The 72089-nt window shown below is 40.3% G+C and overlaps 13 non-coding genes across 13 annotated transcripts; 8 read left to right on the top strand and 5 right to left on the bottom strand.

Moving 5' to 3' along the window:
• Nucleotides 1-2050: 2050 nt before the first annotated feature.
• On the bottom strand, nt 2051-2132 carry TRNAS-GCU (transfer RNA serine (anticodon GCU)). Its single transcript has one exon. It is a non-coding gene; the product is annotated as a tRNA-Ser (tRNA).
• Nucleotides 2133-8079: 5947 nt separating this feature from the next.
• On the bottom strand, nt 8080-8151 carry TRNAP-CGG (transfer RNA proline (anticodon CGG)). Its single transcript has one exon. It is a non-coding gene; the product is annotated as a tRNA-Pro (tRNA).
• A 10816-nt stretch (nt 8152-18967) lies between these two features.
• TRNAS-GCU (transfer RNA serine (anticodon GCU)) lies at nt 18968-19049 on the bottom strand. Its single transcript has one exon. It is a non-coding gene; the product is annotated as a tRNA-Ser (tRNA).
• Nucleotides 19050-24484: 5435 nt separating this feature from the next.
• Nucleotides 24485-24578, bottom strand: TRNAI-UAU (transfer RNA isoleucine (anticodon UAU)). The gene is made up of 2 exons: nt 24541-24578; nt 24485-24520 (listed from the first exon to the last, which is right to left on the bottom strand). It is a non-coding gene; the product is annotated as a tRNA-Ile (tRNA).
• Nucleotides 24579-27657: 3079 nt separating this feature from the next.
• Nucleotides 27658-27730, top strand: TRNAR-ACG (transfer RNA arginine (anticodon ACG)). The gene has a single exon. It is a non-coding gene; the product is annotated as a tRNA-Arg (tRNA).
• A 4120-nt stretch (nt 27731-31850) lies between these two features.
• On the top strand, nt 31851-31923 carry TRNAM-CAU (transfer RNA methionine (anticodon CAU)). The gene has a single exon. It is a non-coding gene; the product is annotated as a tRNA-Met (tRNA).
• Nucleotides 31924-33562: 1639 nt separating this feature from the next.
• On the top strand, nt 33563-33635 carry TRNAV-GAC (transfer RNA valine (anticodon GAC)). Its single transcript has one exon. It is a non-coding gene; the product is annotated as a tRNA-Val (tRNA).
• A 441-nt stretch (nt 33636-34076) lies between these two features.
• TRNAA-AGC (transfer RNA alanine (anticodon AGC)) lies at nt 34077-34149 on the top strand. The gene has a single exon. It is a non-coding gene; the product is annotated as a tRNA-Ala (tRNA).
• Nucleotides 34150-35753: 1604 nt separating this feature from the next.
• Nucleotides 35754-35826, top strand: TRNAM-CAU (transfer RNA methionine (anticodon CAU)). The gene has a single exon. It is a non-coding gene; the product is annotated as a tRNA-Met (tRNA).
• Nucleotides 35827-39049: 3223 nt separating this feature from the next.
• Nucleotides 39050-39122, top strand: TRNAV-AAC (transfer RNA valine (anticodon AAC)). The gene has a single exon. It is a non-coding gene; the product is annotated as a tRNA-Val (tRNA).
• A 9108-nt stretch (nt 39123-48230) lies between these two features.
• TRNAA-AGC (transfer RNA alanine (anticodon AGC)) lies at nt 48231-48303 on the top strand. Its single transcript has one exon. It is a non-coding gene; the product is annotated as a tRNA-Ala (tRNA).
• A 3045-nt stretch (nt 48304-51348) lies between these two features.
• On the top strand, nt 51349-51421 carry TRNAV-AAC (transfer RNA valine (anticodon AAC)). The gene has a single exon. It is a non-coding gene; the product is annotated as a tRNA-Val (tRNA).
• A 4237-nt stretch (nt 51422-55658) lies between these two features.
• On the bottom strand, nt 55659-55731 carry TRNAM-CAU (transfer RNA methionine (anticodon CAU)). The gene has a single exon. It is a non-coding gene; the product is annotated as a tRNA-Met (tRNA).
• Between the last annotated feature and the right edge of the window lie 16358 nt (nt 55732-72089).

Raw genomic sequence — 72089 nt, forward strand, 5'->3', positions numbered from 1 at the left:
GCAGCTTTAGGACTGAGGGCACAGGCTTCTTGCCGGTTGTTAGCTGGAAGTATCTTTCAGTTCTCAGGAGCTACCTGCACTTCCGAGAGGTGCCTGAAGCTCCTTGCCAAGTAGGCTTTCCCTCCTTGACCATTTACATCATGAAGCCAGCAAGGATACTCTTTAGAGTGAATCAGCTAGCAAGAATGAGTCTTATATAGCTCAGTATAATCACAGGAATGATCCAATCATCTTTGCCATATTCTATTAGTTAAAGTAGGTCCCAGGTCCAACTCTCACTCAAGGGGAGGACATAGACAAAAGTCCAAACACCTGGATGTGGGGCTCATGGGAGGGGTCTGTCCACCACACACATAAAATGGATAAATCTCAGAATAATTAGGCTGAATGAAAGGAGTCAATCAAAGTAAAGTACATACTGAACTATATTTATACAAAACTTTAGAAAAAGCGAGTTAATCTATAGTGACAAAATGCAGGTCAGTTGTCCTGTGGGGATTGGGGACAGAGGGGGCAGGAGAAAAGAATTACAGAAGGGGACAATGGCGCAGTGGTTGAGAGTCCACCTGCCAATGCAGGGGACACGGGTTTGTGCCCTGGTCCGGGAAGATACCACATGCCGCGGAGCGGCTGGGCCCGTAAGCCATGGCTGCTGAGCCTGCACGTCCGGAGCCACAACGGGAGAGGCCACAACAGTGAAAGGCCCGTGTACCACAAAAAAAAAAAAGGGGGGACAATGAGATTTTAGGGCTGATAGATAAGTTCACTATCTTGATTGGGATCATGGTTTCATGTGTATACATATGTCAAAATTCATTAAAATGTACTCTTTAAATATATGCAGTTCATCATATGCCAATTATACTTTAATGAAGCTGTTTTTTAAAATAAAAGCAAAAACTCAATTCTTTGGTCAACTTAAAATATAATAAGAAAAGGAAAATTTGCAATATACTTTCTTAAAATTAGTTATGAAAAGCCTACAAGTGAGGAACAAGAACTCTAGTTCACAAGTGGAAATGCATTAGAACCTGCGAAGTGCTCCCAGGAAAATTTGTCTGGTGTCCACTTGGTGGCTTGTGAGAGTCCCACCCTTTGTATAGTCAAGGATGTCACTTCCTAGCAGGCTAAGAACATTAAATATGTGTACCTCAGGGAAAGAGGACACCCTTTCTTTCAGTTTGGGGTACTTTAGTGGCAATGTGGTAGAGTGAAGAGCATGTATGTAGCATCTATTACGCAAAAGAACAAATATTAATCTCAGAATGGGGCAAAATATTGCTTTATTGTTGCCTATTGATTCAACCTTCAGTTCTTTAAAGTTGGGCTCAGATAGGGTCCTACAAGTCACTCTTCCCAGACTTTCCGATCATCTCCCCTACCAAATCCTGGGACACTGTGTTCCTCTGAATCTCTCTAAACCATGCTTCTCCTTTCCATGTGGCCCTTACATGGGGCATCTTCATTTTCAAGTCCTCAGGGGTACAGTCTGGGAATGTCCAACCCAATCAATCTTCAGCAACAGGTTCTTGGTTCCATCCTTAAGCTGCATCCTGCCTGTGGCCTCTTGGAAAGAGGTTTGTGTGGTTGTCACTTGAAACTAACTTACCTCTGAATTTCTTAATGTTTAAAAAACTCGTGTACTCCTCTCTTCAGTGCTATATATTTCTTCAATTTTGGTCAGTAGATTTGTTCTTGAGAATCTAAGTAATTGAAATTCTACCTTGGTGTGTTTGTCCTGTTGAATATCTTTTTGATGAATTTATTTTAATGCTAATTGTAGTAACGACTTCTAAAATGAGGGACTAGAGGGATCAGACTCCAGTTTCTACCAGCTTCATCTGTCTTTCACTTTCTTCTCCTCCTCCACCTATATGAAGAAACTTTATCAAATATCAGAAGCCAATCAGCTATCACTGGGAACCATCAATGGGAAAAACCACACATATAACAGTTGGGAGTAGGGAAGGGAGGACAGGTTTCTCTTAGGTGGATTCAAAGTTCAGATCTGGACAGACGGGTTTCTTTTCTCCTTAACAAAGGGCCAAGCCGACGAGGGTGGGATTCGAACCCACGCGTGCAGAGCACAATGGATTAGCAATCCATCGCCTTTACCACTCGGCCACCTCGTCCACTTACAATGACCGCTTGGCATGCTTTATTTCAGAGTTTATATTAGGGAACTCGCTGGCTATCCCGGAGAGAAAGACGCTTAGGAGACGGCTTAGAGACGTCTGGGAGACGTGGAGGTGGCTAGCTTCCACACGAATGGACAAAGAACTGGGATGGAAAAGCTGCGACGGGGGCAAAAAACGGGCTTAGCTTTCCCAGGAGTCATAAAATTGGTTGAGACGTGATAGAAACACATCTGCCTGGGCTTTCACTCCCAACCTGGGCTGAGCCAGTTTGCTGTCACCGTCCCTCGTCAGGGGAGCCTGGGCCCGCGGCCCGAGAGCGCGGCCGGCTGTCCGCAGGGGCAGAGTTTCCCAGAGCCGGTTCCACTGGAGTCGCTGTCAGGGGAACTGACGAATGTGGACTCCTAATTCGTGGTTAATAAGACAGTTTGGAAAATTAGACGACGGATCTGAATAGGGCTCAATTTCTATTCCGTGTTATTGCCGCTTCTACAATACTTTCGGGTGACATTGCATAGAGAAGAATCTTTAACTTCGTGGGGCTCTCCTCCCGGGTCATCCGCATCTGAGGAACCATGAATTCTGTTTTCCTTCCAAATTCCTATGTGTTATTGAGTGGCTTTCTAGGGGAAATGTTTCCCAACTTTCATTCTATATTCCAAGGGATGAGATGCTAAAAATGTTGAGACTCACTTCTAGTGAGAAAATGATTCTGGGAAAGGGTGAAAAAAGCTATTTTAGCTGCTTTTTTTTTTTTGGTTTTTGATTCGTTTGTTTCATGGAATGAATAAAATGCACATGAAGGAACGAGGAGTAGGGACTAATTCTGACTAATCATAATGAATCATAAATGCCTGACAAAAGAAGGTAATATCGAAGATGAGTCTTGAAGAGCAAATTTTCTAGAGGTGCAAAAAATGAGGGTGTCCCAGACTGAGGAAAGCACGTGATCAAAGGTGAGTAGTATCTAGAAAACTGTTGGAAATCACTGTGGCTGGAGCGTTGAAGCACGTGAGTGGCTGATCAGGAAACATCACTAAATCTGAGAATGGAAGGTGGTCATGAAGATTTTTCTTTTGAAGCCAAAGCAAATCAACCACAACAGGATGAACAACAGGAAACACAGGGGAAATCCTGTAGGAACGGATCCTTGCGGCATTTTCACACTCTAAGCGTGGGGACACTACCTTAGGTTGCTGTAACACCTTCTTGAGTGAAGACAACCCTTTGCTTGTCCCAAAGAATTAATCTCTCTTCTTAACCTGGAAAAGTCCTTATATTTTAGTGTTTGTTGCATTGTCCTGCCTGGATCTTCAACCTCAATTTAACCCACTTCCCTCCACCTTGTTTTCCATGCTTAGTCCAATTTATGATTTTGTATCAAGAATCTATTTCCTGTCTCTTCTGACAAGCCTATTTCCCTCACGGGGTGCTCTCGACCTTTTTCATTTTAACCCGGATAAATTTTTTTATCCATACCTGGTTCTCAGTTTAAAGCTTTTTTTTTTTTTTTTTTTTGTTACGAGGGCCCCTCACTGCAGTGGCCTCCCCCATTGCAGAGCACAGGCTCCGGACGCGCAGGCTCAGCGGCCATGGCTCATGGGCCCAGCTGCTCCGCAGCATGTGGGATCCTCCCGGACCGGGGCACGCACCCGCGTCCCCTGCATCGGCAGGCGGACTCCCAACCACTGCGCCACCAGGGAAGCCCCTAAAGCTTATTTTTTTAATTAAAAATTTAAAACCAAAGTTAACCACACATGTTTAAAAATATCAAGTAATTCAGAAATATGTGTATGTAAAAAAGCGTTCCTCTCCCTCTTTGGTAGAGGCAAAGATTTTCAGCCATTTGGCTTTTTGTTTGTGTTGTTGTTTCTGTTTTTACCAACATGTCTCCAAATATCATGCTATGGCAGAGATGGCTAGTTGCCATCAATATTTGTGCTTTCCTTCCAAGAAATGGAAATTTAGTAGAGTTCATAGCCACCCATGGGAAGATTACAATGCACAACTTTCCTTGATGTATGGTCATGTGGCCAATTTCTAAACTAGGGCATTAAAGAGAAAGTGGATGTAAAACTTCCAGGTTATGTCCAGAAGAGGAAAGAAATACCATTCACTTCTCTCTTCCTACTGTATCTGCTTGCTGGAAAAGGCAACATCATAGGAATGAAGGTGTCCTGAAATATAAAGAGATTGGACCCAGCAACCCATAGAAAGGAGGGATCCATGAGATAGAAGAATGGAACCAACATCCTGGAGCCAAAGTATCACCCTGCTCTTGATTATACCTTCAAACTATTACATGAGAGATCAGTAAACTTCTGCTTCCTTTAAGCTACTGTTCATTGGGGTCTTTGTTACAAAGACAAAACTGTATTCTAATTAATATTGATGCTTTTATTTCTACTTTTTGATTTTTTAAGTTTAGTATTTTCTATTGATTACCCCTTATACAAAAAGAAGATTCACTTCTCTTTTCTCACCTTAAACACCACCATATACAGATACAGATACTCTTCCTATCAAAGTTTCTTCCAAATATAATTATATCATAATGTGTATTGAATTAGTATCACTGTTCCTATATTATGATTGGCAAATATCATTCACTGATCTCTCATGATGTTTTGTTTCCTGAACATTAGTTTTTTTCTCAAATTACCACAAATAACCATAAATTTTTGACAAAAGAAATTGGGTGTTTTTTATACTTGCTATACGGTTTTCATCCTGAGGTCTTCCTTCACCATCATCTGCATACTTTCTTCCTCTGGAGACCCCATTTCCCAAGTAAGTAGCTTCCTGAGAAAGAGTTTATTGGAGATAAGACTTTGGAATATTTGGGTATTGGAGAATATCTTTCAAGTTTCTCTAACACTTGATTGAATACTTGGTTGGGTATGGAATGCTAGGCTGGGGAATATTTTCTTTCTTCTAGCTTCCAGTATTGCTTTTGAGAATTACAAAGTCATTCTAATTACTATGCTTCATTTGCAATTAATTTTTCTCTCTTTCAGGATGATTTCTTTGTCCTCAATGCTCTGAAATGTCTGAAAGATATGCCTTTGTATGTTTCTATTTTCATTCACTGTTCTGGGACCTCCATTACCTCATTAAATTTGGAAAATCATGTATTTCAGTTTGAGAAATTAGCTTGAATTTTTTGTTTCTAATTTTCTCATTTATGTGTTCTCTATTTTCTTACTTTACCTTTTTTCTGGAGTTTCTTATTCTTGGATTTTAAACCTCCAGGATGTCTCCACTACTTTTTTTTTAAAAAAAATATTATTCTCTCCTAGTTACATTCTGTTTATACTTTTTAAATAGACTCTATTTTTTTTGGTAGTTTCAGGTTTACAGAAAAATTAATTCAAAAGTACAGAGTTCAAAAAAAAAAAAAGTACAGAGTTCACACATACCTCCTCCCATCCCTCACAGCTTCTCCTATTATTTACATCTTATATTATTTTGGTACATTTGTTACAACTGATGAACCAATATTAATATATTATTATTAACATGATTCATGTTAGGGTTTACTCTTCCCTTTAGACAGTCTATGCATTTTGACAAATGTATAATGACACGTACCCATCATTACTGCATCGTACAGAATAGTTACGCTGCCCTGTGCTCCACGTCTTCATCCCTACAGCCTCCATAACCCTGAGAACTCCTGACATTTTGTTTCTATACTTTTACTTTTTCCAGAATGTCGTATAGTTGGAATCATACAATATGGAGCCTTTCAAATTGGCTTCTTTCACTTAGTAATATGCTTTTAAGTTTCCTTCATGTCCTTTTGTGGCTTGATAGCTAATTTCTTCTTATTACTGAGTAATAGTCCATTGTACGATGGACCACGGTTTGTTTAGCCATTCATTTACTGAAGGACATTTTGGTTGTTTCCAAGTATTGACAGTTATCAATAAAGCTGCTATAAATATTCATGTGCAGGTTTTTTTGTGGACATAAGTTTTCAACTCATTTGGGTATATACCAAGGAGCATGACTGCTAGAGTTGCCTTTATATTTTTACTCCACATTCTTGAGGATGTCTTTTACATTTTATTCCAATTACTCCATTACGTTTTTCATATCTACTCTCACAACTTCAATTTTAAGAGACATCTGTACTTAAGAGTTACCCAGCATTCTCTTTAAAAAACACGAATAATTATAATAACTTTCCTGAGATGTTTTCTCCTCTCTGCATTACATTTTCCTCTGTTTTTTAGTTCACTTTTATCTCTTTCATATTAGACATTAACTTTAGATGTCTAGTGATCTTTGGTTCCTGATCTATAGATATAATTAGGCCCTACAAATAACTGAAAATGAGATTATGAGTCCAGTTTATTGATTGTGGGCTATATGATGAAGTGATCTGCCTGTGCCATTTACTATCAGACAATATGTTTAACTCATCCTTCTTGGGATAGTAAAATCCCTTGAAGAAGGATCATTCATTCAATCTGCTTAGATGGCATAAAACTGACTTCTTGAATTCTGAGAAAATTCTTCAAGGACAGGAGTTGGAGGAAATTCTTTTTGAATCTCAAGCTTAATGAATGACACCATCTACTCCAAATTATAAAGTTAAATTACAAATAAATTATAAATTTATATTTGTATATACAAAGAGACAATATATTACACACCACTTCTGAATAAGGACCTGTGTCTTCATACTTAATGGGTTCCCAAAGCTGATCAAGGAAAGATAAAACAGAACAAGGAAAGGTAAAAAGATCCATACTATTTCAGAACACCAAGATGAGCAGGGCCAGGTGAGCCTCTGTGGTGTCATAGAGCAAGGAAGAAACTGCGGTGGTGTGTGTGTCCACTTTCAGTTTGGGCCACGTAACCACACGGTTATTCTGAGGAAATAATTTAGCTAGCATGAGCAAAGTAACTGGATTAATACCTTCCTCTCCATCTATTTTTCATCTTCCAAATTTCCATACTAATCAGTTCACCTGAGCGTTTTCAACAATTCCAAAGTGAGAGCTTTTCCTGGGGCCAAGGATAAGGCTACTGGTAAGTTTCCACGTTTGGGGTGGGGAAGACCTTGAACTTCCAGTATTAGCGATTGCTCCTCGTGGTTTTTCTCTCCGGGGGGAAAAACTCTGGCCGGCAATATTCCCCGGAATCTACAGGTAGGCTCTGGTGCTATGTGCTTCTGTGAGAATTCTACACTTCTTCATAGGACGCATGATAATTGTAAACATTTAGTTACTTGTGATATTAAATTCCATTGAAACAAAACCTTTTATTATAATTTTTAATTCCTGGTCCTCCATCGCATTCCTGGCATCCAGCAGAGGCTGACACGCAGTATTCACTGAATATCGATTCGTTGAGTGAAAAAGTGAATGAACTTTGACCAGGGAATGCAGGTCCGTGGCGCAACGCAGGAAAAGAAAGAGGTAGATTACAGTGGGATTAAATGTAAACGGTCGATTACAGTGGGAGCCGCGGCAGCAGCAGCTGGGGTGACTTACTTTAGTCAGTGCGGTAGCAGTAAATGCTGCGATTCCGAAAATGATCACTCAAGCTGGACGTAGCAGCGGAAATGAATATTCACGTCTCTACGAGACGAAGGAAGGTACATGTTGACCATAATTCACGCTTCCCCGCCCTACTCAGTCAAGTACGCACACGCACGTACGTATGCACGTACACACGTACGCACAGACTAGATGCCCAAGGCCTTCCTTCTTGACTTTCGGGAAGGGATCCACTGGAGAACTGGAACTGGGCCGGCGCCAGCAAACTCGCATCAACACTCCTGATACCTCCCAGTCAAGGAGATCTGGAATTAAGCACCCAGCTTCTCCGAAGGCAATCCTGCTGTCAATGTAATGAAAGTCCATCTTTCTGGCAATAGTATTAGAGAAAATACTTTTTCTGATTCCTTATTCCAATTGGTCGAAAAGGAGGTGGGCTCGTCCGGGATTTGAACCCGGGACCTCTCGCACCCGAAGCGAGAATCATACCCCTAGACCAACGAGCCACCTCTGCAAAATAAAAAGCACGCCCATACTTAATATAAAGAGAATTAGAATCAGATTTCTTTTTCCACACTTTGAGTCAGAAGGATGAGCCCCAATTTTCCTGACTATTTAATCAATATAACTGTATTTAAATTGCAACTAATACACATTTTGGGGCCTTATGATGACCTCTTAGCTTAGGCTCAAGTTACTAAATTTTTCATCCTTCCTCCGGTCAGTTGTGTAATAACCACTCCTAAGTGAATTCCATCAGTAGACTAATCTGTGATTTAATTGACAAGATTACATAATAAAGGTTACATTAGGGCAGTACTCTATTTTTCATCCTTATTTTTAAATATAGTTGAGTACAATATTATGTTAGTTTCAGGCTTGATCCATATTTTTATCTAAAGAAGTACATATTCCCAACTTCATTATGTATTGATACTTCGTGGTGTGACAAATAATTTGAGTGACATTCATGTTAGTTTTCTATACTTTACTTTCATAGCGGAAATTGTCTGACATTTTCTTTGACAAGTCCCCTAAAACTTGCTTTTTCATAAGTAAGCATTTTTGTCAAGATATTATTTCAACATGTGGTCCCCTAAAACAGGATTGTACCCCAAGTACAGGTCATTATTATTGCGTCTGTTTTATGACTTTGAAATCTCTATATTCTGCTAGGACTGAGAACAGAATCCTTCAAAGGTTTAACACTTTAGAAAACAGCTTGCAAAGACCTTCTCTTCAGGGCAAGCAGTTGTCTTCAAATTCTTTGTAGATTGGCATCCCTGCTTGCTGAGTTTCTCATAAGACTTCTCTGAAAAATGGCAATGCTGGCAGATGAATGCTTAGTTTGGCTCCCTCTTGTATATCTCTTTAGCTTTAGAAGAAGGTTTTGGCTTTTCAGTAAGGATTGAGAGAGGAATCTGAAATGCCAGCTCCTTTGAAAGATGGTTCTTTTTCCCTGTTTATGTCACATCCTTATGACACCTCATAATCATAGCCTAAACCTCATAGCTAACTCCTGTTCGTTCATCATAAACCAGCCATTATGAATGTTTGTGTCCCTCCAGATTCATATGTTGAAATCCTAACCCCTAATGTGATGGTATTAGGAAGTGGGGCCTTTGGGAGGTAATTAAGTCTAAATGAAGTCATGAAGGTGGAGCCTTCATGATGGGATTAGTGCCCTTATAAGAAAAGACCATAGCCCCCTCTCTCTCCCACACCCCCAAAGAAGAAATCATGTGAGCAACAGCAATATGATGCCTACAAACTAGGAAGTGGACTTCACCAAACACTGAATCAACTGGACCTTGATCTTGGACTTCCCAGCCTCCAGAACTGTGGTAAATAAATTTCTATTGTTTAAACCATCCAGCCTCCAGTATTTTCTTATAGCAGCCTGAGCAGACTAAGACACCTGCTTAGACTTCCCTTGCCTAATAAACCCTCACTAAATTCATTGAACTGCGATGCTGTTGCTTCTCTCTTTTCTTCCTCCACTTCTAAGCTACACGGTTAACTTACTCTCCACCTAGTATCTAAATTACCAGGCTCTGTATCTGCAAAATAATATTAAATAAACAGTTAAAAAATCAACAATCAAAATGAGGCATGGAGTTATGGTTGTAAAAGTACATGTTAATGACAGATGAAGTTAGGGGCCAATTAGGAGAGGGACTTGAGGAGATTCTTTTTCTTTATGAATCTAAAAAGTCGATGACCTGGAGAACTCAAGTCAATCTATGTTGGGTGACATGTTTATTGGGAACCTCAGTGTCTCCTCAGATAAATAGGTGGGTTTGAACTTCAAGGCTCCCATTAATGTTATCGGCTCCAGTAAGACACACGTGCCATCTTTCAAGGGACAGTAAAATCTGACAAATTTACACTTAGCCTTTCACTGCTTCTGATTAAATAGTTGTTACTTGACAGACACACCACTCTAAGACACCCAGAGCAGTTTTTGGAATGAGAATTTTTTCTTCGCTGTTCACAAGAGGATGAAAAATGGACTGAGCAGGTATTACTTTTATATCTACTCTGGCTGCTGGGAGGGGTGAGAGGTTACATAAATTTCTAAAAAACCTTTGCAAGGCATTTACAGCCAGCATTTAAGGATCAACTAAAGGCAATCTGCAAACACGGTATACTCCTCCTGGAGTTTGTTGGCAGAGCCTTTCTACGTGAGGACCAGCATAACCGTGAAGAGATATCTGGCCATGAGGCCTAGTGATGTTTAAATCTCTGCCGATGTAGCTTCACTAGTGAGACTATTTTTCAAGCCTATAATTAAGGAACATGGGTCCAGTATCAAGAAGGAGAATTTCCAGAAGTTTTAAACATTTAATCATGGTACATATAAAGCCCAACTTATCTTCTGATTCTGACCTAAAGTCTTCATTTATCATCATCTATATATCTCTATCTATCTATCTATCTCGCTAGTAAGCATTTTTCTGATTTGAGACTTTCAAAATGGGTTAGACTCAGATACTATCCCGAAGTACATAATGGATCAGCTCCCTCATGGACTAAAGAAAACCCAGATGTTTCTGGATGGCAGCTGGGAAATGATCAGCTGTTTTTGCTCTGGACCCTGGCAGCTGCTTCTTCCATAAGTGACAAAAGAGCTCAGAGTCTTCTCTCTTACAGCCTGCCCCTCACCAGCCCTGCTCCAATGGTCTCTCTTCCAAAGCCAAAGGCTGTCCCAATCCACGGGTGTCAGGTGTACTCACCTTGGTGGCTCTGTGCAGCACTGGGTGGTGTCCTGGCAGAGCAGCGCCAGCCAGGCCCTGTTTATATTTCCCAAAGTCCCAGTACTCATGCCTAACTCTCACTGTTGTCAAGATGTCAACATCATAAGTTTTGCCTTCACAAGGGGTAAAGAGCTTCTGCACAGTGTTGATCCCTGGGGCACATCTCTATCCTCTCCTTAATGCTCCATAATTTGCTGAGCCCAGAAACATTCCAAAGCCAGTTATAGTCAGTGGACAGTAATGAGTAGGAGGCACTGTGAGGATGAGTAGTTACCACTGCACAGCTCCCTGAGAGATTCAGGTTTCCTAGACTTTACTGCAGCCTCCTGCCATGCCCTCCACTCACCACCAAAGCTCAGGAACAATCTGGAAGAAACATCTGAGAGTCAGAAGTGGTCATTTAAAAAAAAATTTATAACTATCCTCTTCATTGATAATGAAAAATCATTCAGTGTTAGAAGAAGGATACTGGATACCCATGATAGGTAGTATCTAGAAGACAGCAAAGGAGGAAACTTCTGGAATGCTGGGTTCTTGATCTGGGTGCTGGGTATATGCATATGAATCAGTTCACACAACTAACTGAGATGTTCACTTATGATTTATGTACTTCCTTGTATGTTTATTTCTATTAAAAGTTTACTGCCGTTATATAGAAACCCTCTCTGATCACAATAATGTTCTTTTATCTTAACTACTTTGCCTTGTATTAATATGGGTTCTCCAACGTTCTTATTGTTTGGTATTAGTCAAGATATCTTATTCCATAATTTTATTGTCAACCTAATCTCTCATTATGTGTTGGATAGGTCTCTTGAAAATGGAAAATAGAAGCACTTAATATCTAGTTTTATATAATATAATACGATATGATATAATATAATATAATAGTCACAGGCAGAAAAGAATAATGGTTTGATCTATGGCCTCTAGAATTACCTTTCCTGAGTTTGATGCCACTAATTGCTAGCTCTGCGACCTTGGGAAAATTACTTTGTGCTTTCTCACCAGTAAATTGATGATAGTGAAATTAAAATTTTAATATATAGGAAACATTGTATAAATGTTTGATGTTTGAAAGAGTAAAGCTTGTGTGGATTGAAAGAGTAAAAAATCAGCTCATACTGAAAAAGGAAAAAAAAAACAAACACTGCCATTCACCCAGCTGGGAGAACATATACAGATAAAGCAGGCTGCAAAATTAATAGGAAGCATTTTTTCATGTGCCTGTTGGCCATCTGTATATCTTCTTTGGAGAAATGTCTATTTAGGTCTTCTGCCCATTTTTTGACTGGGTTGTTTGTTTTTTAGATGTTGAGCTGTATGAGCTGTTTGTATATTTTTGGATATTAACCCCTTGTCAGTCACATTGGTTGCAAATATTTTCTCCCATTCCATAGGTTGTCTTTTCATTTTGTTCACGGTTTCCTTTGCTGGGCCAAAGCTTTTAAGTCTGATTAGGTCGCATTTGTTTATTTTTGCCTTTATTTTATTTTGCCTTTGGAGACTGATTTAAGAAAATATCGCTATGATTTATGTCCAAGAATATTTTGCCTATGTTCTCTTCTAGGAGTCCAATGGTGTCATGTCTTATATTTAGGTGTTTAAATCATTTTGAGTTTATTTTTGTGTATGGTGTGAGGGAGTGTTCTAATTTCATTGATTTACATGCAGCTCTCCATCTTTCCCAACACCAGTTGTTGAAGAGAATGATTGTATCTTGTTTTAATGAATAAATAATTTGAAAATAGTGGGGGGTTTTTAGACATCATTTGATAGTTCCCTGGTACTCCCTACAATACAATCAGCCTTTTTGTTATCAAAGAGCTACAAAGTAATCCGGTTCTACCTTAATTTAACTGAAGGATTTCTTAAATTGGAACCATTAAATATAGGTATTTGGTACAATGCATAGTTCTGGCATTAAGATATCTGATGAATCCATTTGGAAAAAATATTTGATGCTTTTAAATTTGTTACACATATTTATGGTACAAAATCTTAGAATTGATGTAAGCAGGCTTTACTCCATTTTGAAGACTCTCTCTACCGTATTCCATTATTGTGCTTATACACTAAGGTTTTTTATCCCTGTTCTAACATTGGTAAGTGCCTACTTTTTGGCTTCATTATAACATGTCCACACAGTTTTTGAATAACTCAGCTATATTACTATGTTATAGTAAATTTGTTTAAGAGCTTATTTTCCTCACATTACTGTGGCTTGCTTGAAGGCAAGGGCTATGTTATTTACCTTAGTTTCATAGCTTTCCTGTGAAAGTTTCACAACCTTTTCCTAATATCTAGCATGGAGAACAAGAAAAAACACTCTCCAACTTGGTCATTGGTAATTGTCAGAAAAGCAAGGGATATAAGAGCCTGGAAGAAATTAAGAGCATCATTTTAAAATTTAATCATGAAGAAAAGATTATTGAGCACTAAGAACAGACAGGAAGTATCTATATAAATAAGGAGATGTTGTGTGATTGCTGGCACAAAATGGTTAATGGTAAATTGAAATTTGAGTTCTCCAAATAAGTGCTATTCTGTGCTTATCTCTTAAAAATTCGAATTGAATTTAGAAATTTAAATTAACTCTAGAATCTTAAAAAGAAAATAATTTAAAATAGAAGAACACATGACTAAATTGTTACATATCTAAAGGAGTGTCAGGTAGGAGGCAGAAACTGATAATAATTTTAGAACGCACAGCTATGGCTGGTTGACATGTCAACTGCCTCTTACCTTTCATGTATTTTTAATTTTTGTTACCAGTAGGAAAGAAGTAAGACGATGAACTCTGCATCAATTTTTCCTGTGAAATCGCACATGAAATCAAAGGAAATAATGGCTGAAAAATCTCAAATTTGGTGAAAGACATAAAGCTCCAGATATAAAAAATCTCAGAGAACTCAAAACTGTTTATACTCAGACCAATCATAATCAAGTTTGTAAAAATTAAAACATAGAAAAAATCTTGTAAATGGCCCAAGAGAAGCAATACTTTTACCTATAAGGGAACAAAAATTCTCAAATGACAGTGAATTTCTTACAAGAAATGATGGACCTGAGACAAAACTCCATTGATCACCTGATCCTATAAAATCCCTTACTCTAACTGGTGGTCCACAATGACACTATGGATCTTCAGGAATTACTGTCAATTCAGAGCCAGTGTCTATTAATCTCTGAAAATACTGATTACATTTCCTTTCCCATTACATAGTGCTCTAGTAATGACTGCAGGTCCTTCTGGGGAAGGCTGAGAGGTAGATTAACAGTATACAATTTTGGCAGTGTAGCAGGGATGGGTTCCAGTCTTCTTCATCCCAGGCGTTCCAGATCTGTGAATTGGCTCAAGTCTGGGAATTGATTGATGATCTGTTTTAGTGATACATGTCAGATTTCTGTTTACCAGATCTGAGGCTTTTCTCCTTATACAGTTCAAGTAAGACTTCAGTAGACCTCTCATATGCTTCAGCTCTACAGACACCATGATCAACCAGTCATTACCAAAGATTTATGTCAGTCAGCCTATTCTGATTAACATCTGTAATTGTACCCACTTTGTCTTCGATGATTAAGTGCTACCACTGGCCCCTGTCACCTTGAGCTCCAGTCATCACCCTTATGTTTAGGGATTCCAGTACAATAGGGAAGACCCACGATAAAGCTCTTCTTTTATGCTGGGGCTATCCTCATGAATTTACTAGTCACAGCCATGGTGAAAGGCATTCCTCTGGAACCCCTTGGTTTGGATGAACAGAACCAACACAAACATTGTCTCCAGCATCCCTAAGACTTTGGGTACTTCCCTCTACAGTATAGTAAGAAGGTCCTGAGATTTCAACTTCATTTAGTGTAGGCCATATGTGGGTCTATTTTTTAATCAACAAACATAGACTAATTTTAGAGTCATTCCTAGGCCCTCAAGTTAAAATTTTGAATTCATAATCTCTGCTCAGTAGTCCCATATCAATACATTTTACCTGATCTAACTTTATATTACTTTCAGCTTGATCCTGCACCCTTAAGATCCATTCCCACGTGCATATCTCTAGCTGGAATCACGAGCAATCTGGGAACTGTTTCTGAATTAGTTTCTGCATTGCAGATGGCTTTGCTCTAAAACCTGTTCCAGGATTTTCATGTTTCCAAAGAGCATCCTGAACTGCCATAGTCATGTTGATCATAACTAGATCACCTATCTCATAAGCCGCTAATGGAAAATCTGCCTCCTTCATGTCTGGGCCTGACCCAAACCAAAACATCACACTGAATCCAATCACGTTTATACATCTAGTTTTGAAGTTATAGGAAATATGGGGGATGATAGCATATGTAATGACACCATGGGAATGAATAATATTCAGATGTCAAAAGTTCTGTTGCACAACAGTCCTGGTTTCAGAAAAAAGTAAATGATATGAAATTTAAAAAGAGGAGTGAAAATTTTACAGACACTTGTTAAAGAGACTTAAGAGACAATTGAAAAGAACACAGTGTTGGATCTTTCTGGAGTCTTGTTTCAAATAAATCATATGACTACTGCTACTAATAACAACAATATAGTTACAAAGATTACTGAAGGTCTGCTTTGTATTAGGTGTTATTAAAGAATTAGTATAATTGTTGGGTGTGATATTGGCATTGTATTATTTTGTAGTATGTATTAGCAATGAATCCTGAAGTATTTACTATGGAATAAAATAATATCCTGAATTTACTTTAAAATATTCTAGCATGGTAGGGAAAAAAGAGACAGGATACTTGAAAAGGACTGCCATTATGTTACTGATGGATGCTGAGGGATGGGCCCATGGTCGTCGTAAGTCATTACATTCTTCTGTATTTGAGTGTATGTTTCACATTTTTTATATTAAATATAAAGGCTCAAGGGCCACATTCTGGAAGGCTGAGGATTGAGGGGGCTCTACAGCTCTCCCAAGCCTGCCGGGACCTGGCAGGGGAGTTTGGGTCTGACCTGGCAGGGGAGCAGAGTCTCCTGGAGACTGAGGAACTGGAAGACAGAAGCGACAGGAAGTCACAGAGCCACTGCCTCCACCCTCTGGACACGTTGGCCATAATCACATTACAACTACAATTGTAAATATTATAATATTATAAATATTATTGTAAATTGTAAATAGAGCCTTTGGGGTCTGCAGCACTATTTAGCCCGGAAGTAACCAGCAAGGTCTTCCATAGCTGGAACCTGTTTGCTCTCTGCTCCTCCTTACAATTCAGGATCTTGAAACTAGCGAATCAGAGCTTTCCCGCCGCCACCTTCACTTTGCTAAGTGCTGAGCAATGAAGGGTCGCCTTGGCCTTGGCCGAGACCTCCTTTTTAAAGACTTAAAGCCCCCTTAAGTCCAGATGGGTTTGTATGGTACTGAGACTGAACCCACGTCAGGCAAAGGCTTCCAAGGGAGGGAGTTTGCCTGGAAAGTTCTGGTGGGACGTGGCATCTAATGCTCTGAAATTAAGGGATACAACTGGTACTCGGGAGGAATAGTTCAAATGGTAGACGCCAGCGGGCACGAAACAGGAGGATCAATACCCATGTTCCCCAAAGTTTCTCTTCTTGTAGGTGCGTTGTGTGTTCTTTATAGAACTGTAGCCATAGCGTAAGATGCTCTATCTTGAGCAGCACGGATTTTTTAAACTTACATATGTTTTCCTTTCTTGCTGATCCTGACATGTCTTAGATAATGACTAGTTAACTAGGTGAGAATTAATCTTGCTTGTTTAAGAATTCCAGGAACTGGCCTTAAAGAGGTGGAAGATGGCCGAACTTGGAATAGAAGATTAATTGCACATAAAACCATCAGAGGATGCTGATCAGACCACCCCACGACAAGTTTCGAGATGATTATCAGAGCTGACTGTGCTCTTCGGCACCTAGTTCCCCGACCTGTGCACCCCTGACACTCCCTTCTAAAACCTTTGTCCTCTAACCTTTGTCCTGAGATGGTCCACAATCTCCCCAGGTTGCTGGCCTCCTGAATAAAGCAACTTTTCCTTTTCCACCAACACTTGTCTCTCCAATATTAGCCTTTCTGGCAGTGAGCAGCAGAACCTGAGTTGGATACTGACCTCCTCCTGTTACAGAACGTAGTGTGTAGGCAGTGTAAAAAGCAGGAACCACGTGCGGCTTGTAGAGAGGGGAATATTTTATAAGCTTCTGGTTTTTCTCAGGTCAATGTAGAACACAGGAAGATGAGGGTTTTAATCAGTTCTTCAAATTAATGTCTATGAGTCATAAAAGAAGACACTGAGGTAGCAGTAGGTCCATGTTCAGAAAGCCCGTATGTGTTGGATATTTTCCTCTCAGGGTTCAAATGACCTTCAGCAAATCTTACTTCCACCCCTTCCTTCCTTGCTCTCCTTACCTTAAAGAAGCCAACTTGTTCGCTCCTTGGATACTTTCCAATATTACCCAACCCTCTGCTCTTCCAATGCCTCTGTAAACCCTCCTAACACTTTGTCTTTCTTTCTTTTTTTTTTCCCCTAACACTTCCAATGACTTGTTTTAGGTTTAGATTTAGAGCCCTTGAGATTGGTGAGGGCAGGAGCACTTGGTTCATCCCATCATCACCAGGGCCCAATCCCCCACCTTGAAGAAGTAATTATTGAGTGAATGTGAGAATGAGTTAAAATATATATCATACAGGGTTGCTAAGTAATGTAAGATAAAGTTCTCTTCAAGTTACCCTTTGGGACAAGCATTAAAAATGTTTGTAGAGAGAAATGACAAGGATAAAGAATCATTTGGAGTATGAAGATGAGGGAGGAAAGATTTAAAAAAAAATGAGAAGTTTGGAAAGGTGCATTGCAGTCAGCCAGAAACCACCATCTTTAAGTATAAAAACACACTGCCTTATTGCACTGCTATAAACCACAACCTGGATATGATTTTCACCAAAAATGATACTATACACTGGAGTACTTTTATTTAAAAGAAAAAGGTTTGCTTCAAATTGGCTTTCCACAGAGCACTTGCTTCTGTGAAGCCAAGTGTTTCATCAAAGAGTCATATATTCAGATTTCCTTTCCCATTAATGCAGTTTCTTTTTCTCTTCTTCATAAATTACCAAAGACTCTAAGTAGGTTTGCAAGCAAGCCTAATGAAGTTTGTAGGTGGTAACTGCTCTAGGGGATGTGGAAGAGGGGCTGCCAAGTTTCAGTTTCCTGATGAGAGGTTAATTTCCCAAAGAGAGGAATTGGGAAAAACAGACCAGGAGGAGACTCATAGGCGAGTCCAGGCAATAGAGGGGATAACTGAAGCTCTGAGATGAGTTTGCAGATACTTTTTACATTATGTCTAATTTTCAATATGTTTTAAAATTGCCAAAATAAAATGTTTTTACTTTTTTTTTTCAAAAAGGAAGAGTTTGGAAAAATATTTTTACTAAATAATCTTTAAGATAATAATTTTAAAAGAGAATATAAGGTAATTGGAAAAACTACGTAAGATAATGTAATTGAAATTTGAGGAGGGAAAAAATCCTCCAGTCATTCTCCTAATTGGATAGACCTCAGACATTTATACATACGTAACCTATACTCTATTGTTATATAAATATAAAATACTAAAATCATTGTGAAACTAGATTGTCCTTTGTACTGAAGAATCTGGCTTACTCAAGTATAAGTGGAGGTGTTGGAAAAAGAAACAAAAAATTTGGAAACAAAATTGGTCGATTGTTAAAAAGATCCATAGAGTTCAAAGCCCTTAACAATTAATTCTCCTAGATACGAGTTGCTTGAAAACAAAAGCTCCTTCAAGAAGTCTGTTAAATATCAAGAGAACAATATGTCATGGTAGAGTTGAAGAATAATCTGCAAAACCTGTTATAAGAAGTCAGCACCTTAAATGCAAGAGCGTGCACACTTACAGAGGGGAGGAAAACATGACAGAGCTCATAGAAAGTGGAGAGGAAGGCAGACCTCATTAGGCCAAACTCAGAATACTGACCAAATACTTAAAGAGAGCATAACTGGAAATGCTAGTAAAGTTTCGAAAACACTCGCACCCCAATTCTTCACACCAAAAGCATACACCCGACGAGGATGGGATTCGAACCCACGCGTGCAGAGCACAATGGATTAGCAATCCATCGCCTTAACCACTCGGCCACCTCGTCCACTTACGGTGACCTTTTGGCGTGCTTTATTTCAAAGTTTATATTAGGGAACTCGCTGGCTATCCCGGAGAGAAACGCTTAGGAGACGGCTTAGAGACGTCTGGGAGACGTGGAGGTGGCTAGCTTTCACACGAATGGACAAAGAACTGGGATGGAAAAGCTGCGACGGGGGCAAAAAACGGGCTTAGCTTTCCCAGGAGTCGTAAAATTGGTTGAGACGTGGTAGAAACACATCTGCCTGGGCTTTCACTCCCCTTTCTCGGGCTGCCTGGTCCACGGCAGGAGACGCCTGAGCGTCAAGTCCTGGCAGGCGGTGGGCGTGACGCGGCCAACCTGGGCTGAGCCAGTTTGCTGTCACCGTCCCTCGTCAGGGGAGCCTGGGCCCGCGGCCCGAGAGCGCAGCCGGGCAGAGGTTCCCAGAGCCGGTTCCACTGGAGTCGCTGTCAGGGGAGCTGGCGAATGTGGACTCCTAATTCGTGGTTAATAAGACAGTCTGGAAAATTAGACGACGGATCTGAATAGGGCTCAATTTCTATTCCGTGTCATTGCCGCTTCTACAATACTTTCGGGTGACATTACATAGAGAAGAATCTTTAACTTCGTGGGGCTCTCCTCCCGGGTGATCCGCATCGGAGGAACCACGAATTCTGATTCCTCCACGGCCCCCGCGCTCCACCAGATACCTGTGTGTTTTCTAGGGAGAGTTTGTCCAACTTTCACTAGGTTTTCCAAGCCTTCTGGTACTGAAAACGTCAAGAAACTCAACACCAGCGAGAAAATAATTCGAAGGAAGAAAGAGGGGAAAAAAGAGTGTTCAGCTCCATCTCGTTGTTTCATAAGCATGAACACAACGAACAGATGAACGAACAAGAATAGGAACTAATTCTGACTAATCAGTTTGATAATAAATGCCCAGGAAAAGAGGGTAACATTGAAGGTGAGTCTTGACGAGCAAGTTTTCTAGGGGTGGTGAAGAATGAGTTTGTCCCAGACTGAGGAGAGGGCCTGAGCAAAGGCAAGGAGGCATACAAAGCAATCATATGAATCATTCTGTTGTCAGTTCTGATAGCAAAGGGTAAAGGAATTATATTACTTTCACAAGGAAGGACAGTATAATTAACAGGAAAATTGTCAAAAATAGGCCTTTCACAGGAAGGGACGGTGAATCATTGGGAAAGTAATACACTAACTCTCATGTATTTGAAATTATTAAAGAGGAATTTGAAAATTAAAACACTGAAAACATATACTTAAACAGATTTATTAGATGGCAGATTAGATAGAGCAGAAGGGAGAATTAGGAAACTGGAAGTTAGATTTGAGGGAACTATGTAAAATACTATCCACTGATACAGGTAGTTGGAAATTAGGAAAGAGGAATAGGAAAAATGAAGGCTAGGAGAGAAGTTCTACCATATATCTAATCATAGTCCCAAAAGAAATTGTTGCGAGAATAGGAAAGAGTCAAGTATCTCCAAGTACGCATCACATATGCTTCAACAATCATCAACATTTTGCCAAACTGGTTTTCCATATTATTGTGAGGTTAATCTCAGGCATTATATTATTTTGTGTTTCCTTTCATCTGTTCAATAAGAATCTTTAATAGATAAAGAGGGCGTTCATTCATCTTCAAAATTCTAGAAGTTATCAGTATAATTTGTTGAATAAATAGTTTTCAATCAGCCAATTCTGCCACTATTTTCAGGAACAGCTGTGGAGAGAACAACAGTTTTTGTTTGTTTATGATGCTATTGTTTATTACTTGTGTTTCCATTTATTTTCTATTGCCATTAAGAGTCTACAAAGTAGGAATGCTTCTAGATTTCACTGTTTAAAATGAGATGGTCTATGTGTAAAACAAGAAGCAAAATTATTCTCAGTAGATTTCTACAAAAGTGCAAGGCTTGAGTAACATAAGCTTGCAAGTTCAAGACTACTACCTTCCTAATAGTCTGCCCTGCTGCTCTCTTCCACTCCTGCATTTTAAAATCAAGACTAAAGTTGCTACTCATTGCCTTCATCCATCTCTCCCCTCTTTAGGCATCCAGTCCAACTATTCTCATGGTGACTTGACTCTCAAAACCTGACTGAGTTATCTCACTCTCTGGCCATGCTCTGTGGATGTCAGCGGTCTCCTGGTTAAGTAATCAGAATGCCAGCTCCAGCCCACTGTCTACCCAGACATCAAGACAGTAAACTGGCACCTTGAGCATACTATAAGCCTGATTAAAACCCTTTAATAACTATCGATGACCTACACCCTGGCGATAGACCTCTGCCCTCTCTCACCAGCCTCCCCTGCACTCTTCCACTCACACTCTGGCTGCATTCTGTATTTGGTAGCGATGTATTTGGGGAAAATCAAAATACCTTCTGTGGGGAAAATGTGTGAGAGCAGCTCATGTTTTTTCAGAAGCCACATATGGAAAAGCCTGGACTGTGAGGCTGTGCTGGAGCTTTTCTCTTCTTTACACCTGCAGAAGTCTCTAAACTTCTCTATTCAGTGATAGCTCTCCCTTTATTACAAAAGAGGAAGGCAGAGCATTTGGAGAGAGCTAAGTGATGAGTTGGTGGTCCTGCTCAGGGCTTCCTCTTCCTCTGCGGAGAGGTCCAGGAAGTTAAAATAGGGCGAAGCTAGAGCTTTCCTAGAGCGACCTTCCAGGTCTAGCTGTTTTTCACTCTCCTTTGCTCGGTGGTCGGGGATTCCTGCACGAGGCTGCTTATGAGTTGTCTCAACTCCATTCCGTACAGTTTGGCCTTGGTGGGCATAAAATTACCAACAGATCCTAGAGGGCCCGAAAGACATATGGATATAGTGATGACATCGATGACGTCAACTCACAGGGGAAGGGAAATTAGCTCAAGTGGAAGAGCACTTGCTTTGCGTGAGAGGGGTAGTGGGATCGATACCCCCATTTTCCAGTTTTTGGGTCAGCGGCTTATGAGGCAGATTCAAAGCCAGGAATAATTGGATGTGTTAAAGGGAAGTAGTTAAAACATTCATGTTTTTTCTCTATGAGGTTGTTTACCATTCTACAACACCCAAGACAAGGGCACAGTTGTGGGGAACAAATCCAGAGCAAGTGATGACACTTAATGAGGAAAAAAAGAAGGCCGTGGTGCATATATTTATTTTATTCTCTGTAATTATAGAAGCTTTTAAGGATTAGAATTGAAACCTAAGTGGAGCCTTGACAGAATCATATAAACTTTAAGATATCTCATTTTCATTATTTTATGACTATATTATGCTCTGACTACATTTTTCTTTTTTCTCAAAAAAAAAAGCATTTGAAAATATATATTAGTAGAACTACTTTGTTTTCTAGGTGCTACGGTCTGAATATTTGTGCCCCCCTAAAATTTATATTTTGAAAATCTAATGGTCAGGGTGATGGTATTAGGAGGTGAGGTCTTTAGGAGATGATTAGCTAATGAGGGCAGAGCCTTCATGCATTGTATTTGTGCCTTCATTTACAAGGCCCCAGAGTATAACTGATTCATTTCACTGTACAGCAGAAACTAACACAACACTGTAAATCAACTACACCCCAATAAAAAAAATTTTTTAAAGACCCCAGAGAGCTTGCTTGCCCCTTCCACTATGTAGGAAGTCAGCAAAACCAGAAGGCTCTCACCAGACACCTGATCAGCGGGTGTATTAATCTTGGTCTTTCCAGTCTCCAGCACTGTGAGAAATAAATGTTGTTTTTTTTTACAAGCCACCCAGTCTATGTATTTCTGTTATAGCAGCCCAAACCAACTGAGACACCATATTTACTCTTCTCATGAAAGTTTCTAACTTTATAAAGCCCAATTTTATCTTACTAAGTTTACAATGTATGTTTACTGTATGTTTTAATACTATTCTGTAAAAGGAAAGCACAATTTGGTAGGGCTTTGTTAAAGTAATTAAACAAGGAGACCATTAGACTGAGGTGGCTCTAAATGCCTTGGTAGCTTAGGTAAGCAAACCAAGACTGGAATCTGAGAAAATGAAATTTAAGAACAGCTTATCACAATGAGCCAGCTAGGCTTTCCCACATAAAGCAGTCTTAAGCTATAGCCAATCAAATAATTGCTTTGCTTTGCTTCTGACATCTCTACAAAAGTCTTGCCTCTAGCTTCTGCCTGCAGAGCCTCCTAACCACTTTTTGTTTGGCACTCCCTAATTTGAATGGCTGCTTGCTCAAATAAACCCTTATAAATTTTAATGTGCTTCAGTTTATGTTTCAATGGGTGCAATGGTTAAGTTTTTAAATCTAAGGAATTACAATCATATTAAATAAAACAAAATGTCTAGTATGATACAAAATACTGCATATAACCTAAATATATACTTTGACAGCTTCCAAGATACTCTCGTGGCTTAGCAGGAGCTATGAAGTGATAAGGTATCCACTTTATTATCTGGTGCTTTTCTGGATGGGACCTCCCTACCTTTCCCAGGGAGATGACTCTGTGACTGGACAATGTCCTGGCACATGCAGGACATATTTAGGAATCCAGACCTCAAGAGAGAGTTCTCTGGACCCAGCTTTATTACATGCACCTTCTGTGACCTGTCCTGGGTGGGACATACATGCTTTCAAGTATGGGATAATATTTGCAGCTAGGAAAAGTACTCTAAATTATTTAGTTCAATTCACCCTCTTGGGGTGAAGTAGGGAGGCATGTGATACGACGTATGACCAGGCATACTCCTTGTGTCATTGTGGAAGGGGGAGTATATTTTTAAGTCAAAATCACTACCTACTTCCTACCTACACCACTCACAACAATATGCTTTTTCCTGTAATGTTGTTCTACAGATTTCTGGTTTCTGGGCCTCATTATCACTAATCCTTTTCCAGGCCCAGACAGTTGGATCATTTGAGGATGCCAGGTTTTGTTTCTCAGTTGATAAAAGCTGCATGGTGGTTAGTTCATCAGGGTGAAATTAAATGTGGGAAAAATACTACAGGTGACTCTCTTTTCAGAAAACAGTATTTTATTTTCCCCCCAAACCAGAGCTTTAATCAAGCAGGAACTCCATGCAAGTTCCCACTTTTGATTCCCTCTAATGGAGTTCAATGCTTATCACCTCGGGGAAGTTACTTAGTGATTTCTAAGTACGCACCAGGGGATCCCTGAGGAATGATGGTCATAAGAGCAAAGTGAGACGGGGTGGTGGAGGGGGTGTCAGGAAATGTTCTTTATTTGAGATCAGCTTGCAAGACAAGGTGAGGATAAAGAATTAGAGAAGCTAACCCACGGCAGCACAAAAGATTCATTCAGTCGGTAATTGCTTGACGCTAATTGGCGCTAAGGGAGCGGTAAGAATAAATGCTATAGGACAAATTCAAAGAAACACATCGAAGATGGTATAGTAGACAGGAAAGCAAAGGGGAAAGGGTCTCTTCAAGGGATGCTAATCTCCGATTGGAAAATACTGCTCCAGGTGAGGATTGAACTCACAACCTCGGCATCACTCGCACACATACTGCCATATAAGTACCGCGCGCTGTCCAATTGCGCCACTGGAGCTCCTATATTTCTTTTCGGTCACCCATTACATCGCCTATGCAGGAATATTCAGTTTTTCTCCGGTCGCAAAGGTACAAGTGCCTCCATCCTTCCCGGAGTCCCGCAACTGCATCTTGCGCACAAAGGCGGACTGTGGTCAGCTGCAGACCCCACTCGGCCACCAATCCTGAAGACGCGGAGGGTGCTCTGCGGAAACGGGGGCGGATACTTTCAAGACGACCGCGAAAAGTGCAGACACTCGGGAGACTCCGACCTCCTCTTTTGTGACTTTTAGTCATACAAGTACGGAACCCTCTGGCCCTTTATTTCCTCCTTCTTCACAAAGTCAAATTTGTTTCTCCTTCAAGATTAAGTTGAAATGCGATGTCATGAAGAGCTTCCCCTGACTTCCCTTCCAGAGTTAATTGCTGTACTTCCATGCTGCTGGCACACTTATTTCTGGAGTAGCATTTCTCTTGTTGTATTGTAATGATGAATTTAGATTTGTCTCTCTGACTTGATGTTAGTTTTTTGAGGAATTTGGATTAAGCTTTACCTGTGAATCCTTAGATTTTCACATTTTGCTTGGTAAATGAATATTCAATATATGCTTTTTGAGTTATCAAGATTAAGCTTTAGAAGAGATTGGGAAGCAGTTGGACATTGCTATCAATGACGGCTACTTTTTATTGACAGCCTAAATAGTTGCCAGGACTTTACCTGCTTTGTGTAATTTAATCTCACCACAAACCTGCAAAGTAAGTATCATCCCATTTTGCAGATAAGGTAGTGGGGTGACTAAAAAGTAAAGTGATTTGTCCAAATTCACATATTCCAGCAAAAGGCAGAGTCTCTCTCTAAGTCTGCTCTTTTTTTTTCCATATCAAGTTTCTTCTACGTGAACAGTGATACGGATAGAGAGTAAACATTAAGACAGAAAATGTTAAACTATGCTTATCCTGGAAATGAACAGATTGTGATGAAGAAATAAACTTAAACTGCCAACTGTTATTTAAAAAGCAAAAATAAGCCTGGGACCAGTGAGTGTTATATACCTTACAGACAAGTTTAGGTAGCATAAACTACTGATTTCCAGAGTTAGGAACTTAAGATTCCTGCCCTGTCCTGGAACTATTTAAGGTTGAGCTTCAGATCTTTACACTATTATACATGTATTAGCCTCTGACACTCCAAATTCAGAAACTGTAGTGTCATTTTACTATGCAGTCATGAAGATAGGTGATGTATGGCATTATTAATGGCCAAACTTAACACAGTTCTGATTTATAAGTCAATATGTCATCATGTACAATTGATGTACTTGCTCTGAATACAAATACTGAATATAAGCTGTATATCAAATGCCTTTTATGGTGGTTAGATCTGGAAATTTATATATGTCTAATGTGAGTTAATAATGTAAGGAATGGAGCTCTTAAAAATGCTTTTTAAAAGTATTTCATTTTATTCCAAACATGGGGATGGTGTAGGGTATAGCAGCTAATACTGCTTGCCTATTCCACCACCAGTCACCAACACCAGCGCCCCCATTCCTCCTTTCCAACAGAAACATGATTTTATTCACATAACCTTCTCTATACTGCCTTGGCTTTGCAGGAGGTGGGCCCAATTCTCAGCTCCTGAGGCAGAATTATGATTGATCTAATTAATCACAGCGGTCACATTCTTGGCAGTACTTGGATTAGGTGAGAATATATGATACAAATTTAGCCAATGTGGGGGAAATCCACTGGGGAGCATATCAGAGAAATTGTTCTCAATAAGAGATACAGTAAAGAAGTCTGTTTTTTTTTCTGGACTTTACCTTGATATTGTGAGAGTTTGAGGTACTGCGAGGAAACCAGTTGGAGTATGAGATCCATATATTGAGAATGACAGAACACAAAGATTCAAAAAAACTTGGTCCTGATGACATCATGGAGCCACCGAGTTAACGAGGCACGTAGCCTCTCTACCTTCCAGACTTGTTAAGTGCGATAATAAATCCACTTTGTTTAAGCCAATTGAATGCTGTTGTTTGAATTGTTGTAGAGCTATTACTGAAAGTTTCCTTGATTGGGGAGGGATCTTTGGGCTAGGTGTCTTATAGTTTTATAAGCATTGTGTTGTAAGTCCTCCTGATGACTGGTATCATGAAAAACTCGAAGCCAACCACTAAGTCGTATTAAATATATCAGTCTGGTGCGCACTTGGTTCACTAAGCTGTTTCTTTTATATCAGCAGACTAGACATTCTCTTCACTTAGAAAGCCTACATCTCAGCCACTAGCTCCAGCCCAGCCCTACCGTCTGATTGTAGCTGGCTTTAGACTTAATGGACACATGCCCAGCCTCAGCCCCTGAGCACATAAACACACTGTGAGCCACAAACCTATATTCGGGAAACTAGGATTCTGCTGCTGTATACGGCACTCCACTGCTCTTCCAATTAAACACCCGGGTTGAGATAACATGGAATCACAGACTCGTGATGCCTACGTGTACCATAAATTAAATTGTTTTCCTGTTGCTCACTGGCATTTTTCTCACTCAACCCTTCATTCTCGCATGCAGACTTTTAATGTAAGATTAGTCATTGTAGATACCGAGCGTGCTGCCCTTAAGGAATATAAAATAGAGTGGGGAGGACCGCTGAGCAAACAGCTGTTCACAACACTGTGATAAATGCCAAAATGAGGGGTGTGTTCTGCACCCTAGGAGTACAGGAAAGAACACCATCTAAACTGGGGAAGAATTAATAACTCGATTAGGTTTGCGAGTATTTCCCCTATTCCGTTTGTTTACTCTGGTCCCTGTTTCCTGGTTTCCTTCCTTCATTAGCAAAGCCCTAAAAACTCCATCATTTGCTACTTCCAGGTCCCTCACCACGAGGTCAAGGACATGAGGCTGGCAGGTTATTGCTATAATGAGGCTTCAAAGTAGACCGCGAATCTTTATATTCTATCATCTGGGAGAGAAGAGGGCAGACAAATCAGAAGGACAGTGCACATCAAGCCACATCCAGAAATTCGATGGTATGAAAATGCAAAAAACCTCGTAAAGGCTAATTAATAATGGTTTAAAGAAAACTGGTGAAAGCAGGGCCAGTGGCGCAATGGATAACGCGTCTGACTACGGATCAGAAGGTTCCAGGTTCGACTCCTGGCTGGCTCGGTGCTATTGTTCCCTGTTCTCGGGGAAGGTGTGTACTGAGTTATTTACAAACCACTGCAGGCTGTTTTATTATGAGGAGGTCCTTATAAAACCTGTGATGTTATTCTTCGATCACCACACAACCGAGAAGAATGGAGGGAAGATGGGGCTGTGGCGGGGCAGGACTAGAAAAGATATACAAAAGAATAGGACAAGAATCTTGCACAAATCTTCTGTACCCACCCGTCTTGCATGAAAAACTCTCCCTTTTCAGAACACTTGCCTCTTGAGAACACAGTGCTCTCTTGAGAGTTAGTGTGAATAGAATCCTCGACGAATCCTGCTAAATTTTCTCCAGTGTTCAGCTGTCCAAGTTCACACCGAAACAAACTACAGCGATGTCATAAACAACAGAGAGAAACGTTAAGTAAGGAGGGAATCAGCAGTCAGGTGTTAAAGGAACCACGAGTGAGGAGAAGCAGCTCATAAACGATGAGACCTTCACACAGTAAACGTGAACGATGTGGATCTTGTGTCTATGAAGTGACTGAGATAGGTTTGGGATCTGCTGGGAAGAGCTAGCAGCAAGTTTACCTGCCCGCAGGTATCTGCAGAACATCAATCCAATGCCGCGCATGGCGTGCATCAAGCGCAGCCCAAGCTTCGCGGCTCAAAGGTGAGGAGTCCCTGTGGTCTCTGCCCTCGAGAAGAACCTTCTCGTGAAGATCAAGGATACACAGCATCCGGGTCCGGTGACAGAAGAAGGGCAGTAAATGGACGAGTTTTTCCATCCTTGTCTACTGAGACCCACGTTGAAAGAGCGCGGGAGGCGGCTGATGGAATTCGGGCGACAAGCAAAGAAAAGAAAGAAGAGAAAAGAAGGAGAGCAGCTCCTTTCATCCCTGCTGAGTTGTGGCCTTTTAGGATAATCCAGCTCAAACCTTTTCTTTAAAAGCTTGGAATAGGAGATACAATTCTGGAGTCAAAAGACAGACGCCACCAATACCACTGCCCGGCTTGCTGAGCCAATGACAACCACTATTAATAGCAATTGTGTGTGCCGTGTAGGAGACAAGTCTTTACGAATTTGCATTCTCATTCCCTTCCTACTTTCAAACTCATTGGTACTGACACCGCACCCCCCACACACACACACCTTGTAGTTATGCTTCTCTCTGTTTCGGGGATTTCTAACAAGGTAATGGCTATTTAGGTTATCCAGATTACTGACAAGGTAATGGCTGTTAACCGCAGGCTGTAACCAACAGAACCATAAGTAAACGAACACCCTAATCAGATCTCTCAAGTGTTTCCCAGAAAAGTGAATAATAAACCACGTTCCAGTATTTTCCTCCCTTCAAATTCATTAGGAAGATTGGAAGACTTTATCATCTTTTTATTATCAACTTGAAACCTTGGTCACTATGAAACTTTACAGCTGGAAAGTTCAGATGTCATCTGCTCAGTGTGATGAGCAGGGGTTAGGGTAAAAGAGCCTAAATGGTGATAAGGTTTCCACATTTCACTTGAATTATAAAATATTTATTCTAAATACACTGTGAAAATTTAAGTGTTTATATGGAAATCCCTAGAGCACGTATTTGGACACTTTCTGTAAGCAAAGTTTGCTGGTAAATGAATTTAGGCTGGGCGGTAACTAAATTTGCATTTCAGTACCATTCCAACAGGGTACAGAATTGGAGGAGGAGGAAAATAGAAGAATGAAAAGAGAGGAAACAAACAGAAAACAAATTATAAAATGGTAGACCTCTATTCAAAAATCGCAATAATTACCTTAAAGGTAAATGGTCTAACTACATCAATTAAAAATCACAAATTGTCAGAATGGATTAAATATAAACAGTGGCCATAAGAAACTCACTTCAAATGTAATGATAGAAGTAGGTTTAAAATGAGAGAATAGGAAAAGATACAACATGAAATCACTAATCAAAAGAAAGCTTAAGTGAATGTATTGGTATCAGCCAAAGTAGACTTCAAAGCAAAGAAATTTACCAGCAGTAATGAAAAATGTTACACAATTATAAAGGGTCAATTGACCAAGAAGACACAACAATCCTAAAAGTGTAGTCCCTGGCCACAGAGCTTCAAAACCATTCTCTTTCAATAATTAATAGATCTAGTAGACAAAAAAAATCATCAAAGAGATTGAAGAACTGAACAATGCCATCAAAAAATGGATCTAGTTGATCAAGATCACAATGCAAGTAGAAACAAGGATCAGTGATTGAGAGAGAGACAAGATCATATTAGAATTAAGGAATCAAGAATGGTTAGAGAATAAAAGAATGGTATCATGAAACTCATATTTTAGAAAGAGTTTCTTAGCTGTAAATACCTGGAGATTCAATTGGAGAATCTGGAAGTTGAGCATCCCACATCCACGTTTTTTTTTCTGCTATCTCTTGAGGTCACGGTAGTATGATCCCTTCAGAACCCCAGAATCTACTGCAGTGTCTGACAAAGTGCAGCTCCGCAGTGAATTATGTACCAAATGAATGGAAAGGAAGTGCCAGGTTCAAAAGAGCTGCACAAGAATAACATTCAATATTTGGCAAGTCATTGGATATGGGTTTGAAGGAGGAGAATGAGTCAAAGTTGACTTGGAAGTCTAAGCCCAAAAGGCCAGTACAGAGGAGATTGGGAATTGGATAGCTGGTGTGTGGATGAATGGACTACTGTGGAGAAGAACCGACAGTGATATCATGAGCTGGAGTAGAGAAAGAGCTCATGTTTTGCAATCTAATAATCTGGTTCTCAATTCAGGCTTTGCCATTTAGCAGCTCTGGAACCTTAAGAACATAACTTCTCTGAGCTTCCATTATATCTGGAAAGTGCAAATTATTGAAATCGAACAGGACCCTGCAGGGCCTTCCCGGGGACAGATTTCCCCCCACCCCCATCCCCCGTATCCCCTGCCTGCCTCTTGTTTGTAGAAAAGCTTTAGCATCCTAGGCCTTCCCCCAGTTCAAAGAGCAAATTTAATCAGAGAAGTGAGAAAATGAAGACACAAAGAAAAGCTGTCAAACAAGACAAATAATAATCTTGATAGTTTAACCATAAAAAAACTCAAGAGCATTTAGTTCCTCCTTAAGGGCTATGGATAATATTCTGAGCCATATCCTTCAGTTATTTTGCAGATACTAAAACTCCCACCAGATGGAAAAAGTTGACTGCATGCTGACCAGTAGTGTGTAGATCCCAGACTTGTCGGAGCCAGAAAATTGATAACTGAGTTTCCCGAAATACCACCCTGTTACCTCACCATCAGTTAATCAGGGAATTTCGCATTGGCTGATTATATATCCTGTGAATGTCTCCCTCAGACTGTGTTTAAAAACCCTTCTCTGAAAGCTTTTGGGGCGTTTGCGTCTTTTGAGCCAGTTCTCCTTGCTTGGCACCCTGCAATAAATGCTGTACTTTCCTTCACCACAACCTGATGTCAGCAGACTGGCTGTGCTGCACTGGGGCCATTGGCCCCAAGTTTGGTTTGGTAACATTATGATAAATAGTTTTGTTTCCAAAATTCAATTAGACTACATGAAATAATCTCCATAAATCTCTTAGCATGATGAATGGCACATACGGCTGAAAAAAAAAAAAAGCAGGGAGACTTTTCATTAAGTTCAGTTTAAGTTTTTGTAGGGAAGAATGTCTCCAGTCATGTAGATGCAAGTGGAGATGTAGACTAAGACAGAGAAGTATGGACTGTAGACAAATTTGAGGGCTATTGATTCATTCAGTCAGTGAACTAATGTTAACTGGGCACCTCCTACTTTTCTTTCAACAAAGGAGATCATGAAAGGTGTAAGATCCACTGAGATCTCTGAGGGCAGGAAATACGATGTCATTCCAACACAAGACCAGCAAAAGACAGACACAATGAAGTGTCCCTAGTGCTGAGGTCCAGATGGTCCTATCTTAGAGTGAATATCGGAAAGACATGGACTCCACCTTTCATAGGTGTGGAATCTTACCCAGGTAACATTGGTTTAAACGGAGTGATTTTCAAGTAACATTGAGTACATACACTCTTTAAAAGCTGGAAACAGATAAAGCAGATGTTCTTGGAAAATACTATTTCATATTTTACTTTCAAAACGAAAAGTATGGGGCACCTGCTCTCTTAGCGCAGTGGGCAGCGCGTCAGTCTCATAATCTGAAGGTCCTGAGTTCAAGCCTCAGAGAGGGCAGCGTTAAGTCTTTTCACAGTCCGCCTGGCAAAGCATGTGTCATCTGTGCTTAAAGAAATTAACACAAAGGAAAATTAGCAAATGCTGCCAGATAAGCATTTGATAAATGTTTCAATATTCTGTATTTGCTCAAGAGGATGAAATCAGCTTTCTGGTTTGTTGCACCTCTCAGTGGTTTGAGTGAAGTAGACAAGAAATTTAGATTACACCAGAAAACAAAATCTATACCATATTTTTGGTCTTCCTCTCCACCCAATGGAAGAAGCAGGGGAATTTTCTTTCCTAAATTCGTGCTCTAAATGTCATCCAACCACAAATCATTTATTCTTTTAATTATGTAACAAATATTTCTTGTTAATGCACTGTTCTGGGTGCAGTTAGAAATTTGGAGCTCTTCCACACATCGTTTATTTCTCTATAAAAACAGCTGTGGTTGTTACGAGATTTTGGAAATATGACACATATGAGGAGGAAGTGGGGTAACTTCTGTAGACCTCACATTCTAGAAATTGTACTAAAAGTTTATTACTTTTATGCAAATCATTTGATTTAGCCTTGCAGCTAACCCAAATATCATTATTTCTATTTGAAAGATGAAATTGAATTTCAGAGGAGTTGAACCATTTTTCTCAGGTCTAATAGCCCCAAGGAGCAAAACCAGACATGAAAAGTTGTTTTTTTTCTGTATGAAAATATGTGAGGTTCTCTTTTAATTTAAGGTATAGTCTCATAAGCAGTTTTTCTCCATACCACTTCCTTTCTTCCTTCATACATTCATAGAACAAATATTTTTAAATGAGTGGATTCATTTTTCCATTCATCAGACATTAATTCAAAATCACTTCTGTGTCTGACACCCAGGTTCAAGACTTCTAATTGTCCTTGACTCCTTCTTCTCCCTCAAATCTCTACATGCAGTGTCTTGAGACATTGTCAAAAACTGTAGATCTTTCCTGCACACGCTCTCCAGAATCTTTCTCTTTCTTCTCATTCATCTATGCCTTCATCCATTCTATAATGTTTATGGAGAATGTATTCTGTGCCAAACAGTGTACTGGGCTGGAGATGCAGAAAGACTCATGCTATTGCTAATCTCAGGAGCTAAAAAAATAAACCTCACTCAATCCCTTAATATCTTATAACTCCTTTGTCATTCTCTTCAATTCTGGTTTCCCTATTTCCTACCTATTTGGCATTCAAAATTAAAAACCTTTCATAAAATGTTACCTTGATCATGTAAGCCATCTGCGTGGAATTTTTTCAAGGGTTCTTATGCCTCCACAATGTTTTCTCCAATGTATCTTCATGTGTCCAGGCTTTTCAATCACTGTTTCCCTCCATGTCTATTTTACACACACGCACACGCACATACACCCCCTCCAACCGAACCGGTATATTTCTGAACACAGGATCCCTACCTCCATGCCTGTTCCTTCCATCCTGTGTTCACTCTTCATCTGTACACTTCAATGTCCATATATTTTTCCTTCGCTCTGATACGCCTCGCCTCTAAATTCCTATGGCTCTTGTATGTAACAGTATGTATTTTTGTTCTTGCATATAGTGTAAATATGTAACTTCTCAAGACCCAACTCAGCAAGAATCCAATTAACTATCTCAGAAACAATGCTAGGTGGAGGTTTCCGTGGTGTAGTGGTTATCACGCTCGCCTGACACGCGAGAGGTCCTTGGCTCGAAAGCGAGCGGAAACAAGTGCTGCCTTTTGCTTTCCACCATCGGGAAAATTCAGCCCACCGCCTCCCCTAAAAGGAACCAGTGATCCTCCCACTTATGTTCCTTTACTGCTTTAGTTTCGTGCTTAAGAGACAGGTAATCAACCTGAGATACTCCTCCCGCATTAGCCTGGTGTTCTGCGTGAGTCCTCTCAACTGGGACGTGATCTCTTCCGTCCCGGAAAATCTGAAACCTGTACTTTTGCGGCCAGACTTTTCCCAAGGCGACTTTCTCCCTTCCTTACCAGAGGAATAGGTACCAACCGCGCGCTTGCCTCAGAGTATCTTTGAGAGGATGTGCCCTTACTCCAGCCTAATGGCCTTGACTTTTCCTGACTTTCTGGCCGGCCCCAAAAGAAGGAATGACGTGGATGGAGATGGTCCCCTGAAAAATGGGAGGAAAGGGAAAAGATTGGAGGTGGGGAATTAGCTCAAGTGGTAGAGCGCTCGCTTAGCATGTGAGAGGTAGTGGGATCGATGCCCACATTCTCCAGCCTTTTATCGGTTCAACTGAGGAGCTCTTGTTGATAACCGCAAATCTTCCAAAGTACAGAAAGAAATGAAAAAACGATACACTTTGGACCCTTCTCTGGGCAAGGACAAAACGGGGCAATGCTGGCTCTACTGGCCTTTGGTATGTACATGTCTCATTAATGATAAATCAAGTAGATTAAAAAAATCAAAAAACACATTGAAAATGTAACACCATGCACCAATGGGTGGAATTGACCTTATAAAGGAAAATCACAATGAGGTTCTACCAAAGAGTTGAAAGAAAAGCAAGATCATATCAAAACTTAAGAAATCAAAAATGGTCAGAGTGAAGCAGAGGGACATTATGAAAACAAATATTTTCAAAAGCATTATTTAGCTGCAAATGCCAGCGAGACTGAAAGTAGTGAAACTGGAAGAGGATCATTCCTTGTCCATATTTATCCTTCTGGCTCCAGAGATCTGTGTGGTCAGATTCGTTCTGAATCACCTGAGCCTACTGCCCAGCACAGAGCAGCTCCCCAATGAATATGTACTGACTGAATGGAAAGGAAAGGATAGATTCAAGAGGGCGTCACAAGAATAATGTTCAGTATTTGGCAGGGCAGTGGATGTGGACTTTGAAGGAGGAGGATGAGCCAAAATTGACTTGCAAGTCTAAGCCCAAAAGGCCAGCACAGAGGAGGTTGGGAATTAGATAGAGTGTGGATGAATGAGCTATTGTGGAGAAGAACAGACAGTGAGATCACGAGCTAGAGCAGGAAAACAGATCCCAATTTGGAATCTAAAAGTCTGTTTCTCAATTCATACTTTGCTGCTTAGCAGCTCTGGGACCTTTGAAACATTACTTAACTTTTCTGAGCCTCCATTATATCTGAGAAATGCAAATCATGATACATACTTTTGTTACCAAAATTCAATTTGAATATATGAAATCATCTCCATACATTTCTTAGTATAATTGTAAGGCTGAAACAAACGAGGAGATTTTTTTGTGGCATGTGGGATCCTCCCGGACCGGGGCACAATTCCGTGTCCCCTGCATCGGCAGGTGGACTCTCAACCACTGCGCCACCAGGGAAGCCCAACAAGGAGGTTTTTTATTAAGTTCAGTTTGTGTTTTTTGTAAGGATAATGTCTCCAGTCATGTATATCCAAGTGGAGATTTAGAGTGAGACAGAGAAATATGGACTGTAGAAAAATGTGAGGAGTATTCATTCACTCAGTCAGTCAGTGAACTAATATTAACTGGGCACTGTTCAAAAGTTTCTTTTGAACATAAGGTACCAAGGAAAGTATAAGAGTGACTGAGATCTCTGAAGGTGGGAAGAGGCATGTCACTGGAACACAAGAGGGAAAAAGAGCTGCAAAAGACCTGTACAATTCTTGGGTACAGCAAGCCAGAGTGTCCAATTGCTGGGTGTATACTGGAAAGGTGTGGACTCCACAATTCCTGGATGTGGAACACTTCAGGTGCAGCTTTAGTTTAAATGGAACGATTTACAAGTAACATTGATTACATTCTTCAAAAGCTGGAAACTGATGGACATACCTGGAAAATAAAATTTCATATTTTATTTTCAAAGGAAAGAACCATGCATGTCTGCCCTCTTAGCGCAGTAGGCAGCGCGTCAGTCTCATAATCTGAAGGTCCTGAGTTCGAGCCTCAGAGAGGGCAGGTGTTTTCATCTTTTACCAAGCAACAACAACAAATATCTCCTGTTAGTCCCTTCCTCGTGGAGCTACACCCCAGTCGGGAGGAGTGGGAAAAACTGAACAAGAAGTAAGTAAGAAAAAATGCATCATAAGCACATGAGGAAATGTGTGCTGGGGTGCAATCGTTAGGCAGTAAAGGGGCTCGGGATTATGGAGGTGGCACGTTCAGCTTTCAGCGGAAGAGTCAGGAAAGATATTGTGTTGAAGATGCCTTTTAGTCTCTCCTTTCATGCTTGCTGAAATCCTTGTGCCCGAAGTTTTTCTAATTCAGCTCAGTTTCAGTCTTCAGGGAATGAATCCTCCGTGTCATTGGTTTATAGACAAGGAAGGAAAACCTGAAAAAAGCTGTGAGGGAGTGAACATGGTCTGTACTGGACAGTGCTGGCCTTTCCATCTCAACATTCATGGTTTTTGGCTAGCGGGAGGGTGGACCTCTCACCTCTGTTTCCGAACAGAGAGATCCTGGTGAAAACCAGGTCTTTCCACTATTTTGTACTTGAATTTTATGGGGCAGTTGGCCTGAGGAAAGAAGGAAGGCTGTTGAGGGGCACCTAGAGAGACAAGGCATACGGCAGAATTTGTCCTTCTGAAGTCTGAGTAGCCTGGGTCAGCGAGAGAATCAGAAAGACTCAGACGGTCAAACAACAAAAACAGCAACAACAAGAAAAAAAAAAATGTGAAACCAGAGGAATTCTTGGGAAAACTCATGAAACAAGAATAGGAGTAGGATCTTTGGGTAGCTCTTCCTTAAGAAGGTTTCTTACCCATCTGTCCCAACCCAACCATCACAGTCCAAATCAAAACCTTCAGAAATATCTCCAAAAAAAATGAAACAATCAGGTGGTATTTAATTTCCACAAAAACAACCCCAGATAGAATTTTTCCTCTTTGCACAGGCAGCTTAAATATGGTTTAAAATATGTGTGTGTGGGGGGGGGCGGATCCCAGGAGGTAATGCAGGAAATATATTAATCAGCATTAGTGATCAGATCCTGGTGAGGTCCAAAAAAATTGAGAAAAGAGAGCATCATGATTCTGCAGTGCTGAGCTGTGAACAGCCCTTGCACTTTGCTTTTCACTGAGAGACTTCCCTTTCCCTCAACTTGAGCTTAAGCTTCTTCAGACACAAAGAATCCTTTGGGTGAAGTTCTTCGAGAACTTCTGTGAATAGGTGGTGGGTCTTCAGCAAACCCAACATTTGCTTAAGTCAGTGGCACACAGTCTTGCAATAAGATAGAAAATGTCTTACATTTTGACTCTGTTGTAGGTATTTGGTAACCAGGCTCTGTCTGGGCTAGTTTCCCAGTTGCCCACAGAGGACCTTTCTTCACCTCTCAGCTCCTGACTAATACATCTTCTCATTTTGAATCAGACTTAGTAATAAGGTACCTACTTCTAGGTACTCAGTCCCTGAATCACATGTCACTTTACTACTGACAGCACCCCCCATAGCTAATGACTCTTATTGTGATTTCAATCTATTACATCAACTTATGCCACATTCCTCACAAAGTGTCTTATGAAGTGCTTTAGAAAGTGTCTTATGAAGTGCTTTAGAAAGTGTCTAATGAAGTGCTTTAGAAAGTGTCTTATGAAGTTTTTCTTTTTAAATTTCTTGTCTCTCGTCTAGAATATAAGGATCTTTAGGCTCAAATCACTGTGTCCTCAGTGCCTGGAGTTAAGGCATAAATATGGCATCTGTCTTGAAATGGAAGTAATAGGTAAATGGAGTTAATAGGCAGATCAAATACAAGTTAATAATTTAATAAATCATTTTATTAACTTCCAAAATGTTAATCCCTGCATCTTTCAATTCATTTTGCTCTTTCTTTATGACTTATTTGATGTTTTGAATTTTATTGATGAATGGCAGTTTATTTATAATGCATAATTTTAATTTTTCCCAGACAGAATTTTCTACCTTCTAACTAGTGAATAACAAATAAAGGTGTAAGGGACCACAGATGTTTAACACTCCTGTTATAAAACAGTCACAACTGATAACAGCTTGAAGTTGGGTGAAAACTAGAACCGAATTTAAAGCCTATTTCCTTTTGCATGTATTTCCTCCAAACATTTTCTTCTACACAGGTTCTTAATTTCCACTTTCTTTCTCTCTTCAACAGTGAAGCCCAAAAATGTTCCCTCGTCTCTTCTTCTAGGTGTCAGGATGAAGAGAGTTTGAGGATTTGGAGGCTTGTGAGAATTCTTATACAGGTAGACCACAAATCTTTGACATTGCGCAGCTTAGAGGCTGCAGGGAAGAAGAGGAGACGGTAGTCATGTTCGGAATGATGACAATGTAGACAGTGTAGCAGACTTCTCAGGGTAATCAAGTGTCTTGAAAACAGTTTATTTTTTGTGGGACCAATGACAAAATGATGCCATATATGATTATAGTTTGTAGGATCCCAACTATTTCTCCGTGATTTTCTCTTAGGGAGTGGGAACTTGGGATACAGGTGAAGAAAGATTAAAAAGGAATGAAATAAATCCTCTTTCAGAACCAAGTGCTAGAAATTGTACTAAAATTTTATTAATTTATGCAACTTGTTTAATTTAGCATTGCAGCTAACCCATGCATCTATGCCTTTATCCATTCTATGTTTATGGAGGATGGATTCTGTGCCAGACACTGTACTGGGCTGGAGATGCAGAAAGACTCACGCTACTGCTAATCCCAGGAGCTGAAAGAATAAACCTCAATCTCTTAATATTTTATAACTTCTTTTTCCTTCTCTTCAATTCTGGTTTCCCCCACCCTTCATAAAATGTTACCTTGATTATGTAAGCCTTGTGCCTGGATTTTTTTCAAAGGTTTTTAAGCCTCCACAGTTTTCTCCCCAGTGTATCTTCATGTGTACAGGCTTTTCAATCACTTTCCCTCCATGTCTATTTTACACACACACACACACAAGCACTCCAATTGAACAGGTATATTTCTGAACACAGGAATTCCTCCAAGCCTGTTCCTTCCACCCTGTGCACGCTGTTCCCTCCATCTTCACCCCTAAATGTCCGTATTTTTTCCTTCACTATGATATGCTCTCGCGTCTTATTTCCGATGGCTCTTGTCTGTAATATCTTGTTTTTTTTATTGTTCTATCCTACTGTGTAGATATGTAAATCCTCATGACCTGCCTCAGTAACACCAGAGAAATATCTTAAGACGGCACGAAATGTGAGTTTCCGTAGTGTAGTGGTCATCACACTCGCCTAACACGCGAGAGGTCCTCGGTTCGAAACCGAGCGGAAACAACTGATGCTTTTTTTTTGCCTTCCATCATGCGGGGAAAATCAGCCCTCCACCTCCCTTAAAGGGAACCAGTGGTCATCCCACTCCTGTTGGTTTGTCGTTTTCATTTCGTTTTTAAGAAACAGATAAACATCCTGAGATAGACCTGTTGAGTTAGCCGGCCGTTCTGGGTGACTCCTCCCAACTGGGAAGTTTTCCCTTCTATCTCGGAAAATCTGAAAAGTGAAATTTTGGGACGCCAAGCTTTTCCCATGGGTACTCCCCGCCTCCTTTTCCTTAGAAGAGGAATGGGTACCAACCGTGCTCTTGCCTCAGGGCATCTTTGAGAAGACTTGCCCTTAGCAGAGTCAGGGTTTCAAGTGAATGATGGGGGTGGGACTCTGAAAAACTCGGAGAAAAAAGGAAAGTGAGTTGTGGGGGATTAGCTCAAGTGGTAGAGCGCTCGCATAGCATGTGAGAGGTAGTGGGATCGATGCCCACATTCTCCAGCTTTTGCTCTCAGTCGAGGAGCTCTGACTGATAACTGCAGATCTTCTAACCTGTAGAAAGAAATGAGAAAATTAGACACTTTGCACCCAGCTCTGGGCAAGGACATGACAGAGCAGCGCTGGCTCACTGGCCTTTGGTATGTACCTTTACTATCAGCCTATAATTTATTCTCTGTTTTTTCAGAATAGCTGGTCATCTCAAGGGATATGCCCAATTCCTTTTTATTCCTGTTTCTTCCTGCTACTTAGCTGCAAGGTGGCACAGTCCTGAGAAGCACAGGGCAGAGCTGGGTCAATAAAGCCCCAGCTTTCTTGTCAGGGACTGAAACCGAGTACCCCAAGTAACCAGAAAATATCAGGAAAGACACCGTAGAAAGCAAACACGTGAAGTTATTAGTGAACTTCTGGTTGCACCTGCGAGCTGTGACTAAGTGGCTCTGATCCTAAACAACCTACCATGGACTTTGAGAACTGAAGTGATAGCGCACTGCCCAAGTCCACACTGGTCACTGGATTGCACACACTCCAGAGATCTCCAAATAGCATCAGAAAGGCTTTGGGAATGGATTGGACTATGAAACCACAACACACAGAAGGCTGTTCGGTACCTGGAATTTGAACACAAGGCAGTCAGGTGCCTGCAAAAGCAAGATTGGCAATATTCCCCATAAGCTTTGAACAAGACATAAAGCCTTATAATGTAATACAAAAATGGCCAGGTTATAATCCAAAATTATTCAGCATATGAAGAACCAAGAAAAATCTTAATTCGCTTGAAAAGAGAATCAACAGATAACAATACTGAGATGACACAAATATTGGAATCCTCTGACAAATATTTTCAATGCTGTGAGAACTAGGGGTGAGAACTCTTTGAAATGAATGTAATGTTAGGAAGTCTTAGCAAAAAATAGGAAGATATACATCCAAATTGCAACTTCAGAACTGAAAAAATATATTAACCAAAATTATAAAGAACATCTCACTGGATTGTCTCAATAGGAGAAGGAGATGACTGGAAAAAGTCAGTGAATGTATAGATAGAACAATAGTAACTACTCAATCAAAATGACATAGAGAAAAGTGTATTTTAAAAGATGGACGGAGCCTTAGGGACAAATAGGAAAATAGCAAAGTTCTTACATTCACATCATTGGAAACCCAACAGAGGAAGGGAAAGAGGTCTTTGAAAAGAGGCGGTGGGGGGAACACTGGAAATATTAATGGTTGAAAACTCCCCAAATTTGGCAAAAGATATAAACCAGAATAAAAACATTCAGCAATGCTATAGCAGCATAAAACCAAATAAATCTACACCCAGACATATGACAATTAAACTGCTGGAAACAAAAGAGGAAAAAAATGCTTGAAAGCACCAGAAGAAAATGAAAGGGAAACTGCAATCTGAATGATTGTGGATTTCTCATCAGAAACCGTAAGAACCGTAAAGAAATGACATGACTTTTATTAAATGCTGAAAGAAAAGACCTGTCACTCCAGTAGCTAAATATAACAAAAATACCCTTCAGACATAAAGGTGAAAGAAACACATTCTCATTTGAGGTAAACTGAGAGAATTCATTGCTAACAGAAGTGCTAGAAAAGAGTAATGTCGTGAGACAAGAAAAAAATGATACCAGAAGGAAACAGAAGAGCATAAATGAAGGAACAGTTAACCAAAATTTCAGAAATAGAAACCTGTTTGAAATAAAATGATGTTTATTGGGACTGCAGCCTGGGAGACACAGATTCAAGAAGCACATGAGTCGTGTTCCACTGGACTACAAAATGAAGGAAGCTTATTAAAGGGAAAAACTGCAAGGCCACACAGTTAGTTACCTAAGTTGTTTGTCCATAATTATAATTGGAACTGGCAAGAAGCAAGACTGCTTGTTAAGCAAGAATTGGTTAGGGTCTACAATGGTTACATAGTTACAAGTGGACCTTGAGACTATAAGTTTGCAGCTTGTGGAAGTTGCTCCAGATATGGCTGCTGGTGTCTTTGGGTTTGGTACAGTTCAAAGTTCAAATTCTCGGTGATGTAGGGACTGGTCTAAGACCACATCCTCAGTGGCCATCACCCTATTTTTATATACCTGAACTATGATTACTCCATTATGATTTCAGTTTGTCATCAGAACCATAACAAAGAAGCAAATAACTGGGTAAATATAATAGACTCTTATGTTACTCTTCAGTTCTTTAAAGTATATTTGATGCTTGAAAGTGAAAATTATTACATTATCTGGTGGAGTTTTCATTGTATCTATATGTATTATATACATAACATAAAGGGGTTATGGTAAAGGGACTAAATGGTGGTGAGGTTTCTATACTCAACTTGAATGGTAATTTATTGATTCTAAGTATACTGTGAAATATTAAGGATGTGTATGGTAATCACTAGACCAGTTACTAACAATGTTTAAATAAGTCAAGTGAAGGTAGGAAGGAAGAGGAACAAAGAAATATGAAAAACAAAGGGAACAAACCATTAATAAATTATTAAATAGTAAATGCAAACTTATTAATAATAATATGATGTGAGTTTCTTATAGTCAGCATATTTATTTTTAATATATTCTGGCAATCCAGATATGTCAATTAAAAATCACAGTTTGTCAGTGTATTAAAAATAAATATGCTGATTATAAGAAACCCATTTCAAATATAGTTAAATGTGAGATTAAAAGCTATATTCAAGAGTAAAGGAGATATAGGAGATTAAAAGAAAGAATGGGAAAAGAGACCCCACACAAGCATTAATCAAAAAAGATAAAGTGGATATATTAATATAAGACAAAGTGGATTTTGAAAGCAAAGAAAATTGCCAGGTATTACTTGAGAAGGTATGCAATTATAAGATGTCAGCTCACTAACAAAATAACTATCCTAAAAGTGTATGCCTCTGACCACAGAGCTTCAAAACCCATAAACAATAGCTAATGAAACTGAAAAGAAAAGTAGAAAAATCCACAATTATTGTTGCAGATGTCAACAATCCTGTCTCTTTCACTGATGGGCCTAGTAGATAACAAATCAGGGAATACATCAAGGGACAAAACACTAACCACCACTGGATCTAAATCACCTTATTAAGTAAAATTGCAATGTGGGTAGAAGAAGTTGAGAGAAAAGCAAAATCATATCCAAATTAGGAAATCAAAAATGGTCAGTGTGAAGCAGAAAACTAGTATTTCAGAAAGAGTTACTTAGCTACCAAGGCCAGGGAGACTGAAAGTGGTGAAACCGGAAGTGGATCATTCCGTGTCCATATTTATCCTCCCTGCTCCTGAGGTATGGGTGGTCAGATTCATTCTCAGTGACTTGAGCCTACTGCAGTGCCTGGCACAGAGCAGCTTCCCAACGAATATGCACTGAATGAATGGAAAGGAGGTGATGGAGTCAAAAAAGCTGCACAAGAATAATGTTCAGTATTTGGCAAGTCATTTGATGTAGGTTTTGAAGGAGGAGAATAAGCCAAAGTTGACTTGGAAGTCTAAGCCCAGAAGTCCAGCACAGAGATTGGGAATTAGACAGGTGGTGTGTGGATGAATGGGCTACTGTGGAGAAGAACAGACAGAGAGATCGTGAGCTGGAGCTGAGAAAGAGCTCACAGTTTGGAATCTAATAATTTTTCTCCGTTCATACTTTGCTGTTTAGCAGCTCTGGGACCTTAGAAAAACTACCTAACTTCTCTGAGCCTCCATTTTATCTGGAAAGTGCAAAATACGATACAGAGTTTTGTTGCCAAAATTCAACTGGACTACATGAAATAATCTCCATAAATCTCTTAGTACGATTTAGCACATAAGGTTGAAACAACAAGGTGGCTTTTTGTTAAGTTCAGTTTGTGGTTTTTGTAGGGAGAATGTCTCCAGTCATATAGCTACAAATGGAGATGTAGAGTAAGACAGAGAAGTACAGACTGTAGACAAATTTGAGGACTATTGATTCACTCAGTGAAATAATATTAACTGGGCAGCTCCTATGTTTCTTTCAACAAAGGAGGTGATGAAAGGTGTAAGATTGACTGAGATCTCTGAGGGCAGGAAAAAGCACGTAACTGGAACACAAGACTAACAAAAGACAGCACATTGTCTCCAGTCAAGAAACCCAGATGATCTTATCTGTAGGTGAATACCGGAAAGGCATAGACTGCATCATTCCTGATTTGGGGCATTGGCTTATTGGAATGATTTTCAAGTACCATTGATTGTATTTATTAAAAGCTAGCAGCTGATAAAATAGTGGTGGTTGGAAAGTACTGTCTCCTATTTTATTCTCAATGAGTAAAACTCGAGCTATCTGCCCTCGCATCAGTCTCATAATCTGAAGGTCCTGAGTTCGAGCCTCAGAGAGGGCAGGCAGGTCATTATCTTTCCATAGTCTTTTGAAAAATGAGCCAGCCTTTGCTTAAAAGGGTGAAATTAGATTTCAAGTTTGTTGCACTTCCCAGTAACTTCAGTAAAATCATTGGCGAAAACACTTAGATTATACCAGAAAACACAAGTTATATCACACTTTTGATCTTCCTCTCCATCTGATGGAAGAAGCAGGGGAGAGTTCTCTTCCAAATTTGGGCCCGGAAGGTCAGCCATTGGCAGTTAAGGAATGGGGAGGTGTAAAATCATTTTTTCTCTTAATCATGCAACAAATATTTCTTATTAGTGGACCCCTCTAGGTGCAGTGATTCAAGAGTGAATAAAACCTCAAACTTGCCTCCCTTACAGAACTACATCCCAGTTAAGAGGCGTAGGAGACACAGACAAGACGCAAATAAGAAAACTGCATAATAAGCTAGGTGAGAAGATGTCTGCTGCGGGGTAATCATTAGGCCATCAGGGGGTTGGGAGAGTGGAGGTTCAGCTTTCAGGAAAGTTGTCACCTTGAGATACGTTTTGGTCTCTTCCTCCTTCTTGCTTGCTGAAATCCTTGCGCCCCAATTTTTCTAACACTGTCAGTAGAGTCAGTTTTACCTGTCCAGGCAAGCGGGGGTTACAAGAGCTTTTTGCACATAAGGCAGGTGGACTTCGCTGGATAAATAGTGGTACCTGATACATCCTTCACGTGGAAAATGAGACCTCCAGAATTCTCTAGGTGGTTCACAGCAACTGGTGCAGGGTCAGAACAATAGGAAACGATTAGCAAGCGTTAGCTACCGCTTTTGCCTGTGGAGTGCTGTCCTTACTCACTGAGTTTGTACTATGGGCGCTCATTAGAGGCTTGAAGAATGGATTTGCAGATTGAGATTAAAACCCACTAACGTTCTCTTCTTGGAAAGAACAGGCTAAGGTTTCCCTTAGTCCCTGGGTAAGGAAAGAGCCCTAAATGAGTTTGAAAAAATGAATGTTCCCTGGGAAAAGCAGGATGCTTTTCAGTCTGATCGCAAGCTGGGTCTCAGCATACTGGTGACGGCTCAGGATGTCCGGATGCTTAAGCAGCCGATCTGAGCAGAATGTCCACGGTGGAGAGAAACAATCTTGGTTTCATATCCGCAATTTGAAAGGCAAATGCAACAGACCTGTTGTCTACTGACCTTAGGAATGAAACAAACAAAAGAAACTTTGTTTCTTTCATGATGAAAAAAACAAAATCAAACCCCAAAATCTTTACCATTATATCTGACTAAAATTGTGACTAGAAAACTCAAAATATCTGACAGATATTTAGGATGAGAAGGGATTCTGACCTGTGGAGCATCAGTGTTTTTTGTTGAACTTTTCTTGTTTGAGCAGTTTTTTCTTGATTTTGTGTTGATATTTCCTGACCATTCCTTCATTTCTTTCAAATTAAAGACTGAGTAAAAGCCCTGATTTCCAGTTTCCAATGTTCTCTTGAAAATTCTTCCTCTTCCCTCTGCTACCTCATCCTTGTCCAGGATCCTAGTGTCTTACTATGCCAATCCTATCTTTCTCTGGAAGACAGGAGGAGGGATGAAGCCCTACCCAGCAACCTGGGCCACGTTGGGAGGGCTTAATTGTGCAGGTGAGAGGGCTGCAGAAGCCGCCCCTCCTCTCCTCCTCCTAGGTGGCCATATTTCCAAAATCTCTAACAATCACAACTCTGTTTTATAGAGAAATACATGACATGTGAGACAGCCCCGCAATTCCAGCTGGGCACCCTACCCAGCTGGGACCTTTACTTGCTTTCTGGCAATTCAAAAGAGTGAAATGGGTTCAGAGCTAGATCATTCCCATGATGAAATACTATAGATCTCACTTCCCCCACCCCACTCCTTAATAGAAAGAGTAGTTTTTCATTGTGCTTTTGCTCTCAGGTCCTCTTTGGTGGAAATGAAATAACCTTGTGGCAGCAGGTTAGACCCATACAACTGGTTAGGGCACATGTCTAGAATGACCCCAGGTCAACAAGAGGGTTAGAGCATGGGAATTAGGTTGAATGTTACAAAGCCTTCTTGGCACTGGGAGCTAGTGAGAAAGATATCTCTTTTCCCCAGTTTTGCTCCTTCATTCCTTCTCCACAGGCACCTGAGTCCTCAGAGCTTCTCCCCTGAACCCAACTCCAGGAAATATTGGATTGCCTTTAAAAATGACAATTTATACGTTTATATTTCACACAGAAGACAGCACAGACTCAGTCTTTGACCAATACTCTTTGTCATTGTATTACAACAAGGAAGGAAAACCTGCTGTGGAGGGAGTGAACATGATCTGTACTGGACTGTGCTGGCCTCTCCATCTCAACATTCATGGTTTTGGGCTAGTGGGAAGGTGGACCTCCCACCCCTGTTTTCCAAACAGAGAGATCCTGGTGAAAAGAAGGCCTTTCCACTATTTGTAATTGACATTTATGGGGTCTATTGACCTGGGGGAAGAGGGAAGGATGTTGAGGGACACCTAGAGAGACAAGATGTACAAAAGAATTTGTGGGTGTGAGGTCTGAGCTTCCTGGGTCTGGAAGGGGTCGAAAAAGACCCAGATGGTCAAAAACAAAACAAACAAGAAAATATGAAATTAGGGGAATTCTTAGAGAAAACTCATAAAGAAGAATAGGAGTAGGATCTTTGGGTAGTTCTTCCTTAAGGAGGTTCCTTACCCACCTGTCTCAACCCAAACGTTGTAGTACCTGCAATGACAGTTCAAATCAACACCTTCAGAAATATCTCTCAAATTATGAAACAGTCAGGCGGTATTTACTTTCCACACATAGAATCCAAAATAAATTTTTTCCTCTTTGCACAGGCAGCTGAAATATGATTTAAAATGGGGGTGGGGGGATCCCAACAGGTAATGCAGGAAATATATTTATCAACATTAGCGATCAGAACCAGATGAGGTCCAAAGACAGGAAGGGAAGATAAAGAGGGTCATGATTCTGCCATGCTGAGCTGTGAACAGCCCTTGCACTTTGCTTTTCACTGAAAGACTTCCCTCAACTTGATATTAAACGTCTTCAGGCACAGAGAATCCTGTGGGTGCTGCTCTTGGAGACTCTGTGAATGGGTGCTCCTTCAGCACACCCAACATTTGCTTAGGCCAGAGTCACACAGTCTTCAAATGAGATGGAAAATTTCTCGCATTTTGGCTCTGCTGTGGGTATTTGGTAACCGGGCTCTGTCTGGGCTAGTTTCCCAGTTGTCCACAGAGGGCGTTTCTGCACCTCTCAGCTCCTGACTAATACGTCTTTTCATTTTGAATCAGACCTAGTAAGGTGCCTACTTCTTGGCATTCAGCCGCTAAATCAAATGTTACTTTGCTACTGAGACCACCCCCCCCCCATAGCTAATGTCTCTTATCGTGATTTCAGTCTATCACATCAATTTAGGCCACCTTCCTCACAAACACTCTCTGGTTCAGAAAGTGTCTTATGAAGTTTTTCTTCTTAAATTTCCTGTTTCTCCTCTAGAATATAAGGATCTTTAGGCTCAAATCACTGTTTTGCCCTCACTGTGTCCTCAGTGCCTGAAGTTAAGGCATAAATACGGCTTCTGTCTTGAAATGAAAATATTAGGTAAGGCTAAGGAATAGGTAGATCAAATATTGAACAGTTAATAATTTAATAAATGATTTCATTAACTTCCAAAATGTTAATCTCTGCACCTGTCGATTTATTTTACTCTTTCTTTATGCCTTATTCGATGTTTTGAATTTTATTGATGAATGACAACTTATTTATACTGTATAATTTAAATTTTTCCCAGATAGACTCTTCTACTTCTATTGTAATTAGTGAATAACAAATAAAGATGTAAGGGAACACAGATGTTTAGGACTCCCATTATAAAACAGTCACAACTGATAACGGTTTAAAGTTGGGTGAAAACTGGAACAGAATTAAAACCCTATTTCCTTTTGCATGTATTTTCTTCTACACAGGTTCTTAATTTCCAGTTTCTCTTCAACAGTGAAGTCCAAAAATGTTCCCTCTGTCTCTTCTTCTTTTTCCCACGGCCACTCTCTCCTCCCTTCCTTAGCAGAGGAATAGGTACCAATCATGCTCTTGCCTCAGGGCATCTTTGAGTAGCTGTGCCCTGAGTCCAGTCCTGGTTTCACGATAAGGACCTTGAAATTTTCTGAAGTTTGGGTCACCCAGAAGAGTGAATAATGAAGTGGAGATATTACTCTAAAATATTTGAGGAAAGGAGTCAGAGAGATAAGTGGGGGATTAGCTCAAGCGGTAGAGCGCTCGCTTAGCATGTGAGAGGTAGTGGGATCGATCCCCACATTCTCCAGCTTTTACTCTTTCAACCACGGAGCTCCAGCTGACAACTGCAAATCTTCCAACCTGTAGAAAGAAATGAGAAAACCAGACACTTTGGATCCTTCTCCAGGCAAGGACAAGACAGGACAGCACTGGTTCTACTGGCCTTTTTTATGTACCTCTACTATCAACCTGTAATTTATTTTCTGTTTCTTCAGAATAGCTGGTCATCTCAAGGGATATGCCCAATTCCTCTTTTTATTCCTGTTTCTTCCAGCTACTTGGAAGCAAGGCAGCAGAGTCCTGAGAAGTGCAGGGCAGAGCGGGGGTCAATAAGACCCCAGCTTTCCTGTCACTGATTGAAACCAGGAACCTCAAGTAACCAGAAAATATCAGGAAAGCAAACACAAGAAGTTATTAGTGAACATCTGGATGCACCTGTGAGTTGTGAATAAATGGCTCTGATCCTAAACAACATACCATAGGCTTTGAGAACTGGCTAAGCAAGGTTTGGTTGGGGCCTGCAATGGTTACATAGTTACAAGGGGGAAACTTGAGACCATAAAGTTGCAGCTGGTTATGTTGTTCTCAACAGGGCAAATGGCATCCTTGGATTTGGCAAAGTTCAAAGAAAATTCAAGTTCTCACTGATGTAAGGAGGTGTCTGAGACCAGATTCTCAATGGCAGATGTCTCCATTTTTATATGCCTGAACTATGATGACTCCATTCTTATCAGAACAACAGCAGAGAAGGAAATATCTGGGTGAATAGGATAGACTATTGTTTCTCTTGAGTTCTTTGAAGTATGTTTAATGTTTGAAAGTGAAAAGTACAGCATTGTCCCATGGAGTTTTCATTGTATCTACATGTACTATATACATGACATAAAATGATTATGGTAAAGGGACTGAATGGCAGTGAGTTTTCTATATTCAACTTGAATAGTAATTTATTGATTCTAAATATACTGTGAAATATTAAGGATGTATAGAGTAATCACTAGAGCAGCTACAGATAATGTTTAAATAAGCTGAAAGAAGGTAGGAAAAGAAACAAAGAATAAAAAATAAGGGAACAAACCATTAATAAACTATTAAATAGTAAATCTATATGCAAATTTATCAATAATAACATTAAATATACATTATCTAGACACACCCATAAAAATCAGAGATCATCAGAATATACTAAAAATAAATATGCTGACCTTAAGAAACTCTTTTCAAAGGTGTTAATATATGAGATTAAATGTTATAAACAAGATTAAAGTTACACAGGAGATTGATAGTAAAGAATGGGAAAAGAGACACCACACAAGCATTAATCAAAAAGAGCCGAAGTGGATATATTCATATCAGACAAAGTGGACTTTAAATTTCCAGTTATTAAGTGAGAAGTTACATAATGATAAGGTGTTCTTTGACATTCCGTGAGCTTGGAAGCTGGAAGGAGAAAGCGGAGACAGTGGTCACATCTGGAATGCTGACAGTGTAGACAGTGTAGTAGCCTTTTCAGGATAATAAAATATCTTGAAACCACTTTATTCTTTGGGGAACCAGTGACGGTATGGTGACATATATGATTATGGGTTGTAGGATTCCAACTTTGCCCAGTTGATTTTCTTTTAAAATGTGAAAGAGAAGTGATGTTCTGTTTTACTTCTTATACACATGTTACCAAAATGACACCCAGAGATGGATTTCTGAAGGTTAGCTTGTCTAGAGATTGCTTCCCTGAAGATCAGACCGTGCTGTTTCTTCCCCTTAAGGGCTCAAGGAAGGGAGGCATCTTCAGGCTGGAGAAAGCACCACAGTGGTTGCGAGGGGATTACCTCTTTCCATCTGCTGCCTCTCTGAGCCTTTGAGAGAAGGATGACCACCACTGGGGACTTGGAATACAGGCTACGAAAGAATGAAAAAAAAATCCTTTTTCAGCACCATATGCTGAAAATTGTACTAAATGTTTATTAATTTTATGCAAGTTGTTTGATTTAGGCTTTGCAGTTCATCCAAATATCATTATTCCCACTTTACTGATAAAACTGAAGCTCAGAGTAGTTGAACCATTTTTTTCTGTTTGAATGGATGTGTGGAGCAAAACCGGAAGTGGAAAACTGATTTTTTTTTCCCTATATTAAAATGTAGGCTTTTCCTTTAGCCCTGTGCATAGTCTCATCACTTTTTATCCAGACCAATTCATTCATTAATTCATTATTAAAACAAATACTTATAAATCAGTGGATTTAATCTTCCATGCATCAGATATTAATTCAAAATCACTTGTGTCTACCACCCAGGTTCAAGTATTCTATACATGGCTTTGACACTTTCTTCTCCCTCAAAATCTCTACATCCAGTGTCTTGACATATACTCAAATACTGTAGATCCTTCCTGGACAACCTCTCCAGAATCTTTCTCTTTCTTCTCATGCATCTATGCCTTTATCCATTCTATGTTTATGGAAAATGTATTCTGTACCAGACAGTGTACTGGGCTGGAGATGCAGAAAGACTCATGCTACTGCTAATCCCAGGAGCTAAAAGAATAAACCTCGATTCTTTAATATCTTATAACTTCTTTTTCTCTCTCTCTAATTCTAGTTTCTCCGTTTCCTACCTATTTGGCATTCAAAATAAAAACGTTTCATAAAATGTTTTGGTTTTAAAGTCATGTGCCTGGATTTTTTTTCAAAGGTTCTTAAGCCTCCACAATTTTCTCCCCAATGTATCTTCATGTGTCCAGGCTTTTCAATCACTGTTTCCCTCCATGTCTATTTTACACACACACACGCACGCACACACTCCACTCCACTCCAACTAAACAGGTAATTGCTGAACACAGGAATTCCTACCTCCATGCCTGTTCCTTCCACCCTGTTCACTCTTCATCTTCACCCCTCAGTGTCCATATTTTATTTCTTCTCTCTGATATGATCTCGCTTCTTATTTCCGATGGGTCCTGCTTGTAATAGTTTGTAGTTTTTGGTTATTCTCTCACACGGTGTAGATGTGAAACCTTTCATAACCCACCTCAGCAAGAATTGAATAAATATGCCGGGAAAATATTACAACGCGAGTTTCCGTAGTGTAGCGGTTATCACGCTCGCCTAACACGCGAGAGGTCCTCGGTTCGAAACCGAGCGGAAACAACAGCTGATTCTTTTGCCTTCCACCATCTGGGAAAAATCAGTGTACCACCTGTCCTAAAAGGAACAAGTGATCATCCAACTTCTTTTGGTTTCTTGTTTCGGTCTCCTTTTCAAGACACAGATAATCATCCTGAGGTAGTCTTGTCGCATTAGCCAACTGTTCTGGGTGACTCCTCCCAAGTGAGACGTGTTCTCTTCTGTCCCAGAAAATCTGAAACGTGAACTTTTGGGGTATCAAACTTTTCCCATGGCTACTTTCTTTTCTTAGCGGAGGAATAGGTACCAACGGCGCTCTTGCTTTGGGGCATCTTTGAGAAGATGTGCCCTTAGTCTAAATTCTGGTTTCGCATTAATGGCCTTGACATTTCCTGAAGTTTGGGCCTTCCAAAAGAGCGAATAATGAAGTACTCTGAAAAGCTGAAGGAGGAAGGGGGGGCGGGGGGAAAAAAGAGAGAGTGAGTTTGTTGTAGGGGAGTTAGCCCAAGTGGTAGAGCGCTCGCTTGGGATGCGAGAGGTAGGGGGATCGATATCCACATTCTCTAAGTTTTACTCGTTCTACCGAGGAGCGCCAATCTTCCAGCCTGTAGTAAGAAATGAGAAAATTAGACACTTTGGACACTTCTTTGGGCAAGGACAAGGCAGGGCAGCGCTGGCTCTACTGGCTTTCGGTATGTACAGATATTTTCAACCTATAATTTGTTTTCTGTTTCTTCAGAATAGCTGGTCATCTAAAGGGATATGCCCAATTCGTCTTTTTATTCCTGTTTCTTCCTGCAACTTAGCCACAAGGCGGCACAGTCCTGAGAAGCTCAGGACAGAGCGGGGTTCAATAAGGCCGCAGCTTTCTCATCAGGGACTGAAACCGAGTGCCCCAAGTAACCAGAAAATATCGAGAAAGACACTGTGGAAAGCAAACACGTGAAGTTATTAGTGAACTTCTGGATGAACCCATGATCTATGTATAAGTGACTCAGGTCCTAAACAACAAAAACTTTGAGAACTGAAGTGATAGCGCACTGCCCAAGTCCACACTGGTCACTGGATTGCACACACTCCAGAGATCTCCAAATAGCATCAGAAACGCTTTGGAAATGGATTGGACTATGAACACACAGAAGACTGGTTGGTATTTGGAACTTTGACACAAGGCAGTCAATTGCCTGCAAAAACAAAAGTAGCAATATTCTCCATAAAATTTGAACAAGACACAAAGACTGATGCAAAAATGGCCAGGTTATAATCCAACATTATTCAGCAAATGAAGAACCAGGAAAATTGGTTAACTGACTTGGAAAAGAGAATCAACAGATATCAATACTGAGATGACACAGATGTTGAAATCTTCTAATAAATACTTTGAAGTAGTGATTATTCAGTGCTCTGAGAATTAGGGGTGAGAACTGAAATAAATTGAATGTTAGAAAGTCTTAGCAAAAAAATGGGACATATAAGTCCAAATTGAAACTTCAGAACTGAAAATGTATTAACCAAAATTATAAACAACAAGCCTCAATGGATTGTCCTAATAGCAGACAATGACTGAGAAAAAGTCAGTGAATGTGAAGATAGATGATAGTAACTATCCAGTCTAAATGACAGAGTGAAAAGTATATTTTAAAAGATGGCTGGTGCTTCAGGGACAAATTGGAAAATACCAAAGATCTTATATTCACATCATTGGAGACACAAAACAAGAGGAGAAAGAGGACCTTGAAAAAGGGGGAAATTTATTTTGAATTTCCAAATTTGAAAACTTTCCAAATGTGGCAAAAGACCTAAACCAGATTCAAAACGTTCAGTAAACTTGAAGCAGGATATACTCCTATAAAGCCACACCCAGACATATTACTATTAAACTGTTTAAAACCAAAGGAAAAAAATAAAAACTTCTTGAAAGCAACCTGAGGAAAACTAAAGGGAAACTTTGATCTGTTCTCATCAGAACCACAGAGGCCATAAAGAAATGACATGACTTTTTTTAATGTTGGAAGAATAGACCAGAATGCTGATATAGCAAAAATATCGTTCAGACAAAGAGGTGAAAAATACATTTTGATTTGAAGGTAAACTGAGATAATCCATTGCCAGCAGAAGTGCTAGAAAAAAGTAAAGTGTGAGACAAGAAAAATGATACCAGCAGGACACTTGGAACAGCATGATTGAACAATAGCAAAGCTAGGAAAGATGTGGGTAAAAATGACAGATTTATTCTCTCGAGTTCTTTAAAGTATGTTTGATGATTGAAAGTGAAAATTACAACATTGTCTCATAGGGTTTAATTATATCTACATGTACTATATACATATCATAAAGGGCTTATGGCAAAGGTACATAATGGTGGTATAGGTTTCTATACTCAATTTGAATGGTAATTTATTGATTCCAAGTATGCTGTGAGATGTTAAGGATGTATAGGGTAATCAGTAGACCACCTACTAACAATGTTTAAATAAGTCAAATGAAGGTAGGAAGGAAGAGGAACAAAGAAATATGAAAAAGAAAGGGGGCGGTGGCTTCCCTGGTGGCGCAGTGGTTGAGAGTCCGCCTGTCGATGCAGCAAACACGGGTTCGTGCCCGGGTCCGCGAAGATCGCACCTGCCGCGGAGCGGCTGGGCCCGTGAGCTATGGCCGCTGAGCCTGCGCGTCTGGAGCCTGTGTTCCGCAATAGTGAGAGGCCCGCGTACCGCAAAAAAAAAAAAAAAAAGGAACAAGCAATTAATAAATTATTAAATAGTAAATCTGTATGCAAAATTATTAGTAACTATATTACGTGAGTTTCTTATAGACAGTATATTTTTTATTAGTTATCCATTTTACACATATTAGTGTATATATGTCAGTCCCAATCTCCCAATTCATCCCACCACCACCCCCAGTATGTTTATTTTTTAATAATTCTGACAATCTAGACATGTCAGACTGTATTAAAAATAAATATCCTGATGGAATTGCTTCTCAGTATTTTCTGCTGTGAAGTTTTTGCATATCTATGTCTATCCCCAGGAACCTCTAAAACAAAAGAGGAAAAACTATCCAGGTTTTGTGTGTAGCACATGAGAATGGCCTCTTTGTTTCCTTTAATGATTTTGAAGGGTTTCTAAAGTTATTGCTCAGGACCGGCGTTACGGTTGAAATACACAGGCAGGGACGGTAATCATGGGGTCCTAGGCAGATGGGTAAGCATCTCGTTAAGGACAGACTTCCCAACACTCTCTTTCTTCCTCCTCTTCCTGCGTGAATTCATTTTCTATAAATTCCACTGGGCGTCAGAACCTTCCTTTGCCCGACTCTCTGGCTCTTTGCCATCCCCTCCCCAACCGGCATCTACTAGGAGACCTTAGACGCGCAAGTCCTCTCGTAATCTAGCTTCTTTAGGTCCCCGTCATTGGCCATTTAATTAACTTTTCACCATTAAAAATTAACTTCTCTCGGCTTCTATAACACGGGGTTGAGGACCCACCCGACATACAGCACCGCGCATTGCTGTGATGGAAAATGACCAGCCCAGCCTCCCACAGACCTTCTTCCTCTTTGAGCATCTATCTCTGCCTGCTCCGAGATCCCCCATCTCTCTTCCACTGTTTTCCTCCACCGGCTACAAAGTTGGAGTGTCAGTTAAGACATCGCCAGCCCTATCATGTGTGGAACCATACGAGGAAAAAAATCAGAAAGATCCGATTTACTACACTTCCAATATTTCAATGTCCAATATTTCCCTGTCTTCTACGGGCTCATAAAAAAAATTTTTAAGACACCGCCCCCCCCCCAAAAAAAGTCAATGTTTTCTATAACTGTATTGAGCTGTAGTCATCTGGGAAGTTGCTGTTACCGACCAAGAGGGCAAGGAGATGCACAGCCGAAGACCTCGGGCGTAGACCCTGCAGGCACCAGCCAGCGGAAATTAGTGAAGTACAATTTCTGCGCTATTGGCTATTTTGAGCACGTGGTTATTTCGGCACTAGAAGCTTTATGCCCCGCGTGGTTTTTCAGGGCTAGTCTGGAGTCCCAAGCGTCACCGCCCTCAAGGCAGAGCGTCTCTAGAACCCCTCGGGAAACAGCAGTTGCGCGGAGCGGCGAGCGCATGTCTGCTGGGGACCCGAACGGTTATTGTAGGAAGACTGGCTCTGATACAATCTCATACAATCTCACTTCTTGATACTTCACAGCAGAAGAAACTACGTCCCAGAGGTAAAGAGTGCAAAAACAAAGAAAACGAACACGCCGAAGAAAAGAAAGCTGCCTTCTCTGAGGCTCGAACTCAGGACCTTCAGATTATGAGACTGACGCGCTGCCCACTGCGCTAAGAAGGCGCTGCGGTACCTTGCTTAGCCCGGCTCTAAATGAATTATCTAATTTCTTTCCCTCGAAACGGATTACTTTCTGGATTTTCAGTTTTCCTCGTCCAGAGTTACTGGTTATCCAAGATATTTCCAAATATCCAGGGTCCTTTCTAGCTCCGCGCTCAAAAGAGCTTCATACCTGGAAACTAGTGTATCCACTGAACAATTGTGCCTGACCTCTGGTTGATGCTGTCCTTATTTTCTAATCATCTGGATTGTCGTTCCCTCAATTATCAGTCGATTTTTTACCATCCATAGTCTCCTCTGTTGGAATAGTAGACTCTCACCAAATAGTAGTTGGATGAATGCATAGCTCCCAAACATATCTGCAGTCTACACTTACGTGTCTTAATTTAAATCTACATTTCCACCTATGTTGCCTGAGATGTTCCCCTCAGTACATCACAAACTGACTTTGTAAGTCTGCATGTTTTCTTCACTTCTATGTACCAAAAATCCTATTAAAGATTCTATTCATTCAATTTCATTTAGTCCAGTTTAGTTTTTTGCCATAAATCTATATATCATTATCCACATTTTACTGATGAAACTGAGGCTCCGTAGAATCAGATTCACAGCTGCTAAATGGCAAAGCCATATGTTGAAAGCAGATTTTGCTGATTCCAAAAAGTGTGCTTTCTTCACTCTAGATTATGTTCTTCCCCACATCACCACATTCACTCGTTACACAAATATTTATAGAACTGTGAACTCTTCAGTCCATTCAACAGACATTAATTCACAGCCTGCCATGTGCCTGGCACCTGAGTTCAAAACTTCCAAGAAAGCCTTGACCTTTCGTCCCTCAAATCCTGACAAATACTTTAGACTATCAGTTCTCAAAGTGTGGTGTCCAGACCCACGGGGGTTCTGAGACACTTCAGGGTATCTGTGAGGCCAACAATTTTTTCATAATTATCAAGGCTTTATTTGCTATGAAAAAAAAATCCGATGGTGCAAAAACAGCAGCGCATAAATCTTCTGGTGCCTGCTATGAATCAAGGCAGTGACATCAAGCTGTGCTAGCAGCCACTGTGTCTATCCACCACACACTCAGAAAAAAAAAAAAGTATTTTACTTAAGAATATCCTTGATGGAGCAGTAAAAAATATTTACTAATTCTCACCCTTAAGTACATGTTTTTTTAATAATTTGTGTGAATAAATGAGAAGTGCAGAAAAAGCCCTTCAGCTGTGCGCCACAGTAGAATGATTATCTCTAAGAAAAGCACTTGGGTGACTTTTGAGTTGTGAACTGTTCTAGTTATGGGTTTTGTTTTGTTTTGTTTTTCAGGGAACACCACTTTTATTTGAAAGAAGTAACAGACAAAACTATGACACATTCAGGCATTTTCTCAAGCATAAAAAAATTCAGCCTGTCACTTCAAAGAAAATAACTGACAGAATTTGTTTGCAATGATAAAATATTAGCCTGCAAGTGAAAATTAGCATCTAGGAAACTTCATGAATTTGCAGCTTCCCAATATTTAGAGATGTTTCTGATGAGATTGGTGATGGTATCAATGAATGTTCTTTTCTGTTTGTTTGATATCGTATACTGAAACGTTTCAACATTTGGAAGAACTATATATCTCAGTGGACAAATATAACCAAGTTGTTACCAAATCACACATGGGTAAAAGATCCATTCAAAGTTAGCAATAAGGCGTCAGATTCTACTTTACGACCAACCCTAAAGAAGGTACTGCCTGTCAAGTATTGGTGTAAAATCAAAGAAAGATGTCCACAATTACCTGAAAAGGCTATTGAAATACTCTTTCCTTTTCTAATAGCATATCTGTATGAAGCCAAACTTTCTTCATATGCTTGAAACAAAACATTATATCTCAAGATTTTGAATGTGGAAGCAGATATAAAACTCTGTCTTCTATTAAGCCAGTCATTAAAGAGAGTTTAAAATTAAAGAGTTATTTTCCATAAAATTATATTACTTATGATGACATCTGATAGGTTGATCATGTTATTTTAAAAATCAAATAAACATTTTAAATCTTAACATAATAAATATTGACAGATAAAATTCACAAAGGTCTTTGGGTTTCATTATAAAGTTTTTAAGAGTGTGATGAGTCCTGACACCAGAAAGCCTGAGAACTACTACACTAGATTATTTTTTACAGAACCTCTCTTGAATCTCCCTCTTCCTTTTCATTCCATCATTCATTCTACTCATAATTATTGGGGACGTGTTCTGTGCCAGGTTTGGGGAGTCAGAGGCAATTGGGCAACCCCGACCTCAGGAGCTGACAGGATAAACAAAGGCCCCGTTCCCATACTCTCAGACTTCCTCATTCTCTCAGCTAAAAACAGCCTCTTGAATATTTCATTTTGATAATGTAACCCTTCTGCTCTGTATTAATTTGCTAGAGATGCCATAACAAAATACCACAGACTGGGTGGCTTAAACAACAGAAATTTTTCTCACAGTTCGGGAGGCTACAAGTTCAAAATCAAGGCGTCGGCAGGTCTGGTTTCTTCTCAGGCCCCTTGACTTGCAGATGGTCACCTTCTTGCTGTGTCCTCACATGGTCTTTCCTCTGGGCACATGTCCGGTATCTCTCTCTTTGTGCCCTAATTGTCCCTTCTTATAAGGACACCAGTCAGTTTGGATTAGGGCCCACTCTAATGACCTCATTGTAACCTAACCACCTCCTTAAAGGCCCTGTCTCCAAATACAGTCATGTTCTGAGGTACCGCGTGCTAGGCTTTCAACATACGAATTTGGAGGGACAAAATTCAGCCCATAACACGCTCAGATTTTTTATATTTTCAACTCCAAATTTTCAGCCTTTGCTGTCACTACTTCCCTTCATGAGTATTTTAAAGCCCCCTCAATTAGAAAGGCCATACACTTTTTCTCATAGAGGAATTCCCACTTCCATGCCTGGTTCACACAGCCGTGATTTCTCTTCTTCATTCTCTAAGGCCCATTTTTGACACTTCCATTCTTATATGATCTTGACTTTTTTTTCTGGAATCCATGACTCCTTTTCAGTAACCATCTTATGGTTTTTGCTGTTACAGTATTCAGTATGGATGTGCCCCATCTTTCTTTTTTGTGGAGCACAGGCTCCGGACGCGCAGGCTCAGCGGCCGTGGCTCACGGGCCCAGCCGCTCCACGGCATGTGGGATCTTCCCGAACCGGGGCACGAACCCGTGTCCCCTGCATCGGCAGGCGGACTCTCAACCACTGTGCCACCAGGGAAACCCCTCCATCTTTCATTAATATCATTATATTAATATCATTAATATTAATATCATTAACATCTAGCGGTCACTGTATCCATAAGGAAGTGCTGCCAGTGGAGCTACACTCCAAAACCTGACATATGCATAGACTAATTATTGAATTGGCCAAATATTTCCTTCAGTCTTTAAGTAAAAATAAAAGACACATTTTTCATTTTCACCAAGAACTTCATTGAACAACGTATTCACCATTTTGTTCCACTACCTTCTGCCATTTTCCAGGCAACTTCATAATTCCATCTTCCCAAAATTTTTTATCTTTTTGAGCAAAGAACTGTTCCAGGTGCCTTTTACAGTCTTCCAGGGAATTGAAATTTTTTCCCTTAAGAAAATTTTGTGAAGGAATAAATGGAAATCCAAAGGTGTAATGTCTGGTGAATATGAGGATGAATCAGAACTTCCCAATCAAGCTGTAACAGTTTTTGCCTGGTCATCAAAGAAACATGCAGTCTTGTGTTATCCTGATGGAAGATTATGCATTTTCTATTGACGAATACTGGATGCTTTTCATCGAATGCCTCTTTCAGTTGGTCTAACTGGGAGCAGTACTTGTTGGAATTAATCATTTGGTTTTCCGGAAGGAGCTCATAATAGAAGACTCCCTTCCAATCCCACCATATACACAACATCACCTCCTTTGGATGAAGACCGGCCTTTGGTGTGGTTGGTGGTGGTTCATTTCGCTTGCCCCACGATCTCTTCCGTTCCACATTATTGTACAGTATCCACTTTTCATCACCTGTGACAATTTGTTTTAAAAACAGAACGTTTTTATTACGTTTAAGTAGAGACTTGCATGTGGAAATATGGTCAAGAAGGTTTTTTCGATAACTTATGTGGAACCCAAACATCAAAGTGATGGACATAACCAAGCTGGTGCAAATGATTTTCAACACTTGATTTGGATATTTTGAGTATGTCGGCTATCTCCTGCGTGGTGTAACGTTGATTGTTCTCAATTAATGTCTCAATTTGACTGCTATCAACTTCAACTGGTCTACCCGACCGTGGAGCATCATCCAGTGAGAAATCTCCAGCACGGAACTTCGCAAACCACTTTTGACATGCTCGATCAGTCACAGCACCTTCTCCATACACTGCACAAATCTTTTTCGTGTGTTTCAGTTGCGTTTTTAACCTTTCTTGAAATAATAAAGCATAATATGCCAAAAATGTTGCTTTTTTTCTTCCATCTTCAATATTAAAATGGCTACACAAAAATTCACCAGTTTTGATAAGTTTTTCTTTAAATACAAATACACGCTGACAGCTGTCACAATACAATCTAACAAAATTGTTTCGAATGAAGTTAAAGACAACTAAGCGCTACTAGAGACATCTTAGGGAAAACCAAATGAACTTTTTGGCCAACCCAATATTTATATTGCCTAAAGAAATTCCTGACTCTCCTGATCCTGAAGGTAGCCATTTGTTATCTTCTTATTCACTCAGGTTCTTGCCAAGCTTACAGGATCCAATGCGGGTCCCAGGAAAAGAGGGAGGAAAGTAATGCTAACCCTGCTTCTCCTTCTACCTACCTGGTTCCTTTAGCTGGAAGCTCTGTAGCATCCATGTCATGGGATGGTTTATGCCATAGTCTCAGGAGTTTTTCTAATGTTAAGAGTATCTTTTCTAATGAACTCTTTCACTGGTGAACTCTTGTCATTTGTCTTGGTCAATGCCAGTAACGGGTCTGCATGTCAAAATGCCTGTAGGTACTTGGGATGTTCCTCTCTTCCTCCATATTTGGGTGAATCATTTTCTCTTAATTAGGGAAGTTCTTTCACTCTTGTTTCAAAGTCTAGTCCAATATGCTTCTTTTACAAAACCTCTTCCTCCATGCTACATTTCTCTTCAGATCCTTTTCAGACCCTCTTAGATCTTTGGGGTGATGGTTGTGGGGATCCTGGCTATAACTACTTTCTACATTACTACACATCTCTATTTAAATTTGAATAGGGACATAAAATGAGAAAAAAATACACATCCGTGTCTCAAAATATATAGCACAAATGCAAATAGGGAACAGCTGACAATAGACCAGGAAGTATCTACTTTCTGCTCTAGTTTTAAACAGTTTTTATGTTGTGGTATGTTAAAGACAAATAAGTGGGAGTTATTGGCTAGAACAAGATATTATTCCAAAAGTGCAAGTAATTGGGACACATGAAATTCATGGCTTTTTATTTTATTTGCCATCTCTAAACAGAAATTATATTTACACCAATACTCAGAAATTGAAAATGTCAAGTAGCTTTACATTATAAACATTGTTGTATCTGCCATGTGTCTGGAATAACGCAAATGGAGCACTGCCTCTTAGGTATCTGAGATGTCATTTTTTGGTATGATAGTAATAATAACAAAACTGATTAACGGATAGCCATATAACTTTATCAATTGGACCTCTCCAAATTCTGTGACATGAAAATGACCAATCTCTGGGATAGAATAATACAGAAGATATATTTAGGTCTTCCATTATCATTTTATTTTTATTCACTGGATGCATTCTTTTCCTACCTCCATATGAAGTTTTATGACTTATCCTGACTAATACCATCTCAGTCCCAAAATTAAAGTGCTAAGCTCCATGTAACTCTCTAAAATGCAAACTTGACATAAAGATAAAACTTCTCCCTTCACCCACTGGGGATGTTGAGTCATGGCTACTTGAATAAATGCTAGGGAAAATATTTCATCTCTCTTTGCCTGAACTCCTACCCTTCCCCTGCCATCTTGTTAACTAAGGCTTTGACCCTTCCAAGTTTGAGTGTAGTGGAGGGATGAATTAAGGCAGAGCGAGGTGAGATTAAGGGGACGGGGGTACAATAAAATTCTTACTTAAATGGTGATGTCATTAGTGTGACCCTCTCTTGTTGTTCAGATTTTAAATATGAACAATTCTTCTTTGAACAACACACAAGATTGTGGGTTCTCTTTTGCATTTCCCCTGATGATGACGTATTCTCTTCCACTTCCTTCCTTGTGACTTCCTTTTCAGCAGCTCTGAAACTCAAAGTTTCCTCCTGCTTCTTTTTTCCGAAGCTGCTTTCTTTTCTCCACTCAGCCCACTTGAACCGGCTTTAAGTTGATCCCCTGACATTGCTCCCTCTCTCCTGCTTCCCGCACATGTTTTGTGGGAAATGCTGATGCCTGGTTGTCCCTGATAAGCTCTGGAGCCACAGGCCAATCCCAAGAAAAGAGCAACTTCAGGCAGTCAAGCTGCCCATCTCTTGCCTTTATATGGCCCATGCCCCTCTCCACCGTGTCTCCCATATTTTGATGCCATTGCCTGGCCTTGCTGGCACCTCTCTTGTGCAGATTTAGTAAAAGGGCAGAGACACCGCAATCTGCATCCTGTGTAGGGAATGTGCAGAAATAGCAGCATACCAACAGCTCACTCCAAAATCCTCTTCATAAATTCTTTTCCATTGCCATCTCTTTGTACTATACGGATGCTCTCCTCACCCTGCTCAGGATCTGACGCCACTGGCTGGGCTCCTGCTTCCACAGACACATCCCTCCTGCTGATTAGGCTTCAACACCTCATGCTGAGCTACCCTCTTCATCTCACTGGGGCTCCAACACTGTGCTTGCAGCCCCCTTCTTAATTAAGTGGATGCCTTCTGCACTACACTCGGGTTGAACAACCAGCAATAGGCAGTTCTCCTTGATACTTGTCTATGCGTTTTCTCACCATGATTTGCATTGCAAGTCTAATAGAATGTAAATTCTTTGTCATTTTTGTTTACTGATTGGTCCAAAAAGTCCAGAACAGTGTCTCTGAAAATATTTGCTGAAGAATATATCTGTGAAAATTTCCTTCTTTCTATAGTATATTCTTGAGCTCTCCTTTATTGAGGATCACTTGTGGGATAAACTCTCAAATTTTCTTTTGTCTTCTGGTATCTTTATGTCACTAATGGTCTTCAAAAATAGATACACTAAATAAAATTTTAGTTGAAGAGTAATTTTATTTCTTCAATTTGAAAATTCTAATAAGCTATTTTGTAGCTAACAGTGTCACTTTTGCAGGCAATCTCTTTTCTATGTTTTGAGGATTGTCATTAGTCTCTAACCCATTGTGATCCTTTCTTTTTTCCCCCTCCCCCTCCCCCCTCCTCCTCTCCCCCCTCCTCCTTCTCCTTCTTCTTGCTCTCCTCTTTTTCTTTTAGAGTTTCACTATGATGTAACTGGCTATGGATTTCTTTTTATATTTCCAGCTTTTGATGAATTGGACTTCTTGAATCTTTTCTTTCCTATAAATCTTGAAGTAATAGGTAAAAAATTCTCATGTATTATGAGTTCAGTTTTTCATTGTGGATCTCACACCCAACCTCCTCTCCTGTAGATAGAAGTTATCACAATTGTCAGTGAACATGCCAGTGTTCAGTCAGATGACCATCCCTGATAATCAGCAGAAAGGAACTGATGGAGGCATAGCCAAGAGTTAGAAATGTTTGAATACTAAGGAGCACTAACTTATTGCTTAAAATGAAATCCATATAGAAGAAAGTAACAAAACCTCCCCAGATTATATTACCATCAGAAGCAGCCTCCTCAAATGAATAGCAAATATAAATTCTAGAGCTTTAAATTAATTATAATGCTGGCAAGGGGTGACATCAGCAAGATGGCAAAATAGAAAGTCTTGTTTCCTGACAGAGACACCAACTTAACATCAATATATGGTCCAAAAAGCTTTTCTGAGAGCTCCAGAAACCAGTTGAGAAGTTGCAGTACCCCAAGTACTGCAAAGCCAAGAATGGCTACATTGAAACGTATAAATAAAACCATTGCATTCTACCCACTGTAGACTTTCCTCCAAGCTGACAGAGCCCAGCAAGAGCAGGAGAAAATGCCCAACTTATTGTTTCCCTCTTGGGAAAGAAAGGAAAGAATGGAACACAGGCCCAACATTTTGGTTTTCGGGGGTTGCAGGGGAGGCTGCCCAAGGGACTAGTTTCTGTCTCACGTGATTACGAGCACTGACACGGAACCATCAAACTTCGGAGGCCTGGGGCCACAGGGATCACCGGAGAGTTTGGCAACTTGTTGCAGCTCCACAGAACCTGCAGCACCACAGATGAACACCAGAGGGAGCAAGAGACTATGAGCTCCAGGAAAAGAATCGGCTGTGGAATGCCTCTAGTGTATTTTTCGGTTCCGTTATTGTATTCTTCAGCTCTATGACTTCTGTTTGGTGCTTTCTTATATTTTCTATGTCTTTGTTGAGGTTTTCATTGTGTTCATCCATTCTTATCCCAAGTTTGCTGATCATCTTTATGACTATTACTTTAAACTCAGGTAAATTACTTATCTCCTTTTTACTGGGTCTGCCCGCCACCCCCCGAGGTTTTAGCTTGTTTTCTCCTTTAGAACATATTCCTCTGTTTCCTCATTTTTCTACTCTGTGTTTTTTCTATACATTACATAAAACAGCCCTTTCCTAGTCTTGAAGGAGCGGCCTCACATAGGAGATGAACCTTATCTTCAACCTTGCCCTAGCTCTTATTTTCACACATAAAGACATTTATTTCTTGGAATTATTATTGTGGTTGTGGACTGGCAGGTTCGAATTCTGTAGAGTTTACTTTTGCTTTTTTTTTTTTTTTTTTTTTTGCTCGTGTTTTAGGTGTCATACCTAGACTCATTCTTTGACCTCTTCAGCTGGTTCAGCCCTGGCATTTGGGGTTCCTAGTTGAGGACCAGGCTCCAGGGAGGACTGGTTATACTCCTGGGTGTAGTTCTCTTAGTGAACCTGGTAAAGTGCTCTCTCGAAAGGACAGAAAGTCTCTTCCAGTGAACTGCATCTGCACAGGTTGTTCAGGGAACCCACTGGACCCAGTTATGCTTCCAAATTTGAGGTAGACTAGGGTGCTACCGGATTTGACATGCTTTGTCTATTGTTTCAGTAGATTTGGGGTGGATTCTTGAGAAAGGCAGTCTCGTGTGCACAGTCTTTCAGCCACTGCTTGGTCAGATAAGAATGGGCCTTGTGCCTGGAACACATCCTTACCAAGAAATAAAGAGCCCACACAGTCTGTGCCAGGCTTATTGCCTTATGTGGGAATCTATTTCCCTGTTTCATAATGTGTATTCCTTTGTTCTGCTTAAGCACATGCATCAGTGACCCTCAGGCATGCTCCCAACTTCCAGTATTTCAGACCCCACGGGAAAGGGGTTGTGGTCCTCCTACTGTGGCATGAGAGGGGTGTGCATAGCTGCTGTGGGGACCTGCTAGACATGGGGGACTGACACTCATATTAAAGCTGACCTTGCTCTGTGTCTTCACTATGTAAGTAAAGTGTTGCTCCATCCTGTGCTTGACTGTGTTGTGTTTTCCCTGGTGACTCTGAGAGCAAGATGCAGTGAGCAGACTTGTCTAGACTTCTATTTCTGGTGGTTGGCAATAACGGTGATCTTTGCTACCCGCCAAGTCGTTAGAGTCCTCCCCTGACATGAGCAATCAGTACAGGGGGAACCTGTGAATATATTACCATGATGGCAAAAAGGGCTTTGCAGATGTGATCAAGTTTACAACCTTGAGATGGGGAGATCATCCGGGTGAGCCCAATCTAATCACATGAGTCCTTAAGAGTGGAGACTCTGACTCTGGCTGTATCAGAGTTTTGCAATGACAGAAGGCTTGGAGAGATGTGACATAAGAAGAAATTGGTCCTTCACTGCAGGCTTTGGAGATGGAAGAAGAAGGCTATGAGCCCAAAGCTGCAGGAAACCTAGAAGCTGGAAAGAGCGAGGAAGCAGATTCTCCAGAAAGGACCGCAGCACTGCAAACAACTTGATTTTAACCCAGTGTGCCCTGAATTAGACTTCTGAACTACAGAACTGTAAGATAAGAAATTTGTATTGTTTAATCCACTAAGTACACAGTAATTTGTTACAGGAGCCATAAAGAACTGACTCACACCTCTTTCAGGGAATACAAAGGATTCTACAGTCATGTCTTTCTTGAGAACTGCCACCTCTTTCATTCAGAGCAATTTTGGGGCATGATGTCCGTCACATGCATAGCCCCTCGGTTAGTGTCTGATACATATTAGCTGAATGAGTAAATTAAAACTGTTTGCCCCAATTGTGTTCAGGCTGGGTACCTAGATTATTAGCTAGGCTGATGTTGAGTTAATACATAATTGTTCTCTAAAAAGAAGAGCCATGTGTTAGCTTACAAAACAATCTGTTGAGCCCTAACTTATTTCTCTACTATGTTTTACCTGATTTTTCTTTTTCTTTTTTCTTCCTTTATCCCCCAAATTCCAAAGGTTCTTCGATATTTGTTTTGAAGGTTTCTGTTGTCTTAAACACATCAGCAAACATCAATATCAACAACACATCAACAAAAGCACAAAAGTTTTTATTAACCTAAAGATATTGTCCCTCAGCCTGCAGAAGGGGAAGGATTCTTCAGTTATGTTCACGTGTTTTGTGAATTAATATTGCAGAATTTCTTTGGAAGAGTTTGAGATGCTCTATAAAAACATTTGGGGCAAGAAAGCAGAGCAGGCAGCTCTAAGTTCCTGTCCCTTGACAAAAACATTTAAAAACAAGCAGAAAATGTGAAAGCTAATTTCATGAGAATTCTGGAAGGTAGTCCAAAGTTTACAGCAACCAATGAAAGCTGACTCAAGAAAAAGTCAACCAAAAAATGGTAGGAATCTCTGTGGCATGTTTACTTGCTCTTGCCCCACTCCCCCTCTGGCTCAGCAGCAGACTTAAAGACAGAAGTGTGTGTTCCCAGTGTGGGAACCTGGTGCCTGATTCCAAAGAAAGCAGAACAGTCCTTGTTCTCAAATTATCGTATAGGTCTGTTCTAACCTGTCTGGGGGCTACCTGGAGGACCAATGCGAGGTGCTCATCTCGGTTTTGTTTTGTTTTGTTTAACTCAAAACTCATGCCAAAAAAAGGGGGGGGCAGCCATTTCTTGAAAAAATTTTAAGTTAGAAAAACAACCTGAAGACACTTGAGGCAGAAGATTGTACTTGAGATTTACGATAGACGTCCTCAAGTATAGGAGGAGAACTTGTTTTTTTGAAAATTAGGGCAATCAAAGCATCTGTGTATATAGGCTTGAGTCAGTAATACCCACCTAATAAAGACCTAGCCTGCGACAAAGTAACCACTCTCTCTCTAGCCATCCTGGCTGGGAAGGGTAAGTGATCCTGCTTACCAGGGGAAAGCCAAAGATCGTGTTCAAAACAGACGTCCCAGGCACTGCTGAATGTCAGTGTCTAAGAACAAGATTCGTACTCAGTAAGGGGAGATAGAAGTCTATTTCAGCAAGAGGGGAGCCACGAGGTTGAGGGCCAAGACAGAAACTCGACTTAGTTCCTTGAGTTCTCCTTGGGAGAGAAACATGTTCTGGTAAGGAAGGAACGGAGCCACTAACAGGATAAAACAAGACACACTCAGAAATTTCCCTCTGCTATTTCTCCCCTCCAGACTTGAGCTAGCCCCCTCACTTGAGCTCTTTTAAAAGGAGACTTCAGATATGGCCAAATCCCTGGTGGTTTTTCATCAGATTTCCCAAATGAAGTTCTGCCCTCTTCACATAATTCACTCCCTCTTTACCTACTGGGCCCTCCATACTACCAACTTCATTTTTTGCTTCTTCAAGCTGATTCTCTCCAGATTTCCTTACCTTTGTTACCCTTCTTATTTAGCGACTATCATTGTCTCATTATGCTCTGTAGCTGCAAAGGAGTTAATTTTTATTCTGCAGTCCATATGCTTTCCAAAAATGTTGGGTTCTATTCCTATGGAAGAAGATGCACATGCATATTATGGGGGAGGGGTGTTATAGCTACAAGAGTGATGCAGAAAATGAAAAATAGACCACTTGATTTAATCCAGTATTTAACAAAGCAACTTCCCTTCTTCCTTCCCCCATCCCAGATTCCCATGTAATATCCATATTCACTTTCATCCATAGGATTAGTACTTGCTACTCCATGTGACAGTGTGACTGAGGTCTGGCCAATGAGATGCAGGTGGAATGATTGTGTGGCAGCTTCTTGGAAACTTCCTTTACTAAAACCTGGCACATGCCCTTTGCCTTTTCTTCTTTATCTCTTTCTCCATCTTTCTGTCTAAAATGTGAATGTGATGGTTGGAATTCTACCTACCAGATAAAAGCAACATTCCAACGAACAGGGGACAATGAACTGGAAGAAACCCGGCTTTCTGAAGAGTTGTGGAACAAAGCAATCATAACAGCCGTAGACTGCCTATCTTTTTTCGTAAAGTCTCCTCTGATCCCTCCAGACAGAATAACCCACTTCCTTCAACGTTCTTATGGTACTTTGTACAGATCTTTCCTCTAGTTCATATGCTATTGAATTAAACTTTTCTCGTGCACAGGGGTAGCAAAGCAAAATCCATCCTGATTGACTGACAGTGGATATTGTATTGAGAAGGTACCTGAGCTTAAGTTTTTGTAAAATGGAAAAGAAAATTCACAACTGATTGGTGTTAGTGCCATGGATATGGGGGAAGAGCTAGTAATTTACTACATAGATTTGCCACCTCTAAACTAGGCAAATATCTATTTCATTTTTCAACTATGATTTATTAATGATAGGAACCAATTTTTTTAATTTTCTATTTCCAGTGCCCAACTAGATCACAGGGTAGAATGCAAATTGCATGAGTTTTAAAGATAAAATGAGACACCCAAATTAACTTTCCAACTGTGAGAAGCCACTTTGAGGTACTTGTTCATTCTCCTCTATGCTTGGTTATACTTCAGTGGGAAAATCTGAGATACCTGGGAAATCAGGAGGTAAAGAACAGCAATGCTATCCTACTGGAATTGCTGAAACATGAACATGGTGATTTATTTTCAAAAATGTATTACTGATTTTTTTTTTTTAAGAAGATGTTGGGGGTAGGAGTTTTTTAATTAATTAATTAATTTTTGCTGTGTTGGGTCTTCGTTTCTGTGCAAGGGCTTTCTCTAGTTGTGGCAAGCGGGGGCCACTCTTCATCGCAGTGCACAGGCCTCTCACTATCATGGCCTCTCTTGCTGCGGAGCACAGGCTCCAGACGCGCAGGCTCGGTAGTTGTGGCTCACGGGCCTAGTTGTTCTGCGGCATGTGGGATCCTCCCAGACCAGGGCTCGGATCTGTGTCCCCTGCATTAGCAGGCAGATTCTCAACCACTGCGCCACCAGGGAAGCCCTACATATTACTGCTTTTTATCTTTGGATTCAATCAAACAGAAGATTATTTCTTGTGAGAAAAATTCCTCTGAATCAGGGTTCTGGCGAATGACTAATAGAATAGATGGGAGCCTGATGAATAGAGTATCTATGTTGAGTTGAGGTTCCTCCCTCCAAATTCTAAAAGTAGGGGTTTCTGAACAAGACCAAAGCAACACAGATATATTTTCCTGCTCTGATCTCTGAAGGAATGGGAGATTCCTTCTCCCATTCAAGGCTAGTTCCTCTTCGTACTGCAGACCTCAGCCTCTCCTGTTTCCTAAGCGGCCTCTCTACACCAAATACCCCTTTCCTGAATCCTCATCCTTTCTATGAACTTGTTTCCTTTAGCAACATATTAAAATCTCCCCCACCCTGAAGCCCTAGGCCCTGCTCACTGTTTAAGACCTGTGTTCCATGCTAGAGATGGCCTTTCTTTGTTCTTCTTCATAGCCAAGCTTCTGAAAGAAAAGATGATGCTACCTGCATTCCCTACTTCCCTTTCCACCACAGTCCACAGAAGCTGCCCTTACTAAAGAAAAAAAACCTCTTTTTTTCCTAAACTCCGCAGAGCCTCTTTAGAGAGGCAGGATAGGGTAGTGGTAACAAGCACAGACTCAGAAGCCAGACTCCCAGTGTTTAAATCCCCATTCTGCCTCTTAACAGCTGCATGATTTTGCCCAAATTACTTATCCTCCTTGTACCTCATCTTCCTCATCTATAATATGGGGTTATTGTGAGAATTAAAGCACACAGTGTTGTTGGATGATTAAGTGAGCTAATACTATAAAGTGCCTATAACAGCACTTAGAACATAGTAATTCTCATGTAAACTTTATCCGATGTTCTTTGGTGCTATCTCATCTGATCTCGTTATTTGACATTGCTCTCAATAAACTTTTAATTGAACCTCTCCTCCCTTGGTTGCCATGACCCATTTTTTTCATTTTCCTAATTTTCTGGCTACTCTACCTTATTCTTTATCCTTGTCTCCAGGCTTCCTGTTTTGCTTCTCTCTATATGTAAAACTAAAATAAAATCATCCTTCTAAAGATTTTAAGGTTGGGGATAATTGAGCTACCCCATGAATGGATTCCCAGTTCTTACAAGATAAAGTCCATTAACTGAAATCACATTAAAACATCTCTGACCTATTTCCCATCTTCCATTCCAGTCCCATCTTCAACTCCTTGCTTCCATTCCTTCAAGCCTCACCTCATGCCCCACGTTCTACAGTCATTTCTGACCCTTTCTCAAACAAGTGCTCCTTCTCTCTGCTCCCACACTACCTTATGTAACTTCTACCTCTATCACATCACTTGCTCTCTCCATAGTAGGCTGTGAACCGTTAGAGGAATGGGACTGAGTCTTTCCTGCCTTTAAATTCCTAATACTCAGCATCGTGTCAGGTGAACTGGAAGTGCTCAATAAACATGTGTTGAGTGAATGAAACAATGAATAAAATGAGCTCTTTGCTTGGGTCAATGTATCTTTAAAGAAAAAGCTGAAGAGTTCAATTCAACAATTATTGAGACCTTCCTCTACACAGTGCAGGAATCAGAAATCAGTACTTTTCCACTATACAGGCACCACTATTGATACAGCCCTATAAGTACAATGATGGCAAGCACAGGCTCTGGTATGAATGTTCATATTTCAGCTTCACTAGTTACTAAATGTGTGATCTTGGGCAAGGTACTCAATCTCTTCCTGAACCAGTTTTCTCCTACGATAAAAATAATAATAAACATCTCATAGAATTTTTTTTGAATTTTATTTTATTTTTTATATATCAGGTTCTTATGAGTTATCCATTTTATACATATTAGTGCATATATGTCAATCCCAATCACCCAATTCATCACTCATAGAATTTTTGTTACAAGTTAAAGGGATAATACGTGTAAAATGATGAGAACAATGTCTGGAACATATCACATACTCTAAAGTTATTAAAAATTATTTCAAATATTAAGAAGGCTCTGGATAGAATATTTGGGCCTTACTTGGAAGTTTTCATTAAAAACAAACATGAAACTAAGCTGCAACTCCTCTGGGGAAGAATTCCAGAATTAGGAACATGATTAGTTAATCTTGAATAAACGACTGTTATGACCCTGATGATGCTCTCACCACTCCCTAAACTCAGTATTTTTCTCCCAATCTAACTTCTTAGTCTCATTACCCAGCCTTTTGTCCTCTATATTCCTAGTACTAATCTTTCTCCTTTGATGTCTGAGGGATTTTAGGAAACTTTTTTTTCACTGAACAATTGAGCAAGGGGAGATGTAGATATAGGTATATTTACTTCTCTCTGAAGGAAATCTCATTTCTGCTCCAACCCAAACATAGGTGATTACTTAAGTTGATTCCAGCCCATAAACAATCAGGAAGGCCTGGGAAACCTCCTACAATCAGAGCAGTCCTATCCTCCTCTGCAGTTTTCTCTACCCACACAAAGCCAACACTATCCCCCCGTTAAAGCATTTCATTCATCTCTCTGGCCACATCTTGGGTGGCGGAGCGCTTCCACCGTGTTTTGGTATCCACCATTTCTTCCAGCTCCTTCGGGGTGTTTTCCACAGGGTCGGTGGCATCCATCTCTTCTGACGCTACTCCTGCCTCGAGTCCTCTTTTAACAGCCTTCAGGAAAGAGAACATAAGTCGGAAACGGTAAGATAAACAGCGTTGCTTCTTCTTACATACGGTGGTAGTGGGGTCCTCTCGTCACCCCCAGACGTCAGTAGCATCGGAAAGGATCCCTAAATAAAGTCCTCGACCGCTCCGCCCCGAAACACCAAGGGCCCCGGAGCGCAGGCGCCCCAGAGCCCCGCCCCCG

This window comes from Globicephala melas, chromosome 11 (genome assembly GCF_963455315.2).
Source record: "Globicephala melas chromosome 11, mGloMel1.2, whole genome shotgun sequence".
NCBI classification, from domain to species: Eukaryota; Metazoa; Chordata; class Mammalia; order Artiodactyla; family Delphinidae; genus Globicephala; species Globicephala melas.